General features: G+C 39.1%; 2 protein-coding genes and 1 long non-coding RNA gene across 4 annotated transcripts; 1 reads left to right on the plus strand and 2 right to left on the minus strand.

Annotated features, from left to right (window-relative positions):
* Window positions 1-2485: 2485 nt before the first annotated feature.
* On the minus strand, window positions 2486-24359 carry YEATS4 (YEATS domain containing 4). 2 transcript variants are annotated; one of them, XM_016198772.2, is made up of 7 exons: window positions 24087-24359; window positions 20216-20335; window positions 17574-17640; window positions 17376-17470; window positions 13281-13373; window positions 13104-13191; window positions 2486-3686 (listed from the first exon to the last, which is right to left on the minus strand). In XM_016198772.2, the coding sequence occupies exons 1-7, from the start codon at window positions 24135-24137 to the stop codon at window positions 3517-3519; spliced, it is 684 nt and encodes a 227-aa protein (XP_016054258.1). In that variant the 5' UTR covers window positions 24138-24359; the 3' UTR covers window positions 2486-3516. The 2 variants fall into 2 exon arrangements, with proteins under 2 accessions (XP_016054258.1, XP_016054261.1); XM_016198775.2 differs by lacking the exon at window positions 2486-3686 and adding an exon at window positions 9181-9385.
* A 100-nt stretch (window positions 24360-24459) lies between these two features.
* LOC148093809 (uncharacterized) lies at window positions 24460-43424 on the plus strand. The gene is made up of 3 exons (XR_015714053.1): window positions 24460-24703; window positions 42908-43085; window positions 43235-43424. It is a non-coding gene; the product is annotated as an uncharacterized LOC148093809 (long non-coding RNA).
* Window positions 35115-40026, minus strand: LYZ (lysozyme). Its single transcript, XM_016198765.2, has 4 exons — window positions 39808-40026; window positions 38715-38879; window positions 36462-36540; window positions 35115-35926 (listed from the first exon to the last, which is right to left on the minus strand). Exons 1-4 carry the CDS (start codon window positions 39941-39943, stop codon window positions 35860-35862), a joined length of 447 nt encoding a protein of 148 aa, XP_016054251.2. The 5' UTR covers window positions 39944-40026; the 3' UTR covers window positions 35115-35859.
* Window positions 43425-72089: the final 28665 nt, after the last annotated feature.

Below are 72089 nucleotides of genomic sequence, written 5' to 3' on the forward strand. Positions count from 1 at the left end.
ACCAAGTTTCTATTTTTATGAATTTGCTTAATCTGGGCATTTCATATAAATGAAATCATGTAACATGTGCCTTTTGTCTGGCTTCATTCATGTTTGTATTCAAGGTTCATTCTGTTGTAGCAGAATCAGTACTTCTTTCTGGTTAAGTGACATTCCATTGTATGGCTGTGCCCCATTTTATTTATCCATTCATCAGTTGGTGGATATTTGGGTTGTGTCCTTTTTGTGCCATAAACATTCATGTACAAGTTCTTGTGTAAATATGTTTTCATTTTGCTTAGGTACACACCTAGAAGTGGAATTGCTGGGTCATCAGGGTAACTAAGCTTAGCTTTTGAAGAATTGCCAAACTATTTTTCCAAGCAGTATACAGTCCCACCAGCAACATGAAGGTTCTGATTTCTCCACATCCTCACCAACTTATTTTTGTTTTACAATTATAGCCATCCTGCCCTGGCCGGTGTGGCTGTTGGTTGGGTGTCGTCCAGTGCACTGAAAGGTTGCCGGTTTAATCCCCGGTCAGGGCCCACGCCCCGGCTGTGGGCTTGACCCCCGGTTGGGGGTGTGCAGGGGGCAGCCTACGGACATTTCACTCTCACATTGGTGTTTCTCTCTCTCACTCTTCCTTCCTCTCTAAAAAAATCAATAAAACAATCCTTAACAAAAAATTATAGCCATTCTAGTGGGTATGAAGTCGTATCTTATGTTTCTGGTTTGCATTTTCCTAATGACTAATCATGTTGAGCATCTCATGTATTTATTTTCCATTTGTAGTTCTATTTACTTACTTACATATTTATTTTCCATTTGTATTTCTTTGGAAAAATGTCTATTCAATCATTTGCCCATTTTAAAATTGGTTGTCCTTACACAGAAACAGTGACCCTAAATGACACACTAGATCAGATGGATTTAATTGACATTTACAGAACATTTCATCCCAAAGCCGCAGAATATACATTCCTCTCAAGTGCACATGGGTCATTCTCAAAGACAGATCACATGTTAGGACACAAAACCAGTCTCTACAAGTTCAAGAAGATTGAATCATATCAAGCATCTCAGATCACAATAGCATGAAATCAGAAATCAATTACAGTAAAAACATTTAAACACATGGAGGCAAAATAGCATGTTATTAAACAATGAATGGGTTACCAATAAGATCAAGAAAGAAAAAAAAAAATTCCTGGAAACAAATGAAAATGAACACACAACCCAAAATCTATGGGACACAGCGAAAGCAGTCCTAGGAGGGAAGTTCATGGCACTATAGCCCTACCTCAAAAAGCAAGAAACATTTTTAATGACCTACCTAACCCTACAACTTACAGAATTAGAAAGCTCCCTTGTGAAGCCATCCGGATCAGGGCTTTTGTTTGCTGGGAGTTTTTTTTATTGCTGCTTCAATTTCATCAGTCTATTCAGGTTTTCTGATTCTTCCTGATTGTTTTACATGATCTCACTCATAGGTGGAATCTAATAAACAAAACAGACTGAGGAACAGACTAGATCCAGAGACATAGAAGCATGGAACAGACTGATAAATCTCAGTGGGAAGGTGGGGGTGGGGGTGGAGGGGTGGGAGTTGGGGGGGGAAGAGATTAATCGAAGAACTTATATGCATATATGCATAACACATGGACACAGACAATAGGGTGGTGAAGTCCTGGGGGTAGGGATCAATGGGGGGAAAATGAGGATATCTGTAATACTTTCAACAATGAAGATAAATTTTTAAAGTCGGTTGTCTTTTTATTTTTCAATGTTTTTATTGATTTGAGAGAGAGAGAAACATCAATCGGCTGCCTCCCGCTGGGGATGGAGGCTAAAACCTGGGCACGTGCCTTGACAGGGAATTGAGCTGGTGACCCTCTCAGTGCATGAGACAATGCTCAACCAAGCCACACCAGCCAAGGCAGTCTTTTTTTTTTATAGTTATAAGAGTTCTCTCTGCATACTCATGGGAGATCCTACTTAGATTAAAGCCAGCACAGAAGTAAGAGCTGACAGGGTAAGAGTGAGCCATGATGACAGATTTTGAACTCATGTATCCACCAATGCATAGTCAGAAATGGGTATCTTCCCCCATTAGTTTTTCCGATCCATCCCCAGGCCCTACCTTATACTGTAGGCACTGGGATAAAAGGTAGAAGAAAGCTGAATGATGCCTGGCAAAATTAGAAGTGCTATCCCCAACCCCCAGGGGGTCCCTGGCATTAACTTCAGACCACAAAGACCTTTGCACGACCTCCATAACGTTTATAAATGCCACAACTTAAGAAATAAAGCAACAAAGTAAAAAAACTAATCCACCAGGGCAGACGGAGGAAAAGTGTCTTAGTGCTAGATGGCTAGTTATAACACCACAGGATATAGGATCCCTGCATTAGGTAAAGGCATGGTTGCCATTTTTAGGAGCTTTGTAACTTAATGTTTTCTTTTTTTTTTAATTGATTTGGCGGGGGGGGGGGGGGGGGGGGGGGGGGGGGGGGGGGGAGAAACATCAACTTTGTTCCACTTATTTAAGCATTCATTGGTTGCTTCTGACTGGAGATGGAGCCTGCAACCTTGGTGTATAGGAACGACACTAACCAACTGAGCTACCCGACAAGGGTGTTAATGTTACATTTCTCAAAATACTATCCTATTGTTGTCCCTAGGTTGCCAAAATGGTTCTGCCAACATGGCCTTAAATATTAAGTACTACTAAATGTTCAAATTGCAGGAGGTGAGTCTGAAAGTAGAGGGCTCAGCATGTGGATTTGAACAGGAGAGCTTGAGAAAATGGTAGAGAAATTGGGGGTAGTATGTGAAGCTGATGCACAGGTGCTTCCGATGTGTCTTTGGAACATGCATGAGGGATTAAACTTTTCTATGTGGAAACTACCACAGAGTTGTTAGGCAGAACTACTGAGGATACGATCTTTGCCATCAAAGAGCTTCTGTATACTACAATGGATGCCAATAAGAGATGGGTGATCACAATAGTATGAAGATACATTAATTGTAATGAGAGGGCTCTGGGAACATCAAAGGGAAAGGAAGAAACACATAGTGAAGCAGAAGGATCAGTAAACCACTTATTGAGTACTTACTGGTTATTGGCACATCAAATACAAAAGAATCAGGATGAGGGCAGGTAAGAACTTAAGGAATTAAATATATACATTAATTTTACCACTAATTCTAATTACCAGGGAAGTACGAAACATGTATAAGTTATATTTTATAATGTAATTTGATGCCTGTCAAAAGGATAAGCTATATATACAATGTAATTTTAAAAAGTTTAATTACCCTAAAATGGGTTGATAAAATGCCTATACAGCACTCATGTTTATTATGTACATATATTTCACATTAACTATTGCTTGAAAAGCACAAGTACTTTGACCCCCTTGCTGAGAAATCGATGGTATGTATGCAGTTCTAAGAAGCATTTGCAGTCCACGTCTCTTTTACACTCCACCTGATTTTCTGTTCAGTTTTCTATCACGTTCTCTTCAGAACTGCTTATATCTCTTTTGTCTGATCATCTTCTTCAAGTTTCCTGATTTCATTTTTTAAACAATTTATAGTTTCACGACTTGCTTTTAATCTCTCCTTAAGCTCTGCAATTTCAAAGCTTGTTTTTTTCTTCGCAGCTTCTAATTTTTCTCTGGTTTTCACCTCAAGTTCTGCAACTAAGAAAAGCATACATTTTTATTGAAATATTTCATTTTTCTTACATGTCTAACATGTCATAGAGTAATATATAAAGCATTTCCCAAGGTCAATGTTTCCATGATGAAATGTGGACAACTTAAGATATATAACATTACACATAGGGGTGTGGGTAAGAAAATCTGAACTCCCAAGAGAGGATCCCAGATGTTTTCTGTAGCTAATAATAGTTGAAATTTTATAACATACTATCTTCGTTTTTCTCCACATACATGTTAATTTAGAAATAAGAGGGCATACAATTCAAAAGACATCCAGCGAATAAGAACACTAAATATATAGTGTTCTTACATTTATGTACAGGTAAAACTTACATAAATGAAATCACACTGGTAAAACAAAAAGGAGAGCAGTGTGTGTCTAGGTTTGAATTCCAGCTCTACCATTTATTAGCTGTGCCACTCTGAATAATTTATTATTTCTATCCTCATTTCCTCATTTCTAAAATGGATATTATTTTTTGAGGAGATTTTAAACGAATTCATGTATATAAAGTATCTAGAATATTATCTGGTATATAAAAAGCCCTACTAACTACAAGTATGACAGAGGAACATTAAATGATACTTAAAACATTCTAGCTGGCTATATAACAAATTACTAAAGAAAATATCACTACTGCAAAACAGAATTCATCTACTTAAATATTCCATTTAGTGTAGCATTGTTTTACAAAGAGAAATGCCTACTTTCACCCAACATCTCCATCTTGTGGACATTTCAGGTAATTGCTGCTGATGACCATTAAAGCACAGTTGTATATATGCTTTAAGTATAGCACGAGACGATCTCTAATCGGAAGAAGCATGGTTTAGTGAAGGAAAAAAAACCCCTTTGAGGCCAGTAGGGCATGGCTCAGCAGTTGAGCGTCGACTTAGGATCCAGGCGATCAGGGTTCGATTCCCAGTCAGTGCACATGTCCGGTTGCAGGCTAGGGCCCCAGTCGGGGGCGTGCAGGAGGCAGCAGGTCAATGACTCTCATCACTGATGTTTCTCTCTCTCTCTCTCTCCCCCTCTCCCTTCCTCTCTCTGAAATCAATAAAGATATATTTAAAAAACAAACAAAAAAAACCCTTTGAAATCAGAAAAACTTGAGTTAAAATACACCCTTGGGCCCCTATTAGCTGAATGCTGACATCTCTAAGTCTCCCTCAATCTCATCTTTCTGCATGATACAGTTAAAACTGTGTATCTCTCAGAGGATTTATGAGAATTAATCAATACAGGTGGCCCTTTGTATCCACGGTTCTGCATCTGTAGAACAAAAATATTGGGGTAAAAATGTTATGGTGTTGCTAATGTGTACTATGTAGTTAGGCTAGATGACCACATCTGCACTAAACATGTAGAGACTTTTTTTCCTTATTATTCCTTAAACAATACAGTTCAACAACTATTCACATAGCATTTACACTGTATTAGGTATTATAAGTAACCCAGAGATGATTTATAGTGTACAGGAGAATATACACAGGTAATATGCAAACACACCATTTTATACAAGGTATTTGGGCATCAGCAGATTATCATATCCTCCGGGGGTCCTAGAAGCAAGCCCCATGGATACCAAGGGAAGACTGTATGTATATGTAAAGCATCTAGCACATTAAAATCATGCAATAATGTTTTCTTATTTTGCACATTGCTGGTGACTTTCTTTTTCTGATACATTTTGTGACACAGGTAAATATTTATACTGCCAAACAATCTGTATTTTTCTATGTAATTTCTTTCATTGCTTTTATTTGTAAAATTATTTTCACCTCTATAAAAAAAAAAGTTTTACCTCACGAAGATGTAAAGTAGGACATACAAAATATAGTTAATAATATTGTAATAACTATGTATGGTGCCAGGTGGGTACTAGAGATATTGAGGGTAATATTTTATATTTATAAAGTATATGATTGTCTTACCTCTATGCTCTACACCTGAAACTAATACAAAATAGTACTGAATGTAAACTATAATTAAAAAATAAAGTTAGCTTGGCCGGGCGTGGCTCAGCGGTTGAGCATCGACCTATGATACAGGAGATACAGGTTCAATTCCCAGTCAAGGCACATGCCTGGGTTGCGGGATTGATCCCCAGTGGGGGGCATGCAGGAGGCAAGCAATTAATGACTCTTATCATTGATGTTTCTACCTCTCTCTTTCCCTCTCCCTTCCTTTCTCTGAAATCAATAAAGATATGTTTAATAAATAAATAAATAAAATTAGCCCTGGCTGGTGTGGCTCAGTTGGTTGGAGAGTAGTCCCAATATGCCAAGGTTGTGGGTTCAGTTCCCCAGTCAGGGCACACACAAGAATCAACCAATGAATGCTTAAGGAAAACAACAAATTGATGTTTCTATCTCTCTCTTCCTTCCTCTCTCTCTCCAAAAATCAATAAAATTTTAAAAAATAAAAATTTTTAAAAGTTTGTACTTTTTGACCCCCTTCACCCATTTTGCCTACCCTATACCCCATGGCAACCACCAATCTGTTTTCTGTATCTAGGAACTTGTTTTTTTTAATCCCTCATATAAGTGAGATCATACGGCTTTTGTCTTTCCCTGACTTATTTCACTTAACATAATTCCCTCAAGGCCCATCCATGTTGTTACAAATGGCAAAATTTCATTCTTTTTTATGGCTGAATAGTATTCCACTTTGTATATATAGATACCATATCTTCTCTAGCCATTCATCTATCAATGGACACTTAAGGTAGTTTCCATATCTTGGGTACTGTAAATAATGCTTCAATAAACATGCCAGTATATGTATCTCTTTGAATTAGTGTTTTCCTTTTCTTTGGATAAATACCCAGAAGTAGAATTGCTGAAACATATGATAGTTCTAAGTTTTTTAAAAACCTCCATACTGTTTTTCCACAATGGTTGAAGCAATTTATAATCCCACCAACACTGCACGAGGGTTCCCTTTTTTCCATATCCTTGCCAACACCTGTTAGATGCCTTTTCCCCATTTTTTCCCTTTGTCTTTTTTTTTTTATGTTGTTGATGCTTTTTTTGATAACAGCCATTTTTACAGGTGTGAGGTGATATTTCATTGTGGTTTTGATTTGCGTTTCCCTGATGATTAGTGATGTTGAACATCTTTACATGTACCTGTTGATCATCTATATGCCTTCTTTGGGAAAATGTCTACTCAGATTTTCTGCTCATTTTTAAATTAAACTGTTTGCTTTTTTAGCTACTGAATTGTATGAGTTATTTATATATTTTGGATATTAACCGCTTATCAGATACATGATTTGCAGTATATTCTCCCATTCACTAGGTTGCCTTTTCATTTTGTTGATGGTCTCCTTTGCTGTGCAAAAGCTTTTTAGTTATTGGTTACTGCCTTTTCTTATGATGTGTAGAAGCTCTTTATATATTAAAGAAACTAGTCATTTGTGATATGAGTACAATATTTTTTCATGGTTTTCATGATTTATTCCCTTGCTCCCTCCTCACATCAATTAAAAAACATAATGAATGAAAGACACTTTGTTAGATGCTAGGGTACAGAGGTAGGAGATGGACAAGAAAGAAAAATGCAGTATAATGTCATAAGATAATCATAGGGAGCCATGAAAAGACTGGACTTATACTAAGGGGGGAGGGTATGTGTGTATGAAGGAAAGCTTCACGGCTGTAGTAAAATCTGAACTAAGGTTTACAGAATGAGAAAGGAATTAGGTAGATGAAGTAGACATAGCAGGCCCTGAAAATAGCACATATACATTTGGAAACAACAAGTAGTCCTGTGTGACTGTACGTCTTAAATCTAGTCAGGAAGACCTGATTTAACTCATTTGTCAGAAAGAGCATTCACTATAGACATAGATTCTTTTAGTTACACTTTATCCTTGACAAATCATAAGGCTGCAAAGGGCAGTATATATCTGGAAGAAGACCTAGGTTAACTAGCAATGAGATCCTGGGGGAAACAGTTTAAACTTCCTTTATCTTGTTCTAGTTTTCGGCTTTCTACATGTTAAATGCTTATATTAAAAAATAAAATTTGTTTTAAATTTCCAAATGAAGCCTCAACTTGGAGTAAATCAATCCAAAGAAGAATAATTATTTGTTCAGAGCCAATATAACTCACTGGTTTGAAGCACAGACTGTAAGGCTTTTACACAGAGATAGAACAGCTTATTGTTAAGAGTACGAACTCTGGCTCTGATTTGTGGCTCTAGGGTCTTTACTTACAAAATGGGGCTAATAGTAGTACCCTCCTCCTATGGTTATTATGATATCCAATAAGTTAAGATATGTAAAGTGCTTGTCTAGTACACAGTAAGCTCTCATTAAGTGTTCATTTAAAGTATTCCTCCTAAAAGCAATTATTACTATTAAAAGCTACATCATTAGTGTTCAAGTAAATTTCCATGGGTTTACTAGTATAAATATTTTTATAAACTTTTAATATGCTCCATAAAGAGCAAGCTCTATCCTGAATATTACTCTGTCTAAAAATTTTACTAAGTTTCTAGAGCCTAAGTTCTGAGGACAGCCTGGGATACAGTCCTGGCTCTACCACTAATTAGCTGGATTTGTGGCAACTTAACCTCCCTATGCATCAGTTTCCTTTTATAAAATAGGTTACCTAATAAAATTATTATAGATTTAAATTTTATACATGTGCAGATTTAGAAGAGTACAAATAGTAAACACTCAATAAATCTGATATCTTATTATTACCAAATATTGCATATAATGCCCTCAAATTGGTAAAAGTGTACATATCTTTTTTAGGCCTTTGATTAACATTACTAAATTGCTTTCCTATGAGGCTAAAGCAATTTATACCCATACAAACAATTTATGAGAATGCAAAGTTCACCACATCCTTACTATTAAAAATTCCTTTTGCTAATTTGATACACATATGGTCACCCATTATTGTTTGGTTTGTATTTCTAAAATTATTAGCAGGGCTAAATATTTTCCCATTTTATTTACTAGTGATATCTTCTTTCATCTGTACGTGTCTTTTGTTCATGTATCAATTGAAGTTTAAAATTTTTTCTATTTTATTTGTCCATTTTAGGGTTTTTAAGATATTAATCTTTTACCATATTTTCTGCAAATTTACTTTTCTTCTTTGCTCTTTTGAAATGCAGAAGTTAAATATTTTTTACAAAATCAGGTTTCCCTTTCTTTAACATCTCAAATTTAAAAATTCTTCCCCAGCCAGAACAGTCATTTCTCTAAATTTTTAAAACACAGATTGACTTAAAAAAAAATTTAATTATTTTTAATTAAACTGGAATTTGTTTTGATAAATGCTATGAAGCAATTATCTAAAATAAGTTTTCCTCTCAAAAGCTTATCAACTGCGCCAGTACCACTTTTGCAATTATCATTTTTTTCCTTAATGATTTGATATTGCTAAGAAAATAAAGTGTATATAATTCAAAACATGCAATGTAGTGGTAAAAACTTCCCAAGCTTATACAGCTCCATACATAAGTGTTAACACATAAAATACATTTATAGAAAAGCTTTTTTATAAAACACATTAATTGCTTGTATCTACTTATTATACAAAAATGATTTGTTAATTTGTTTTGTTGAAAACACAAAAATGTGGTCACTTGAATTTTAAGAAAGAAGTTTCCTCTATGAGTTGGGTCCATTTCTTGGTATGGGAGAAAGAAGATCTATGGGGCACAAATGACCAGTAACAAATTAAAATAGCATATTAGGATATTAGGTGCTTTTTTATCTTTTCAAAGTGGTCATATACATATCTGTTTTATGTTCATAACAAAGTAGGCCAGGTAAATATATTTGCAGATGCAGAAAGTAAAGCATAAAAATTTTAAATGAGTATGATTTTAAATTTTAAGTGACTACCAAATGGCAAAATTATAATCAGTATTCAGGTCTTTTAACTTGTAGGCATGGGTTTCATAAAAATACAAACAAAACACTACTATAACCAATAAAGGTTACATAGCAACTCCCTTCCGCCCTGCATTCTCATCCCCCACTGTTCTTTTACTGAATCACATCACTTCTTTTAACCTACAAATATACTAGTTTATTTCCCCCAGTACCACTCTACTCTAAAGACCCCATATCCTGCTTCTGCTACCACTGCAAGTTCCAAGGCAGAGGTGTGCACAGAGCCTGTCTCCAGTTTCTCTCATTTCATTCTCTCTTCATCCACGTCAGCTCCTTAATATCTGTCCTTACTATTCTCCTTCAACTGCTCCTGTTAAGGTCATCAAGGTCCTCTACCTTACTATAGCCCATCTCTTGGCCCTCATCTATCTTGACGTATCAGCATTATTGGACATGGCTAATGATTATTTCTTGATATACTTTCTGTACTTGGCTTTAGGACATTATAAGCACCTAGTTTTTCTTCCTCCATATTCACTGTTTTTTATTTCCTTTGCTGATCATCTCCTTAAATCTCTAAATATTGCAGTGCTCATGGCCCAGTTCTTGGACTTCTTTTCTGTCTTCACTCACTCTTTTGATGGTACCACTGGGTGTCATAATTTATAAATCCATCTGTTTATTAACTTCCAAACTTTTATCTTCAGCCTAGAACTCTCCTTGAGTTCCAGACTTTTAGGTGCAACTGTCTTCTCAATGTAACCACTTACGATATCTTACAGGCATCCTACATCCAACATGTCCAAGACTGTACTCCTAACTACTCTTTTTTTTAATCCTCACCTAAGGATATTTTTTTCCATTGCTTTTCAGAGAGAGTGGGAGAGAGAAGCATTGATGTGAGAGACACTGGTTAATTGCCTCCGGAACACGCCCCAACCGGGCTGGGGATTGAACCTGTAATCGAGGTATGTGCCCTTGGCTGGAATCGAACCTGAGACCCTTCAGTCTGCAGGCCAATGCTCTAACCACTGAGCACAACCGGCTCGGGCAGTCCTAACTACTCTTTCCCTAAAACCTGCCCCTTTCACACTTGCCCATCTCTATAAAAAGCAATGACAATTTTTTGGTTCCTCGGACACAAAACCTTAAAAGGAATTCTTTGTTGATCTTCTCTCACATCTTTACAAAAAAATTATTGATTTTACAAAGAGGGAGAGAGAGTGCGTAATATCTAATGGTTGCCTCTTGCATGCGCCCCAACCAGGGATCGAACCCACAACCTGGGTATGTTCCCTGACTAGAAATTGAACCTACCACCTCTCGGTGTACAAGACAATGCTCCAACCAAGCCACACTGGCCCATGCTTCTCTTACATCTTTTTATTCAAACCATCAGCAAATCCTATTGTATCTCTCTTTAAAATAGATCCAGAATCTGACCCCTTCTCAGCACACTACACTGCTATCACTTGTGTACCATTCTATTGTATCTAGACTATTGAAACAGCATCTCTCCTCTTTCCTTTTCTGCTTTAAGAGTCTATTACAGACACAGCAGCCAAGATAATTGATCTTTTTATTTTTATTTTAAATATATTTTTATTGATTTCAGAGAGAGGAAGACAGAGAGAGAGAGATAGAAACTTCAATGATAAGAGAGAGTGATTGATTGGCTGCCTCCTGGACACCCCCTGCCAGGGACTGGGCCCACAACCCAGGCATGTGCCCTCACTGGGAAATGAACAGTGATCTCCTCGATCCTAGGTCGATGCTCAATCACTGAGCCATGCCCGTGGGGCTGACCTTTTTAAAAGCCAGTCTTACACTTTCACTCTTCTGCTCAAACCCCACAAATGACTTGATGCGTTCTTCACTTTAATAAAGTCCTCACAGTTACCCACAAGCCTCTATATGATCTGGTTCCCTATTAACTTCTTTGGCCTCATCTCCCACTCCTTGTCCCCTTGTTCACTAAACTCTAGTCACACTGGCCTCTTTGCTGTTCATCATATATGCCCTGCATACTCTTACCTTAGGGCTTTTGCCCTTGTCGCTCCCTCTACAGATAACATTCTTCTTTAAAAATATGTTTTTACTGATTTTTTTTTTTGGATTTTTTTTTTACAAGAGAGGGGAGGAGAGGGAGAGAGAGAAATATCTATTGGCTGCCTCCTGCATGCTCCACACTGGGGATTGAGCCTGCAACCCGGGCACGTGCCCTAACTGGGAATCAAACCCTCGACCTTTTGGTTCATGGGACTATGTTCAACCAACTGAGTCACACCAGCCAGAGCCAGATAACATTCTTATCTCAGACAGTTTCAAGGCTCACTTCTTTACTCCTTTAGGCATTCGCTCAAATGCCACAATCTCAGGAAGCATTCTGTGACCTGGTATTTAAAACTCCAATCATCATTATCTCTTCCCACCAAAAGTGCTCCCTCCCCTGTTTTATTTGTCTCCATGCCACCCATTCACTATCTTACTTTATTGTTTTATTTAAAACCTGTCTTCTTCCCACTAGAATGTAAGCTCCATGAGGACAGGGCTCTTTGCCTGGTTTGGACACCGCTCTATCCTCAGAACTTAGAACAATGCCTGGCATATAAAGGGGAATCACTGCATATTGTAGGCAAATATATAAAAGATCAAAAGAACAAATGAATGAATGGTGACATAAATGTTAACACAGGATGGCAACTAGGTTTCATCTTGAGTGGCAACTGCAAATGGGCATTAGCTGCATGGAGAAGTATGCACGGTATTCTGAGGCCAGTGTCAGCTTAGAGGGAAAATATACCGTGGCTGAGTATCAGTGTGGCATTCTGGTACCCTCCACCTTAGTATTAATCTGAAACTATGTAAAATAACATCGGTTGAGAGAAAAAGAGAAATAAACTAGTTCACAGAATACAAAAGTATAATTATATTCTGCAAGTTTTTTCACAAAACTAGTAAACAGAAAATGAGTAACAGGTTAAGCAAGATTAATAAAAAGCTGTGCTTAAATGTAATTAGGGAATAAAAGACAAACAGTACTTTAGAGAATGTGAGAGGCTGTCTTTTACCTTTTTGAAAGTTAGCCCTACTTTAGAAACCATTCAAAATATTCTTCTTACATGTTCTATAGTAATACTTATATCTTATTTTTTAACTACTGAAACATTTATTTATATATAGCATCAGAAAAAAATTTAGCCCTAGACAGTTTTGCTCAGTGGTTAGAATGTTGGCCTGTGGGCTAAAGGGTCCCAGGTTGGATTCCGGCCAAGGGCACGGACCTACCTCAGTTGCAGGCTTGCCTGCCCTGTCAGGGTGTTTGCGGGAGGCAACCAATTGATGTTTTTCTCTCCCTCTCTCCCTCTCTCTCTCCCCCCCAACACTCTCTCTGAAAAGCAATGGAAAAAATACCCTTGGGTGAGGGTTAAAAAAAAAAGAAAAAAATTTAAAAGTCACTAATCATACAATCCTTTCACTATTATATAACACATCATTTTTCAGGATTAATTATGTACTCATGACACTTACATTCTGTTTCATGCTTATAGGCTCCTAATGTTAGCTGACGAGATGTTGTTAATAACTGTTGCATCATTGCTGTTGGATCTTGAAATATCTAATGGAATGAAATGAAAAAAGGCCAAATAACTTCAAAGTTCTACAATTTAAAATGCTTTTAAAACTCTTGATATAAAATGTTCTTACCATTTCATCATAGAACTCTGAAACCACTGTCTTTTTCCCCAGCATTGCATTGGTGTCTGATTGAAACAACTTTAATAAATGATACAGGGTTACCTGTGAAATAAAAGAAGACATCACATCCGTGCAATGGTTAGCTTCATCACTGTGAAACACTGTCATTTCTGTAACTGAATTAGTAACTGGAATTAGTAAACATATGAAATTCAGGATCTTGTCTCAACTACAACTTACTGTGGCAAATCACTCAAACTCTCTTACTTTTACTTTCCTATTAGATATTACCATCCATCCACATCTGAGTTCATGTTCAAGAGAGTGACTATATATAAAAATAAAATAAGATACAGCTATGGAAATTAAACTGGGAAATCATTAACATATTCTTTTACGTTTAACACAAGTGAAATTAGATTGTGACAGTTTTTCTGTGAAGATTAAAGTTTACAAATTTGCTATGGGGAAAAAGATTTGATACTTTCAAAAGGAATGACTAATATTAAAATGCTCAATGAGGGCAAGATAATTTCTTTGGTGATCTATAAGTAACAAAGTCAGTGATAATTCACTTTAGCAAGAGCAACATGTCTTCAAAATACTTAAAAACAGGTATGGTAAGACATCAAAGGAAAAGTTTTATAGCACAATGTGTGATTACTTGAGCAAAATAAAACCCAGCTGGCTAAATATGAGTTCATGTTGAAGTTGGAGAAACCAATTCAGAGGCCTGAAAGAATTTTCCAAAACTTAGCAAAAATCATTCTAATGAACATGCATCAATCATAAGCCATATTTCAAGCAGATAGTTTGACAAATTTATGGAACAGACAGAAAGCAGATAACACTACATGGATGGATATTCCGTAACAGGGAAATCCACAACCTGAAAAGGTAAGGAAGAGAATTGATCACAGGTGGGAGCCAGCTCTCCCAGTGGAGCTCCAGAGAGGATCCAAGCTCAAAGTTGGCAGGTGTAGAAATCAAGAATGCTGTGGGGGCCCAGCCTACCATAGCTCATTGGTTGAGCATTGGCTTATGATCCAGATCTTGGTTTGATTCCCCGTCAGAGCACATGCCCTGGCTGTGGGCTTGAACCCCAGTGGGGGCCGTGCAGGAGGCAGCCAGTCAGTGACTCTCTCATCATTGATGTTTCTATCTCTCTCCCTCTCCCTTCCTCTCTCTGAAATCAATGGGGATATATTAAAAAAAAAAAAAGAATGCTGTGGGGGGATAGGCCTGTTACTCTTCCTTTCTTCTCCTTTCACTCACAGATAAAAGAGCTCACAGATATCCTCCTGTGGAACCTAGAATTTTTTCACTCAAACAATCAATATGAAGTAAAAATAAAGGTATTTTCAGATAGCAATGGCTCTGAAAGTTTATTTCTTAGGCATCCTTTCTGAAGAAATTCCTCCAGCAAAATGAAAAAAAGAAACCCGAAAAGATGAAGAAAAAGGATCATTTGTCAACATTAGGAGCTGATAGGCACATCTAAAATGGAAAAATTCAGCCCGGCCGGGCGTGACTCAGCGGTTGAGCGTCGACTTGGGATCCAGGTGATCGGGGTTCGGTTCCCGGTCAGGGCACATGCCCCGGTTGCGGGCTCGATCAATGACTCTCTCATCGTTGATGTTTCTATCTCTCTCTCTCCCTCGCCTTTCCTCTCTCTGAAATCAATAAAGATATGTTTAAAAAATAAAATAAAATAAAATGGAAAAATTCAAATTTAGGGATTTAAATATATGAAATACACAGGAGTAATTTCTAGAGAGAAACAGAAAACAGGAACTACGGTTTTCCTGGAGAAAGGGCCATTTATGGGAGAAAAGATGATGTTATGAGTTGAACTGTGACCCCCCCAAAAGTTGAAGTCTTAAACCTCAGTACAGGTGAATGTGATCTTACCTGGTAATAGGGTCTTTGCAGATGTAATTGAATTAAGATGAAGTCATGAGGGTGTGCCCAAATTCAATATGACTAGTGTCCTCATAAGAAGAGACACAAAAAAAGGTGATGTGACAATGAAAGCAGAGAATGAAGCTATGCTGCTGCAAGCTAAGGATGCCTGGGGCTACCAGGAACTACAAGAGGCAAGAAAGGATCCTCCCCTAGCTGCTCTGGAGACAGCATGGCCATCACCTTGATTTTGAACTTCTAGCTTCCAGAATTATGTGAATAACTTTCTGTTGTCTAGCCACTTGGTTTGTGGTACTTTGTTATGGCAGCTCTAGAAAACTAATACAAAAGACTTATACATTTTATATTTAAAAACTTTTTAAAAATCATGTGCATGTTTGACTTTTATAATTTAACAAAAATATAAAACTACATCATAAAACTGACCTCCCCTAAATTTATTATTTAGAATACCAGAGGCATTCATGCAGATATAGGCAATGAAAATTTTTAAGACAGATGTCTCCAATTTTGAGCTGTGTTTGTTGATTTTTAGAGCAATGAAAATGCCTATACTTGCTACAGAGATATTTCTAGGCATAAAAACCCAACTTTAGTCCAGCCAGTGTGGCTCATTTGGTTGAGCATCAGGAGGTCACAGTCAGGGCACATGCCCAGGTTGCAAGGCGAGATCCCTAGGGGAGGCGTGCAGGAGGCAGCCAATCAATTATTCCCTCTCATCATTGACGTTTCTATCTTTCCCTCTCCCTTCCTCTCTCTAAACTCAATGAAAATAGATGGGGAGGGGAGGACTTTCCAAGGGATTAGGCTTCTTAGTTTGAATTTCTTAAAAACGCCTCAAGTACTTCTGATGCAGTCAGAAACTAATTCTATGAACCCCTGGCCCAGGTGACACTCAACTCCTTTAAAACCACATAGAGTTTTAAAAACGTAATCTAATAATTAAAGTGTAAATGTTTGGTGCTAGAGGAATGAGCTTAAATCTATCAAGATGAAAATTAATGGTGATGACTGTTAAAGCCCTGAAATGAACTAAACACCAGCCACAAAAATGTGAAATGAGAGAGCCATGACTAAGTTGTGACCCTATAGATTTAAAAATAAAACAGGCTTATGCCAAGGTTGTAGGTCCCATCCCCAGTCAGGGCACATATAAGCAGCAGCCAATGAATGCATAAATAAGTGGAACAAAGAATCGATGTTTCTCTCTCTTTCTCCCCCTTCCTCTCTCAAAAATCAATCAACGAACCAATCAATAAACAAAAACAGGCTTAGTGGTTTATCAAAAGAAAGAGTAATGGAAAGAGTATGGGGACTAAATGCAAATACTTGGGTTCAAAATTAGCTCTGCCACAACTAACAGTATTTTTGAGACTTGATCTCTGAGCCTTAGAATTCTCATATCTAAAATGAGGATATCACCAACTTCACAAAGTGGCCGAGGGATCAAAGTGAAAAGTTTGAGGGACTTTTTAAATTATCAAGCAACAATCTAAAAAGAAGAGATCAAAAGATGAAAAAGTCAGTGATTATCAGTAAGGATTCATGAATAAAATAAAAAGTAAAGCTAGTAGTACTGATGGCAGCTTGAAAAAGCAAAAAGAATGTTTCTAGGGCTTTGAACTATAAAAAACTGGATACTCCCATTTCAGACAGCACATGGACTCAACTTGTTTAATACTAATAACCAAATGAAACTAATGAATTTAAAATTTTTGCTGTAGTAGCCCTGGCCGGGTAGCTCAGCTGGTTGGAGCGTCGTCCAGATACACCAAAGTGGCAGGTTTGATCCCTGATCGGCGCACATACAAGAAGCAACCAATAAAAGCATAAATAAGTGGAATGACAAATTAACATTTCTCTTTCTCTCTCCCTCTTCCCCTCTGTCACTCTAAAATAATCAATCAATAAATAAAATTTTTGCTGAAGTAATCATATGATTTTCATATTTTTCCAATAAATGTTCACACTGCATTCCTTCTTTCTATACTGAAAAATAAGTTTTGGAAGGCACATCACTTAAAAATAAAAAATCTTAGCTCATGGCAAGATACACCATGCCATAAGTGTACATAAAGTATATCTGAATAAAAATGTCAACATATAATACGCTCTTCATTAAATATTGTTACATTTTCACAATTACTAAAAAATCTAATGTTTTCAATTATCATTACTCACAGGTCTTTCATTAGGATCAATAAAAAATATTTTGATGATTATTTCAAATTCACCCCATCCTGTTTCAGTAATTTCATACGGAGGCTTAGTAACAACTGAAGAAGAGAAAAAATAAAACAATTACAATTGTAAATTACTGATGCAGTTTCCTAGCTCTTTTTAAATTTGTATATTATAAATGAAAAAACTTTACTGTACCTCTTAAAGGGTTGCCATAGCTTTCATGTAACTTAAATTGAATTTTCTTCACATACGCGGACATATCCTAAAATACAGAGGAATTAATTAATTCTGCCATCTACATATAAAAACTAGGAGAGACATACAGAGCATATGTATCTAATTTTATAAAATATACTTGCCCTCAAATATTATGGAATCCAATTTTCTAAAAAAGCCCATACCAACATGAATTATACCTAGGTGGTTTGCTTTTTATTTTAAACTAGGAAGCCTGTGATGAATTCTTTCATAATTCATAATATATAAGAATATACATATCAATTCACTTGTTTTGCAAATCATTTTTCTGTATTTATCTACAGACAATACTCTAAATCAATTTCCCCCCATAAAAATAACAGTACACTTCAAATATTTAACCATATAATCCAAAGCTAATTTAAGAACCGGAACTTCAAAGAACAAAATTATATCATATAAAGCTAAAGTCAACTAAACTAAGCAACTAAAACGGATATAAAACTCCTCCTTTCCTTAGTTTTATTTTGAAGCACAAAAACATATTCATTAGTTCTGACACATAAAAGAGATTCTCCTAGCGAACATGGCTTTTTCAAAAATGTATCATTATAGAAAAATAAGAAAATGCAAAACAGAATAAGCCTCACTCAATAGTAATGTTTATTAATCTTCTTATTTGCTTTCAGGTATTTTTTGTGCTTATTATCTACATTTTTTTTTTAAATTGGAATCATACTGTAATGATATATTAATAGCTGCTTTCATTACTTAACATGATATTGTGAACATCCCCCCTCCTTTTTATTGAATTTACTGGGGTGACACTGGTTAACAAAATTATATAGGTTTCAGGTACACAATTCTACAACACATCATCTGTATGAACATTTTTTCTGAGGCAAATTTTTATAAGTATCTTGAAAGACTCTTTTGGAAATACATTCATTTTTTTCCTACAAACATGAGTGACAACTAATATTGGGTACCAGATGTCAAAATGATAGAGTCCTGCCTTTAGGATCTCTCTGTGGAGTAGGGGGCAGACAAGAAAATCAGCATTTCAGTGTAATCTTTGTTACTGAGGGCATGAGATACAAGGCTGTAGGAGGTGCACCTAACATAACAGTCTTTGGAGATCAAGAAAGTAATTCTAGTCCTAGCCGGTTTGGCTCAGAGGTTAGAGTGGCCACAGACTGAAGGGTACTGGGTTCAAATCCGACCAAGGGCACATACCTTGGCTGTAGGCTCGATCCCTGGCCCTGGTCGGGATGTGTGCAGGAGGCAACCAATCAATGTGTCTCTCTCACATCGATGTTTCTCTCTGTTTCTCTCTCTCCCTTACACTCTTTCTGAAAAGCAATGGGAAAAATATCCTCAGGTGAGGATTAAAAAATAAAAATAAAATGAACTTAAAAAGAAAAAAGTAGTTATAAGAAAATACACTTGAACTAAGACTAAGGAAACAGTAAGACTAGAGTAGGTGGAAGGAATGAATGAAGGGGTTTACGAGTGCTCCTTTAGGAAACTGAAAGTAATTTAGTATTGGTAGAATGTAGGGTATAAGGAAATGGTGAAGCAAACACAGACAAGGAATAATGCTGCAGAGACAGGATAAGGAAAGGCCATAGCATGACTTCTAAAATAAAATAGTTTTACCTTTATGAGGGCAATAGGTAGTCATTGAATGTTTGTTTTTTAAAATAACCGCTTTATTGAGATAGTCACATACCACATAATTCACCCATTTAAAATGTACCATTCAATGGTTTTTAGTGTATTCACAGAGTTGTACAATCATCAACATAATCAATTTTAGAACATTTTAATCATACAAGAAAGAAACCCCATACCCTTTGCACTCATTCCTTAATCTTTCTTCCTCGCACCCAGTGGCAACCTCTAATCTATTTTCAGTAGCTGGATTTGCCTATTCTGGACATTTTATAAAAACAGTATTATAGAATATGTGGTTTTTGTGTCTGGTCTCTTTCTCTGACCATAATGTTTTACTGCCTAGTAATATTCTATTGCATGGATATGCCACATTTTATTTACTCAAGACATCTGAGTTGTTTCCATTCTTTGGATACTGTGAATAATGCTGCTATGAACATTCATATACAAGTTTGTGTGTGGACTTTGAAGGGTTTAAATAGAGGAGCAGTTTATTCATTCAATAAAGATCTGTTGAATACCTACTATGTACTGGCTGCATTCAAGGCATTAGAAATTCAGCAGCAAAACAAAATTACCAGCAGCCAGATTATATAGCAGTTTTGTCTTTCATCTTCTCTGATGGTTTTATTACCAAATTATCACTTAAAAATTAACTACTGTTCCTGAAACACCTGATTAAATACTAGGCTAACTTAAGATGTGGTGATTGGAAGAAGTGCTGTGGTTATAGAATAGTTCTTGTTACTGTAACTTAATTAGAAAAGTTTTTGTAAATTTGATTTCTACTGAACAATATGAAGATGACAGCTCTCACTTTATTCTTTTGATTTTTCGGGGGTAATATTTCTAAAAAGGACCAATTTTATAATCAGAAAGTCACCATAAAATAACATTACAATTTACCTTCAAGCAAAACAAACTGTAGTTTCAAAACAGTTATAGGAAAAAACTGTGCCTACCTCATTTCTATATGGTTTTACATATACTGTCCACTGATGGGTATGCCCATCTTCTTCTCTTTTCTTTCCAAAATATCGAGCAACGTTGCCATAAACTATTGGTTTAACGATAGTAACCCCCTAAAAGAAAAATAATTTAAACACCAATTAATAATGTATCATTCCTCAAATAAACAGAACAAAAGTTCAAATGTTTATTTTTTAAAAAGGCAGGCATACAAGAGACTCACTTAAGATCAAAAGATATACAGACTGAAAGTAAAGGGATGAAAAAAGATACTTCATGAAAATGGAAACAAACAAACAAAAAAGGCCCAGGTAGCAATACTTATACCAGACAAAATAAACTTTAAAAGCTATAAGGAGACAAACTGGAAAAGAGATATGTATCCATATGTTCAATGTAGCATTATTTAAGATAGTCAAGATAAAGAAGCAACCTAAGTGTCCATCAACAGATGACTGGATAAAGAAGTGGTAAATATATACAATAGAATATTACTCAGCCATAAAAAAGAATGAAATCTTACCATTTCCAACAGCATGGACGGACCTTAGAGGGCATTATGCTAAATGAAATCAGTCAGACAGAGACAGACAAATACCATATAATTTCAACTATATGTGTAATCTAAAGAACAAAATAAACAAAACAGAAACAAACTCATAGATACAGAGAATATTTTGATGGTTGCCAGATTGGATAGGGATGGGGAGAGGTGCTGAAAAAGGTGAAGAAATTAAGTTCAAACTGGTAGCTACAAAACCGTCATAGGGATATAAAGTACTGCATAGGGAATATAGTCAACAATACTGTACTATGTATGGTGTGAGATGGGTACTAGATATACCAAGGTGATCACTTTGTAAATCTAATTGCTATGTTGAAACTAATATATGTCAACAGTAATTGAAAATTAAAATAAAAAAAACTAGAGTTTGTTTATAACATGATTTTTCTCAATAAATCAATTTTAGACAATTATCCTCATTTCACAGTAATACAAATAACTAAACACAAGATTAATTACAATGTTCCCACTTTGAAAATGTCTATTTAAAATATGTAAAGTACACTGAGAATTTTTCTGAAAAGAAACACAAAAGGCTCTTTATTCACAAACTTTAAAGCGAGTCTCTGGAATAAAGATCACCAACTTTGACTATAATCATCTGATGGTAATGTACTTATTTATCAGCTTATGGCAGTGTTTTCCAAAGCACAGTACAAATATTAAAGGCACCTTGGCAGAGGATTTTAGGTAGAATAAGGGCAAAGATTTTTCATTTTATTATTTATGGGTTTACTTCAATCAGTATTAGAAAAACCATAACTATAACTAGCAATTCAAACCTATAATTTCAAAAATATTAATGCTTAGGAAAGAGCTTTTTTAAAAAAATATATCTTTGCTTTCAGAGAGAGGAAGGGAGAGGGAGAGAGAGAAACATCAATGATGAGAGAATCAATGATTGGCTGCCTCCTGCACGCCCCCTACTGGGGATGAGCCCACAACCTGGGCACGTGCCCTGATCAGAAATTGAACCAGGATCTCCTGGATCATAGGCGATGCTGAATCACTGAGCAACACTGGCCAGGCTGGAACAGGCTTTTAAAAATTAATCTAAATAAAAATATTAAATATTACAGCTGGATCTAGATAACAATTAAGTACCACTTGGACGACTGATGCTAGTTTAACACTGGCAATGACCATGCTTGCTACATTTGTGCTCAGCTCTGAGATGTACGGACATGTTTCTTATCACATCTGGTAAGTGTAAAGGCAGTGAGTGTTGACAGATTATGATGGAGAAGAGAGAGAAAAAATTTCAAGTGAAGACAAAATGCTGAATGTTACACATGAATTTCAGACCAATTGTTCAATAATAGTAAGAATGTATCTGAAGGTCAAAGAGGAAGCTCTACCACATGTGATAAGTGCTGTGCCAATGTAACCAATAATTAATAAGAAATGAGGAAAAGCATTGAACAAATGTAAAACCTTTTAATTGTGGCTGAATAATTAACAAATAAATCCAATGCCTATTAGTTTAAAGCCAGTCCAGAAGAAGAAAAACTGTATGAGAACTTAAATAATCACAGTAAGTGCTACTGACACTTTTGTGGCAACCACAGATGGGGTCTCAGGTTGGAGACCTGAATGAATGAGTACAAGCACTGACTTGGTGAGTGGATAACAGATCCCGTGGCTGTTACGGTGTTGGTAAGGAACTTGCAGAGCTCCTCAATGATAAAAAGGGGTCTCATCTGTCAACAGACTTTCTACCTTGATAAAATTTATCTAAATTGGAAAAAGATGCCTATAAGACCTCATAACAATCAGCAAGGAGAAGAAATAAGTCCCTAAGTTTAAAGCAGCAATTTTCAACTGGCATGCTGCAAGAATTTTTAAAACACGCAATACCTGACTAGTCAGGGGCACTGAGCTCTTTTCTCTTAGAGATTGTCAAATAAAAAAATGACAACAGCCAACACAACAAAAGTCGTCTGGTGCAAATGAATCAAAATTATTACCTATTTTTTTGTCAGATCGGCAAAAAATATATTTTTGGTGTGCAGCAGAATTTTAGTAATTAGTTTATGTGTGCCATGAGATGAAAAAGGTTGACAATCACTGGTTTAAAGCTCTACATGACTAACTCACACCAGTTTTCATTGGAAAGCATTTGAGGACTATGTTCTCCTCAAGTCACTTGGGACTTAAACTTACAAACTTTTAGAACCTAACATGATTACAAGTATAGAAAGTTCTTCTCCAAAATCTGTTTTAACGCTTTGTTTGGTAGTCCTTTCCTATCAGTCCAAAACCTTGCCCAAAAAGTCTCGGAAAATGTGTATGTTTGTGAATTTACCGGGCATCTCTTTCCCCTTACATTAAATTTCAGCAGCTTTTGAAATTTTCGAAGAACCCCCACTTTATGTGATATTAAACACTGTGTATGATAGTTATAAATACCATATTATAGTTAAAATTATGTGAAAACAATATGACAGATAAGGGCTCTAAAAACCTATGCTAACTAGATTGATGCAAAAGTGGGTGATTTCTTTTTAAAGAAAAATGTCCTTTCTAGGATAAATAAAAATCATAAGGGGTAGAAATAAGTGTTATGTTGGTCCTGCCTTAAAAATTAATGTGCCAGGGGATTTAAGAAAGTGGGAGGGGAATGTATCACAGTGTCCAACTTTGTTAGGCTCTATACCTAAAAACAAAAGGAGCTAATATATATGTTCCCTATTGCCAGGCAATGTTCTTTGCATTAATGTCCTGATTAATATCTTGGCTGTAGCTTTGGGGCATTGGAAACACCATGAACTTGGGCAAGTTTTCTGACCTTTCTACCTCCTGGTTCTTTGGTTATCACCCTTGTCAATCCGCTGTAAGGTGGCTGTAAGGGCTGAATCAGAATCGGGTGAAGCTTTTGGCCACTGTGCTTGGCAGGCGGGAAGCGTTTATGAAATACTTGCTTCTGCTACTCTCCTCACAAGGAGGTGGGTGGCACCCCCTGCTTAGCGGCGACCCGAGAAGGCGGCAGCGCCAAGCCAGGGCTTCCCAGCCCTCGGAGGGGCTTGTCTCCTGGGCAACAATGTCCGGCTTTCCCCAAGCCACCACTGTGTTTGCTTTTCGGCAGGGATGGAAGGGAGGCGGTGACGCCGGGAAGCTGGGGCCCCATGAAACACAGGTTTTCCCCCAGGAGCTTCAACTCGCTCTCAGCCTGGAAACCACAGTTCAAATCCGCGGCGAGAAGGCGCGAGAGGGAAACGCGCGGGCCCTGCCCACGCCGCGCAGGGAGGAGCCGGGGCGGCGGAGCCACTCCCGGAGGGAGGCGGGGGCCGGGCACTGACCTTCACTCTCCCGCCGGAGTCAGGCCCAAATTCGGCCATTCTCTTGAACATATTGTCCTACGGTAGAAGATGCCGCCGCCAGGGAAAGAGACCGAGGCCGGCGGGGTCGCCGCTGCCCGCAGAGGCCCCGCTCGCTCCTCCTGCGCGGGCCCAGGCGGAGGGTTTCTGGCCCAGGGAGGGCGAGTCACTGGCGCTCGCGGAGGTGAGGAACCGCCAACCACCCGCCGGGGGTTGTGGACCAGAAGCCCATTCAGCCCGCGCCGGCGGAGAGCGGAACCGGAGGGGCGCCGGGGACGCCTTGCGCAGGCGCAACGGGCGCACGCGCGCCGCGCACGCGCAGGCCGCTCCGCCGCGGTGGGGCGGGCCTTTTGTCTCCGGGGCCCTTCGGCGCGCGGGAGCCTGCGGTTCGCCTGTCACCCGCCCGGACGCCTCAGCGTCGTGGTGACTGGGAGATGGCTTGTGGAGGCAGAACCTTGCCATCGCCGAAGCGCTCTAATTCTGAAATCAAGTTCATGAAATCTCGCCCACGCACAGCTTTTCGCCGTCTTCATTCAGACCTCAGTGCTTGAACCGCTCGTTTCTCGCCTTCATCCTTTCTACTCGGTTTGCCGTCTAAGGTGCGTAACTGGACACAAACGTTGCCCTTCTGGGGAACCAACTACTGTGCAGATTAGTGCGGTGCTCAATTAGTGGTCTTCAATTTAAGTGAAGGTCTAGGGGCTGGCAAGTAGTGCTCTCTCCTTTTTTTTTTTCTTTTTTCTATATGAAACTAGAAGCTACTCTAACGTGTCCCTAGTTTCCTCAAACCTCTGGCTCTGACACCAGCCCTCTCATTATCATCACAGGATTTTGCACCTTACTTCACGGAAAAAAAGAGACCTCCACGCCGCCAGACTTGATTTGCCCGGTATTGCCTCCCTTTCTTCTGTCCAAGAGGGAGTCTTCCTTATTTATTTATTTATTTATTTATTTATTTATTTATTTATTTATTTATTTATTTATTTAAAAATATATCTTTATTGATTTCAGAGAGAGGAAGGGAGAGAGGGAGAGAGAAACATCAATGATGAAAAAGTCATTGATCGGCTGCCTCCTGCACGCCCCCGACTGGGGATCGAGCCCACAACCCGGGCATGTGCCCTGACCAGGAATCGAACCGGGATCTCCTGGATCCCAGGTCGATGCTCAACCGCTGAGCCATGCCCGGCCGGGCGGGAGTCTTCCTTTTTAAAAAAAAATATTATTTTTCAGCCTGGCTGGGCGTGACTCATCGGTTGAGTATCGGCCTAGGATCCAGGAGATCGCTGTTCGATTCCTGGTCAGGGCACATGCAGGGTTGCGAGCTCGATCCCCAGTGGGGGGCTTGCAGGAAGCAGCTGATCAGTGACTCTCATCATTGACGTTTCTATCTCTCTCTCTCTCTCTCTCCCTCTCCCTTCCTCTCTTTGAAATCAATAAAAACATATTTTTTAAAAAAATTATTTTTCAATTACAGTTGACATACACTATTATATTAGTTTGAGGTGTACAACATAGTGATTACACACATACAACTTAAGAAGTGATTACCCTGCTCGGGGATGGTGTGGCTCAGCTGGTTGGAAGTTGACCCAGGCACCAAGAGGTCACTGGTTTGATTCCCAGTGGGGGCACATGCCAGGGTTGCAGGCTCATCCCTGGAAGGGGGCCGTAGAGGGCATGCAGGAGGCAGCCAATTGATGTTTCTTTCTCCTCCCTTCCTCTCTCTGTAAAAATCAATTAAAAAAATAAAGTTATCACCCTGATAATTGGACATCATACATAGTTGCAATATTATTGACTCTATTCCCTATACTGTACTTTACATCCCGTGACTATTTTTATAACAGTTTGTACTTCTTAATCAGAGGGAATCTTCTTCCAGTTTAAAATCAATCCTTCTGTCTGTGTTCTTGATCTCATTCTTTTTTGCTTTTTCAAGGGTTTTGCCCCATTAACCACCCCCAATCTGTTTGTATCTTCAACCTTCCTTCTTCTTTGGCTCTTTCCCATAGAAGAGTTAAACAAGCTTAAATCTCACACCTGTCAGAAGTGCTAGTATCATAACGTCAACAAGCAAGTGTTGACAAGGATGTGGAGAAAAGGAATCTTGTGCACTGTTGGAGGGATTGTAAGTTGGTGCAGCCACTATGGAAAACAGTATGTAGATTCCTCAAAATAAAAATAAAACTAACATATGACCCAGCAATTCCATTTCTGGGTATTTCTCTGAAGAAAACAAAAACACTCATTCGAAAGCATATGCGCAGCTCTATGTTCACTGCAGCATTATTTACAGATGAATGGATAAAGAAGACACGATATACAATAAAAAGAATGAAATCTTCCAATTTGCGACAACACGGATAAACCTAGAGGATATTATTCCAAGTGAAATAAGTCTAACAGAGAAAGACAGATACCATATGATTTCACTTACATGTGGAATCTAAAAGGACAAAACAAACGAACAAAACAAAACAGAAACAGACTTAGAGACACAGAGAACAAACTGATGGTTGCCAGAGGGGAGGGGGATGAGAGGTGGGGGATTGGTGAAAAGGGTGAAGAGAAACAAGAGATATAAACTTGCCGTTATAAATAAGTCATGTAAATAAGTAATGTACAGCACAGGGAATATAGTGAATAATGTAATAACTTTGTACCATGACAGATGGTTACTAGATCTATTGTGATCATATCATAAGGTATATAAATGTTGAATCACTATGTTGTACACTTGAAACTAATATAATATTGTATGTCAATTATACTTTATTTTTTTAATCCTCACCTGAGGATATTTTTTCCATTGCTTTTCAGAGATAGTGGAAGGGAGAGAGAGAAACATCAGTGTGAGAGAGACACATCCATTGGTTGCCTCCTACACGAGCCCCGACCAGAGCCGAGATTGAGCCTGCAACCGAGGTATTGAGCCTGCCTTTGGCAGGAGGTGAACCTGGGACCCTTCAGTCTGCAGGCCAACGCTCTAACCACTGAGCCAAACCGGGTAGGGCTCAACTATACTTTAATAAAAATAAATTAATTAAATTTTAAAACGGTAAAAAAATTAACCAATACATCTTTAATCTTGCATATTTCTATCTCTGCACTGTCCTTCAAAGTCGGATTTGAAAAGGCTGTCAACATTTTGTTTCTATATGCTCCTCAATTCATCACCTTCTGAATTTCACCCTCACTGAAACCTCTCTGACCAGAGTTACTGACTTCTCTATCAGTAAATCCATTAGCCACTTCTCCTTAATTCACTTGACTTCTTGGACAAGAACCGTATCTTCTTCACCTTATAGGAAGTATCTTTAGGCCCAAGTGAACATGTCTTGTCAGTAGTAATCAATGTTTGTTGAATAGTGAATAAATGAAAAATGGAGAAGTCAAGAAGACTTGAAGCTGTTTTTCCAAAGGCATTTGAACTCAGTGTGATCTGTTAAAGCATGTTGTCATACAGCATCCTGCACACCGCAACACGGGACTTTTTGTCCCCTGTGCCCTCTCCCAGATTTCACCTTTTTCTAATCACAGCTTTCAGAATGTGATCTCTAGACCTCAAATTTGCCCTTTATAATTATTTTTCCAACTTTCCTATTTCTGTTTTCCCCCTGTTTCTCAGAGGATTTTTTATTCTTTGCTTAAAATGTTACCCTAAGTATTTTTAAAGTAAAATAACATTTAATAAAATAAAGTACACAGAGCACACTGGGAACCTTTGGGGAAAGAAAATGAACTGAAAACACATCTTTTGCTTCCTCCCCAAACTCCTTTAAAACAAATAAAGAGAATTTCAGAATTATTGGTTGGGGAGAGTGGAGAGAAGACAGAAAAAAATTTTAAGTCTGGAATACAAATGGCAAGTGGTAGAGGGCAATCCTGAGAGCTAAGCAGTCAGAGTTAATAAGCTACCCAATTTGCACTGCAGAAACCCCCCAACTCTCAAGAATTTGTGGTTGTAGGGACCTCTGGAAGTCAGGGGAAAGAGGAGGAGAAGAGGTAGCCAAAAAAAAAGACTGATTAAGAGTCTGTTTAAGAAACATTAAGGTGCATAGAGCTGAGCAATTACTCCTCACTTACCCCCAAGGGATGAAATAGAGGTAAAGCAGGGCTTCTGCATTGAGGAACACCAGACAGAGTTGAGGGAGGAATACCATACAGAAAACAGGTACATTAGCCAAACATATGCCTACTGGGTGCTGACCTTCATCCCTCACTTAACTCTTAAAATTCAGGCAACTAGGCCTTTGTTTTTAATCAGGGAATAGGGAGCGGCTTCTCTGGGGAGTCAGCCTAAAAGGAGAAATCCAAGGCTCCCCAGTGAAACTGACTCAACAGGGCTTGATCACCTTTCAGTGAAGTACATGGTCTAATCCACATAGGCCCTTGGAACTTCAAATTAATTTTTTAGTTTCCCACTCCAAAATTTAAGTAGATAACCAAGGATTGATTACCAAATAGCTGAGAAATGCCTTTAATGTTAAAGATACAAGCCAACAAAATGGTAGATGAGAGGAAACAGAGAAGTAAACTAAAAACAAAATAAGCCCAAATCATTATTATTACCATATTCAGATAAAATAAATAGTAAATATGACACAAAACAAGGGGAAAAGGAACATTCAGAGAACCAAAAAAAGCTCTTGGAAATTTAAAATATGATAGCAGAAATGAAAAACAAGAAAAAGATTGGACAATATCAAAGAAATCTCCCAGAAAGTAGAGCAAAAGACAAAGAGAGAAAACAGGAAAGAAAAGATAAGAACATCTGTATTTTGCTAAGTCTACCATAACAAAATATCATAGGTTGGGTAGCTTAAACAACAGAAATTATTTTCTCACAGTTGTGGAGGTTAGAAGTCCAAGATCAAGGTGTTGTCAGGTTTGGTTTCTTCTGAGGCCTCTCTCCTTTGCTTGCAGATGGTCATCTTTTGGCTGCATCCTTGCATGGTCTTTTCTCTATGCACAGGCATCCCTAGTGTCTCTTCCTCTTTTTTTTTTTTAAATCCTCACCTGAGGATATTTTTTCCATTAATTTTTAGACAGACTAGAAGGGAGGAAGTAGAGGGGAAGAGACAGAAAGAGAAACATCAACGTGAGAGAGACATATAGATTGGTTGCCTCAGGCTCACACCCCAACGGGGCTGGGGATGGAAACTAGAACTGAGGTACTTGCCCTTGACTGGGAATGGAACCCTCGACTCTTTAGTCCTTGGGCTGGCGGCCTAACCACTCAGCCAAACTAGCCAGGGCTCTTTTTGTTGTTGATTTGTGAGAGAAGGAGGGGGAGAGAGAGAGAAAGAGAGAAAGAATGAATCATCAATTTGTTGTTCCACTTACTTATGCATTCATTGGTTTATTCTTGTATGTGTCCTGACCGGAGATGGAACCAGAAACCTTGGCTTTTCTGGATGACACTAACCAACTGAGCTACCCGGCCAGGGCTCTTTCTCTTTTTATAAGGATACCAGTCCTATTGAATTAGAATCCCACTCTTATCACCTCATTTACTCTTAATTACCTCTTTGAAGGCCCTGTCTTCAAATACAGTCACATTGGGAATCAGGGCTTCAACAAATGAATTTTGGAGGGACACAATTCAGTCCATAACTACATCAGAGGACCAGTTGAGGAATTCCAGAGAAAACAAGGTAGAAGGAAGGAAATAATAAATGATTCAGGAAAGTTTTCCTGAATATCCAAAGGATATTAGTTTCCAAACTGAAAGATCCTACCAAGCACCCAGAACAAAGATGAAGACAGATCTACATCAAAGCATGTCATTGTGACATATGTCGAGAACATTGGACATAAAGAGATGATCCCACGTGATTCCAGGTCATAAAGACTCCAAAATCAGAATGGCTTCACATTGCACACTAGTAACTCTGGAATCTAGGGAGCAATGGAGTTCCCTAGATTCTGTTTCCTAGGTAGTCCCATTGAAATGGAACACTTCCAAAATTCTGAAAGAAAATTAATTACAATTTAGTGTTCCATACTTAGCCAACCCTCAGCCAAGTGTGTGAATAGAATAAAGACAATTCAGAAATGCTAAGTCTCAAAAAAAGTACCTCTCATGCACCCTTTTCAGGAATATTCTGGATACATGATCCACAAAATGAGGGAATAAACCAAGAAGGAGGGAATTATGAAATACAGGAAACACAATAAATATCAAATATGAAGGGGGAAAGAAGAAAATCACAAGATGCTGCTGGAAGAAAGAGCCCAGGATGATAGTTATGTATTAGGCATAGACAGCAACCACTCCTAATTAGAGTTGGTCAGAAATCTTTGGGAATTAATGCTTTAGTAAGATGAAATTGACAAGTCTAGCTGCATCTGAAACCTTAAGAGGAGATTTAAAGTTTGGGAATTGACCTAATGACAGATACACAGAAAACTAAGCAAGTTTAAGTATTATGCAGTTATTAGCCTTAGGGCAAGTAAATGAATTTTGGAGGGACACAATTCTCTTGTATAAGAGAAGAAAGTAATTTTATTTATGGCTATATAAACGCTGAGTATTTAACAAAAAAATGTATTGGAAATAATTACATTGAGAGTGGGCTTTGGGGAAGGGTGCCATGTGTGATGGAGAAATAGAACTTAATCCTTAACTTCCATAGTGGGAAGTCAATATCCTAAAATGAAAAAATCAGGAAAGAGCAATATAAGTCTAATATTTAAAAGCATGGAAGTAAATATAAAACTATTGACATTAAGCTAAAAGAATAGAAAGTGGTTGCATGTGACGGGGAACGAATGGGGAGGCACATCTTTTATAACAAACCTTTCAGAGCTATTTACTCTGTGAATATTGAGAAATTATAACCTTGTTAAAATTAAAACTGATTTTAATAGATAATATGCATGAGACATGCACTTAATTTAAAAACATTATGTTTGTGAATGATATTAGTCACTCTTGATTATAATTTTTAGTAAGTCCCTTTAGCAATTTCTAAGAAAAAAAATTTTTTAATGAGTCTGCTAAATAGAAATGCAAGAAATGTACTCTTAGGGATTAGTTATAACTGCAGCTACATGCAGAGCTCCATTATCATCTGGAATATCACCACATTTCTGATAATATCCTGGAGTAAACTAAGCAACTTAGGAATTGAGTTTCTTTTAAAAATGATCAAACATTGATGTTGATTTTTAATCTGTCCCCATAAAGAAAACATAAATTTGTGTGGGGAACTTGATTATACTAAATTAACAGGTATAGGTAAGAAATTATTTTATCAAAACACTAAGCAAAATCTCCAACAAACACTGCTTTCCCTCTTCAGCCAACTTTTGCTAATCTCTGGTTGTTTCTTCAGCCAGCCTGCATTGCCGGGTTATTCTGGTGCTTCTAGGACACATCCCATCTCTGCATCTGAGCTGTCACTCTTCATGTCTCTCTCCCCTACCTTGACCCATTCTTCCTAAGCCTCTGAATACCTGATCAGAATGGTCCCAGAATATTGAAACCTAAGGCTGCGCCTGTGTTGTGTCCCTCTGCTGCCCTCCCGTGGCTGGTCTATGCACTAATTCACATGGAATTTAGACTTGCCCCTTGGAATCCCAGAAGCTGTTGTACTGGAATCATGTGGGCTTGATGAGTTAGAAAAATCTTAGAATGCTCAACTTTGGGGGACATATTAGATAATCAAAAAAAAGATTTGTTAAATCAACTGATATTTACTGAGCATGTATCACGTTCCAGGCACTGTTCCAGGTGTTTGGAATATAAGCAAAAACAAGAGTGAACAATTTCTGGCATCTTCCCCCTCAGGACAGTGGCTCAGCATGGGGCGGTTCAGCAAAGATGCAACACAGTAAAGAAGGTGCCCAGATGTGGGGGGAGAGGAAGCCCAATGTTGGGTATTAGAACCTGAGTGGAGAGCATCTATTCCATGGTGTGGCAGTGTTGGGAGATTGGTTACAGACAGGCAAATTTATCACACACATACACATACTAAGAATGCATTTTAAGGATACTAAGGACAATGGAAACCAGGTTTCTCACTGTCAGAGAAGGGAGTTATCAACACGAAAAAGGAGAAAACTTGAATAAACCCTGTGGTATGGGATTAGAATTGGAGGGATTGATGTGAATTCAATATAAATAGATAGCTATAGAGATAAATATTATGTAAATACACATATCTTCTAGCTCTGTCCATTGATGAGGATGGTGAAACTCTAGTGCCTGGATCTTGTTTTTTTAAATGCCATTATCCAGTCTGAGGAATTAGGGCTTTTTGGAGAAATGGCTGATTCTGGGCTGGAGCAGGAACAGAACAAAGTGAGCCTTAGAGCATCTTGTGTCAGAAAACAAGAAAATGCTCAAAGAATTTGTAGGGCCATTACAAAATCACACAGAAGCTAGCTTGCAGGGGTTCTACTGGCCAAATCAGGGACAATGTGAACATTAAAACAAATCACAATACTGGATTATAATTCGTTATAATTTGAATACAGTAAGAAGCCATGGGGCCATTCTGATGTAACATAATATATAAATTGAAATGTTGATGCGGAACAGCCTCAAAGTATCTTAACCTCCTCGAAAATACTTTACAGTAAAGGTAACTTGCAGACATCACCTTAAGTGATCAGAGTGAACATCATCAGTAATAGAATATTTCAGAACTACATGCCACTTGAGAGGATGTGATGAGAAGAGCACAGCATCAAGTATCACTTCTGCAGTAGTGTATTTCTGCCACAGATGCATAACCTAATTTAATCAGGAGAATATAAGAAAAAGAAAAACTTGCCCAGCTGGCATGGCTCAGGGGTTGAGCATTTCCCTGGGATCCAGGAGATCACGGTTCCATTCCTGATCAGGGCACATGCCAGGGCTCTGGGCTCAGTCTCCAGTAGGGGGTGTGCAGGAGGCAGCCAATTAATGACTCTCATCATTGATGTTTCTCTCTCTCTGCCCCTCTTCCTTCTTCTCTCTGAAATCAATAAAGACATATTTAAAAAAAAAAAAGGAAAAAAAAACTTTAGTACATTTTACAACACAACCTGTTTGTGTTGTTCAAAAGTGTTAAAGTCTTAAAAGTCAAGAAAAAAACCTGAAGAAAATATCCAGATTGAAGGAAACTAAAGAAGAAGAAAAAAGTCAACCAAATATAACACATGATTCTGAATTAGATCTTTTTACTATGAAGAACTGATGGGGACAATTGATGAAATCAAATGAGATCTGTTGATGATCAGGTGGTATGTTAACTTCCTGACTTGGATGATGTTTTGAGACTACTTAGGAATTACACACTGAATGAATCAGGACGCTGGACACCGTGTTGACAGTTTCCTTTCAAACTATTCAGAAGAAATAACAGAACTCTGTACTGTACTTGCATCTTATATATTTTAGGAAAGATTGAGATTATTTTAATATCTTCAAAAAGTGGAAAAAAGTCTTCTTTTGGAGGTTATATTTCAGCGAGAAGAGACAAATTAAAAAATAAGTGAAGTATTAGTCTATCAAATGGTTAGAGGCTTAGTCCAGGGGCACTCCCACAGTTAGAAATTGAATAGCAGAGAAAGAGCCAGCCAAGGACTGAGAGCAATCAGTGGGGCAGGACATGAGCACGGAGAAGCTGAAGGAGAAGGTTTCCTAGAAGCATGAAGTGATTGTCTTTGTAGATGGCCCCAAGGAGTGGTGAGAGGGCACAGTGAGAATAGCGGACAGATTAAGGGTTGAAAAGAGAATGGGAGGTGATGACATGGAGCTGGTGAGTATAGATACCTAGCCTCAGAAGCGTTGCTGTAAAAGGGAGCAGAGGATGTTGTGGTAGTTGGAGGGTTATGTAGGGTCCACGGAGAATTCTTTGTAGTGGAGGCTACTAGTGCAGCTTGGACAATGACAAGGGTGATTCAGCAACGGGGGAGAAACTCAGGATGCAGGAAACACTCAGCCTAACTTGGAGCAGTGAGAGGGATGCGATGGAGATTGCATGTGGAGACACTGCCTTTGGCAGGAGCAGAAGCCCTCATCCCAGTAATAGCAGGGAGGGAAGGAAGGAAGAGTGGACCTAGGGGAAGATGTGACCCCTGTATGGTGACAAGGAGGGGATAATTTTGTATGAGATTGTTTCTGTTCTCTTAGTGTAATATGAGGCCAGAGATGGGTAGAAGGTGTGCTGGGGCTTTGAAAAGAGGAGGGGGTGTCATCTTGAAGGGTGTCAGCCGGTTTCTGTTCTGAAAGAGCTGCATTTAATACCAGTCTTTGCAGGTGACACACATGATCTCTGCTACTCAAATTGATAATCCTTGGGTCTGGCTTCGAAAAATCTGCAGGTGTTTTGTGATTATTTCTGGTATTACATTTCTCATCATTTGCAAGCTGACTGCCATTTATGAAAGATACTGGAAGTCAGAGGAAATCGCCACAATCCAACTACAATTATCAGGGGATTTTATTAACAAGGATCGAAATGATGACTCAGTAATGAAGAAACCGACAGACACCCCCTCAGAATGACCTTAAACTAAACCTGGATGCCTTTAGGCCTTTTAAAAGTTTCTGGAGCACTTTTAAATAGAAATAAATTGTGGCTTTATAAAAATTAAAATAAAATAAAAAACAGAGAAGGAAAAGTAAAATAGAAATATTCATTTTGGAGAGTGGGGACACTAACCCAAAAGGACTGCAGAGACGTGACTAAAATGGCCCGCAGACTCGAGGGCCCATGTGAGATTTGTGGTTACGAATTTAAAGTGAGATCTGTGAGCATGCTTGTGGAGTTTTTCCCCAGCAATACCCAGCTGTTTGGGTACAGGTGAAGATACAAGGAAACTTTAAGAGGGCCAAATCAGTTTTTTCAAATATACATATTTTTTTCTTCAGAGATACTAGAGGGGTCTAAACGAAGAAAGACAAGGTATGAGGCCTTTAATGAAAATGTTTTTTTTTTTCTTTTTGCAACATGATAATTTCACACCGGTGGTTGTTAATTAGCAATTATTTCAATACTTTCAAACTCATTTGCCTCTAGTTTTAGTCAAAATGCATAAATCTAAGCTTATGAAATTAAGAAACAGAAACAGCTAATCTAATCCTTCTTGATAGTCCTTCATGATCAGCAAGATGCATAAAAGAGTTTTCTAAATTTTATAAATTGTGAGTTCATTTTTAAAGCTGTATAAAAGCAACATTTCTAAGAAAACATTTAACCAAAGGTCACACTTAATGAAAACAAAATTCTTCATTCAAGTTGTCTCCATTTTCAGCTATCTGACATTCTGCTCCTTTGCAAATTTGAATTGCCCAACAAAGAATGATAATCTTTTACCGTTTGGGAGACGACTAACCAGGTGGAGACCTTGAATGCCTACACAGCTGAGATTTTGCCTAAGATCAATGAGTTTTAAGAGAGTCTTTTGTTACATATTTATCAAATATTGAGGAGTACTTGTATTATTCAAGATGAAGTCTGGGTTATTTCTTTGATTAAGAATTGAATGTACTGGAGATGTATTTGATAATCAAGATGTTAGATAAATTTTCACTCGCATAAGTTCTATTAGCAAATTGAAACATGTTGTAGGCTTACTATCCAGTAGTAAACACATTAGAAAACATTAGCCTCTTAGAAGAAAGACCACATTTTATTCCTGCTTCTGTAAAAAGTTTATTTGTTTCAAAGAACAGTATTGTGAGCTTTTACTAAACTACTACTACTCCCTAAATATGAAAGAAGAGACAAAATGAGCTGAAGAAGTAAAATTCCAGCTACACTCCACATCCTTGAATATACTGAGTGAGATCCCGGTTTTGACAACGATTTCTCCAAGCCACCCTGTAGGGAAAGGTAAAACAAATGGTGATAAGTTTAAAGCATATCTTCATTGTAATATATATATCAAGTCCTTTGGGAGAACAAAATATTTTATCAATATATGAAATACAGGCTATTGATAGATCCAGGTATTGCCATCTATTAAATGGAGACATGTACATCAAATACTTTACTTCTCCCCAAAGCCTGCGCTAAAGCATAGAATGCTGACCATGGCAGTCATGTACTTTCCCCAACAGCAGCTGCAAAGTACATTCCACATTTACCTCATTCCAAAAAATGTCAAAATATGACAAGGAACTTGTAGAATGTGGAGAATCTTAAAAATTCTAGAAATTCCCCCAAATAATTGCAGGAGTAAGAGAAAAAGATTCTGAATCAGTTAAAATAAATTGCTTCTAAGTGATACATTGTTTGGCATGAGTCTAAAGCTGCAGCGTTCAGTTCTCAGTAGCATACTGTGGTCTTTGAGAATCTCTCCCTTCTCTCCTAACAGTAGGGTAAAATAGCTTTCCCCTTTAATGCTTAAACATACCATGCTCTGATGCCTTGTGGGTCACTGACAACCCTCTTTGCACACGCTACAGCTTGAGTGATGTCATCTTGCAGCAAAACTGAAAAAGAGGTGGTGAGGAATGAAGACAACTTTCACAGAAGTTTTCATTTCAAGTTTAGGTTTAGCCAGATTTATTCTCTTAGGCTGAGGAATGGACACTAAAATTCTTTTCCACAAGTTATGTATCAGTGGATGTTGGGGGAAAATTTTTCTTCATTCCATCCCATTTGGCATGAAATAAAGCATTCTGTTTCTCATTTATCGAAGTCATTGGAAGCTCTGGAATTATTAACTAATGTGATAAATGGTTCTCTTTGTAATAGGCACTATAAGAAGAAAAAGAGGAACGAACCTAGTAATTTTTTTTTTTAATATATCTTTATTGATTTCAGAGAGAGGAAAGGAGAGGGAGATAGAGAGATAGAAACACCAATGATTTGAGAGTCATTGATCGGCTGCAGCCCACAACTTGGGCATGTGCCCTGACCGGGAATCGAACCCCGATCGCTTGGATCCTAGGTCGATGCTCAACTGCTGAGCCACGCCCAGCCGGGTGAACCTAGTAATTTTTTAAGCAGCAATTTTACTACTAGAAATTTCTTCTAAAGAAATAAAAAAAAAATGCACCCAAAGATGTACACACAAGGCATTTCATCACAATTAATAAAAGGTAACAATGGAAATAGCTTAAATGCTAACAGTAAGAGTTGAGTCAATAAATTATAGAGTAATTATACAGAGCAATTCTATCCATCCTTTAAAAATAATAAATATTGCCTGGCCGGCCTGGCTCAGCGGTTGAGCATTGACTTATGATCAGGCAATCATGGCTCGATTCCCGGTCAGGGCACATGCCCGGGTTGCAGGCACGATCCCCAGCAGGGGGCGTGCAGGAGGCAGCTGATCAATGGCTCTCATTGATGTTTCTATCTGTCTCTCTCCCTCTCCCTTCCTCTCTCTGAAATCAATAAAGATATATTTTAAAATAAACAAATAAATAAATATTAGCCCTGGTTGGTGTGGCTCAGTGAATAGAGCGCACCAAAAAGCCATGGGTTCGATTTCTGATCAAGGGCACATATCTGGTTTGCAGGTTCAATCCCAGCCCTTGTCAGGGCTCTTGCGAGGCAACCAATCCATATGTCTCTCTCACATGGATGTTTTTCTCTCTCTTTCTCTCCCCCTCCCTTCCTTCCACTCTCTCTCTAAATCAATGGAAAAAATATCCTCAGGTGAGGATTAACCAAAAATAAAATAATAAAAATAATAAAGATTGGTTTGTTTTTTTTTAAATATATCTTTATTGATTTCAGAGAGAAGAAAGGAGAGAGAGAGAGGTAGAAACATCAATGATGAGAGAGTCATTGATTGAGCCCATAACCTGGGCATGTGCCCTGACCAGGAACCGAACCCCAATCACCTGGATCCTAGGCCGACGCTCAACCACTGAGCCACACCCGGCAGGCAAGATTGGTATTTTTTAACATAGAAATAGTTTTGTGTGATAAAGAGCAAATCGTAAAGCAGTATATATAGTACAATTTCATTTTTTTAAAACACACATTGCTTACATGTTTATATGTAGGTATATTTGTATATGATATAGTTTTAGATTCATATACATGATTGATATATATTCCAAAAGAATATATACCAAAAGTTACCAGTAGTCATAAATCTCTTGGTAGTAAGAATTTTTATTCAATGACCACAGATATTATATAATACAAAATATTTTTTAAATAAATTAACTGGATACAAAAGAACATTCTAAGAATAATCTTTTCTATTAGTAATTTTAACATTTAGAAATTTAATATCAATTTTACAATACTCCAATATTTCTATTTTTATGAGTTTATTTTATTTTATTTTTTAAAGTCAGTGTCTCTTTTTTTAATCTTCTCCTGAGAATATGAGTTTGTTTTTTAATTTTAGAGAAAGAGGAAGGGAGAGTGAGAGAGAAAAGCACTGATCATTTGCCTCCTGTACACACCCCAAATGGGGATTGAACCCGCAACCTAGGTATGTGTCCTGACCAGGGATCAAACCTGCAACCTTTTGGTGCACTGGACAACTCTCCAACCAACTGAGCCACCCGCCCAGGGCAGGATGGAGTTTTCTGAGGTTCCTGATGAACTTTTCAAAACCTTTTCATTTGTGTTGAATCTGTATTCTTGTAAGTATAACCCGATGGTCCTGTGTCATCACTCAAACGTTATTTTTTCTTACCGTTGCAGGATATACGACAGGCGTTAGCTGTGCTTGGGGTTTTGCCATCATTGCACCAGTAGCGGCTATTGATCTGAAATATCCCATAATCAGTGCTTTTGCTTCCAGGATTGTAGTTTGTAGCTCTTGTGTTGTAACTGCTTTCCCATTTGGCCAAACACACCCCTGAAAAGAACTTCTTTTTAGTAACAAATAGCAACACCTCATGACTTATACTGCATACTATAATCAGCTCTATATAGCTACTTCTATTTTACTAATGACTTACTTTATAAGTATAAAGGTGTAGAACAGGAAAGACTCATCCTTCCACCCACCCATATATCATTCAAACTGTTCACTCATTCATTCAAAAATAGTTATTAAGGGGAAATGTTTGAATTCAATCTAAAACTACAGTGATAACATTGACAAATATGGACTAAAATAGAAAATAACTTTTACACAGGTACATCTTGTATGGTGTGGAAGAAAATGAAAACAGTTAATCCACTAGAATGAGTAAGAATAATAAAATATCATTTCACGTTGCATTTCAGGGATTCTGATATAAACAGTGATTGAGTGGAAACAGGTTCCTACTGCTTCTGTATTGAGATTTCAACTTAATTTTTTAAAAAAACACAACTTTGCTATTAAAAGCCTCGTGTCATGCATGAGAATAAAAAAAGAGAAAAATACTGCAGTATACTAGGCTCACAGAACCCAAATTCCACCCGGGAAATAGCTGGAATCAAGTACCAAAGACTTGACAGAGATTTCTCAGGGCTCAAGCATCTTAGCCTACCTGTGCCACCGAGTCTGGGGCAACCGGCAGATTTAGTGGCACTCAAAGAATACAACGGTTCGTGGTTTATTTAGAATGGTACAGAATTTTGCCCTCCCAGGCCCTCACTCCTTCATCTGGTATATCTGATTCCAAAGGAACAAGGTGATGTGAGTTTTTTCCCAACCATTTTAAATATACAAACACTCAAAGGAAAAAAATTTTAAAGCCCATTCACTCAAAGCCCCTTTCTTATCATTCATCCTCTATCAGTACCTGTTGCACATCTGACCGACTATTGGGAAGCGTGAAGAAGAGTTAACTTACAGTCTGCCAGCTTCACTCCCCTGAAGCCATCCATTCCAAGCCTTTTCAGAGTCCTGGCCAACTCACACCTTTCATAGACCTTGCCCTGGACGGCGACAGAAAGGAGGAAAAGCCCTAGAATGAGGAAAGCCTTCATGTTGCCTGAGCAGCCAGACCTCTAGGCTGGCCTGGGTAGGCTCGCCCCGGTATTTAACATCTTTTAACTTCCTTCTTTCCCAGTGGTTTGGAGGCTCCACCCTCTGAGATGTGGGGAAAACAGGAACAATTTTTCTTGGTTCACCAACTTTCAAAGGTTAAAAGAATTAACCGACAGGAAAATGAAGAAATGACATTGTTTAAAGCCCTGGCTCAGGAAGAATTTGTATTGGCACTGTTTTCAAAACAGGAACTTTCTCTTACTGTATTATGGATTTGAGCAACTATAAAGGAAAAAAAACAAACACTTGACACAGACCGAAAATGGGCTCTAATCTTTGATTAACATTCATTTCATTAAATTGTTCTGTGTGCATTCACTATGCTGTTTTTACTTTTTTTCACTTCAAATTATTTTATGTACTCTTTGCACAAAAGAACATGGCACATTGTCGTTTTAATAGGTATGTAGCACAACACCATGTTGCTCGGCCAGATTTCTACTCTAACTTTTTTTGTTACTCTGATACATTTTTTTGTTTATAAATAAACCTCATGTGAACAACACTCCAACTCCTTGAAACAGTGCCTTACCTCAGATTTCCATGTTAAAACAGAGGGGTCATTATAAAGTAGGGGAACTTTATAATCACACCTACAGAAGAATAGGAGAGTATGCCACTCAAAACTCTGCCCCTTTGCCAGAAGGATTACTTTGAGCTGAAGGCAACTGAGAAGAAGCATATCCACAAAAAGTTCTCTCTGAACTATCTGCCTGAGAACAGAACATAAATTTGTACAGAAGCTAATAACGTACAATCCTAGATGCTCATCAGCCCGGAGGGAGCACAGAACAAACTTTATTGACTAGCTATTTTCTCCCATTAGTTCTCCATATATTTAGCATCCCGCAGTTTGCTGCCCTTGGAAGCTGAAGATTCTTTTCCTCTGTCTCATTTCTCTAAAAATGTATTGTTCTTGGTGAAGATGCTATGTAAGCCCAAATTCTAGCCACCTCTTTTACTCATCCCCGAATTTCTCCCGAGTATATATGAGATGTGCATAGTAATAAGCAGGTTTGTTTTCTCTTGTTAATCTGTCTTTCGTTACAGAGTCTCAGCTGAAACCCTAAAAGGGTAGAAGGGAAGAGATTTTTTTTCCCCTCCTGTGCAGTTTCTGGCAATGAGGATGGGACAGTAAAAGACAGGGATGTCCCACTCTCCCTAGAGACTACAGTTGAGATGTGGGGCAAATGACAACAGATAGCAGAAGGTAAGAATTCTTACTGTGTCAGTGTCCCATGTAGGACTAGTCAAGAGAGGAAGATAAAAACTTCTCCTAGTCTCTTCCTTTCCAAATTTCTACTGGCAGGAGAAAAACATTTGTAAAAATAGATCTGGAATTGTGACTCTTGTAATTTGGTTTGGGGCACCCATAGGTTATTGATTCTTAGCCTGCCAGAAATTAGTCATGTTTTCTTTTTTCTCTGTCTTTTGTGTCATTTTTCATAAGGATGAAAATCATAAGATGAGCATCTCCATTTGTCTTATTTTATGTACCCAAAACTTCCATTTGTAACCAGTGAGAATACTCTCTGGTTTCTGCCACTTGGGGGTGAAGAGAGGGGTAGATTATTAAGCTTGGATCAGGCAGCTCGCCAGCTGGCTAAGAGCCTAAGACATGTGACAAGCAGTACTCTCTTTGTCCAAATGTGCCAGCTTTCAGGGAAGATTGTCTTAATAAAGAGAGCCAGTATATAAAGGACCATTGTCATCTCTACCTCTGTTACCTTATTTGTACTGGGAAAATTCCCATCTCAGTATCACCTTTCCAGTAACGCAGATGAATGGGTCTGTGATTTAAAGTGTCTCACTTTGTGGGAGATAGAAGTTTCTTTACTACCTGTGACAATGAGGTCTTTGCTTTCTTAGGCTATCTTTGGAGTAGCTCTGCATCTTGAGAAATCTGCATCTTTTACATGCTCTTTGGAGACAGCTCTTGTGTCCATGGTTAAGCCATAAAAAGGCTTATTGGTATGAAGTGACAATTGAAATAGATATATCTTTGAAGATCTGGACTTTCACATCTAAAAGGATTTTCTAGAGTTCGTATCCTAAACAAATTTGAGGAAATTGGAGGAAAGAAAGAGAGAAAGGAAGGGAGGGAGGAAAGGAGGAAAATAGATACAGAAGAATGCCTTAGTTGGTGTGTGTTGGGGGAAATGAATGGGAGAGGATATTCACAAACAACAACTCTGACAAGGGGTTAATATCCAAAATGTGTAAAGAACACATACAGCCTGGCCGAGCGTGGCTCAGCAGTTGAGCATCAACCTAGGATCCAGGCCATTGGGGTTCGATTCCCGGTCAGGGCACATGCCTTGGTTGCCGGCTCGATCCCCAGTCGGGGGCATGCAGGAGGCAGCCGATCAATGACTCTCTCATCATTGATGTCTCTCTCTCGCTGGCTTGCTCCCTCCCTCTCCCTTCCTCTCTCTAAAATCAATAAAGATATATTTAAAAAACAAACAAAAAACACATACAACTTAAGACCAAACAAACAAGCAATCCAGTTTAAAAATGAGCAGAGGACCTGAACAAGGCACCTCTCCCAAAAGGAGAGACGAACGGCCAACAGCTATCTGAAAAGATGTTCAACCTCACTAGCTATTAGGGAAATGCAAATCAAAACTACAGTGAGATGCCATCTCACACCTGTTAGAATGGCTGCTGTCAACAGGACAAGTAATTACAAGTGTTGGCGACGTTGTGGAGAAAAGGGAACCCTCATTCACTGCTGGTGGGAACGTAGACTGGTAAAGCCACTATGGAAAACAGTATGGAGGCTCCCCAAAAAATTAAGAATAGGGTTATCATATGACCCAGCAAGCCCTCTTCTGGTTATCTAACCCCCAAATTTGCAAACATTTATTCACAAAGATATACGCACCCTTATGTCATTGCAGCACTATTCATGGCGGCCAAGACATGGAAACAAAGTGTCCTTCGATAGGTGATTGGATGAAGAAGACTTGGAACATATATACAATGGAACACTACTCAGCCATAAGAAAAGATGAAATACTGCTCTGGCTGGTGTTGCTCAGTGGTTAGAGCATCGTCTTGTGCACCGAAGGGTCTCAGGTTAGATTCCCAGTCCAGGGCTCATACCTGGGTTGCAGGTTTGATGCCCAGCCCTGGCCGGGGCTTGTGTGGGAGGCAACCAATCAATGTGTCTCTCTCACGTGGATGTTTCTCTCTCTCTCCCCTCCCTACCTTCCACTCTCTCTAAGGATCAATGGAAGAAATATCCTCCAGTGAGGATTAACAACAACAACCAAAAGATGAAATACTGTCATTTGCAACAACATGGATGGATCATGAGAATATCATGCTAAGTGAAATAAGTCAGAAAAATCTAAGAACCATATGATTTCACTCATATGTGTGATATAAAATGGAAAGCAACCAATGAACAAACAAGACAAACAAACAAAAATTCATAGACACAGATACCAGTATTGTGGTTGCCAGAGGGGGGGGCGATGAGGGAATAGTAAAGGGGAAAGGGGACCAAATATATGGTGACAGAAGATTTGACTTTTTGAGTGGTGAGCACACAATGCAATATACAGATGATGTATCAGAATTGTACACTTGAATAGAATTGCATATAATTTTATTAATCCAAATCACCCCAACAAATTTAATTTTTTTAAATGCAAAATCAAACAAAAAAAACAAAACAAAAACATGAAAACCCCCAAACATTAGAAGATGGAGGTCAGGCTTAAAGCAAATGTCAAAACTGTAAGTGATACTAAGCATGTGTGAAACTTACATAAATACTGGTAGCCAGGAAATAGCTTTGACAAAGGCCCAGAAAAATGCAACAAAGACTTGATTTAATGAGCCTTACACTGTAAGCAGACCCCAGTGTCCAGGACTTCCTATACAGGGTATCCCCAAAAAATGTATACACACTTGGGTGGGGAGAGATTAATCTGTGTCCATGGGTTACACATGTATACATAACCCATGGACACAGACAATAGTGTGGTGAAGGCGTGGAAGGGGGGTGGATGCAGGGTAGAGGGGGTCAATGGGGGAAAAAAGGGACATCTGTAATACTTTCAAGAATAAAGATAACATTTTTAAAAATGTATACACACTTTAATAGCTGATAGCTGTAGATTCTATTACATTTTGAAAATGAATTGTATTCTGCCTTCATAATTATTCAAAGTATGTATACATTTTTGGGGGGACACCCTGTATTTTGGGCCTTCACTAAAAAAAAATTCATTGGGCTCATACCCTTAAAGAAAAAAACCTGAAATAGTTATTATCCTTGATTTCTGATAATAGGCAAATGTGCCCCTGAGTTCCTTCTTAGATAAAACCTACTTCCTTCATCAGTCCTTTGGAAATATTAATCTTTCCATGTCTTTAAAATGTAAGCATCCAAGGAGATAAGTGTTGGTTAAAGCAACTGCTAAGACAGGGGGCAAAGGGGAGTTTAAAAAACAAACCGCTCCTTGATATTTCCATAGGCTCCTTTGACCAAAATATAGTCCACAGACTCTGTAAGATTACCTATTAAAGACAAATAAAAATTTTCAAAGTGTTCTCCAAAATATTGATACAAAGCTTTAGTCATCTGAGTAGGTAAACTTAACTTGTTCCATCTGCCAAAAACACCATTTAGACCCAACTATTCTTTTATAAGCTAGTTGAGTTTTGTATTATAGTACCTCTATATTGTAGCTAACTTTTAAAATAAAAACTCTGAGGTATCTGTTTGCATCTGTCTGTATTTTTATGTGTGTCTGTTATGTATGTTATTTTTCTCTCTCCAGATATTTCTAAAAACTAACTTGTAAAAGAGCTCTTTTTAAAAATTGGCTTAAAGAAAATATAAGCACTTATAATAATTAAGGCTAGTCAAATAAGCTTATGTTATCTCTGCTAGATGTTTGAGACTGTAAAGTTGTAAATTCAACCTAAGAACAAAATATGCAATAAAGATGATTTGCTTAATGTATGTTAACATGGCAGGGAGGAAAAGCCATATGTTTAACTTTTTAAGTTTTTTGTTTTTGTGATTTTTGCAAGGGAAGTAAGATGTGTTTTTGGTAGCAAAAGGTTTGAAGTTTGAGGCTACACTTTTGTTAAAAGAAAAGAAGAGTCATTTTGTCCTAATTTAGAGGTTATTTAAAGATTATTTTAGAGTAGGAAAAAAGAGGGTAAAGGGTAAAACCTAAATAGGTATAGGAAGCGTGGAAAAGAGAGAGAGATGAAGGGAAAAGAAAAGGTAGGGCTTCTTATCTTGTGTAGTTAAGCTGGTGAAAATGGAATTAATTTATTATAAGCATTTTTAAAATAAGCTTTAATAGCAATAGTGTGCCCGTGCAAAACTTGAATTTAATTTTCTCTCTGTGTTAAAATAAGAGATTCCTTTGGACAACAGCGTGGTGATTGGGGGAGGGGTAAGGGGAGGAGGGCATGGTGTTGGAAAAAATAAAATAAAATAAAGTAAAATAAAATAAATAATTAAAAAATAAAATAAATATAAAGAAACATGTTTCTCTTTACCTTTTAAGTAACTTGCCTGGGAAATGAGGAGTCTGTGTCTTATCAGGATAATTACCTGTGCTTCAAGGTTCCTTATCAGGTCTTTAATTACTTAAGAAAACCCACTCCTTTCAATATTCAAAGAGGTAAGGTTTTTTCCTCAGGTGTTAGTTCCTTGAATTTGCCTCTGATACTACACTAGATCTTAGCCAAAAGGCTGAGAATCGATTGTGTATTGGCCTTTGAAATCTCTTATTGTTGCTTTGGTTAAATAAGTAACTAAGTATTATTGCATAGTAACCTGTGATCCTGTTTAACCAGTGTTCCAACTTTTTAACATTTTTTTACAACTTCCCAAAATCAAATTCTAAATCAAGTCTCCTGGACCTTAAACTGACTCTGAGATTTCCCAAATGGCCTCTGGACAATCTCAAAGGTTTGTTCTCTGTCCTTATAAATAGAGACATGTTAAACTCATCAGGTTTATTTGATATGTTAAATTACATGGGAAACACGTCAAATGCAAGTGATATTTAACAGTTATATTTGTATGGGTATATATTATTAATATAAGTGTTCCAGAAATTGTGTAAAATTTCTAGAAATCTGATATGTCCTGGTATAATGGTATCTGTCATAATTCCAGTTATCATTTTTAAATGCTATATATTACAGAAATCACCAACTTTTTTTGCCAATTGCATTTAAATGCACTTGCATCAGATCTTTAACCACACCATTTTAAGTCTTTTGTCAACCACAGATAATTTTTATTTTACTCTGATTTTCTGTGAAAACGTTTGAAACTGCTAACCCCTAATCAAGCAGAATAAGAATTACAAAGGACTACAGGAACCGATGAAGTTTTTTATAACTTTTTAATGACTTTTTGTTTAATATTGTACTAGATTATTTTAGAAAATAAAAATTTTTTAAAAAACAAAAGATTTTTTCCCTCCCCTACACTATCCAAACCCATATTTCCAACTACATGCTACCTTTAAAAGTGGTCATCTAAGGATGCTGTGCAATTTTTAAAATTTATGCTAGCAAGAGAAATTGTGCTTCTGTATCTGTTTATGAAGACAGATTCTGAGCCACAAAAAAATGTCATCATTTTGTAGTTACCCTCATTTTTCACTTGCAGTCTACTTCTTTTGGCTTCTAAGATTATTCACTAGTATGACTCTAAAAGACGACTTGATTCTTGTGATTTAATAAAAAATTAAGAATAACTCCTTTTTTCAGGCTAGGCCTAATTTTAATTCTTTAATAATAAATAATGAGACAGGTTTTCAATACCCAAAGAGAGAGAACGCCGTTAAAAGAAGCAATCTTTGGTTCTCTTTATAGTCTTTCCAAGTCAATGCTAAAGAACATCTAGGATATCTCAGAGAAGTGACAAAATGTCATATCCCATGGAACAAGCAAGGATATTATAATAAAGAAATAATCAGAGAATTAAAAAGGAGCCCGAGATGAATAAAACATTTACTAGAAAGGTTGAGATAAATTTGAGACATGTTCCCAGAAATAGCATAAAAAGACAGATTTAAAAAAAAAAAAATAGGAGGGAAGAAATGAGAGAATTAGAGAAGAGATCAAACAGCCAATTAATAGGAATTCTTAAAAGGAATTTCAGAGGAAAAGGGAATATAAAATAAATTCATGAAACTGAAGAACACAGGTTTCCAGATTGAAAGAGCCCCGTCCAATGGTATGGACCAAAATCTGTAGCAATACAAGTCACCATAAGATTTTAGAACACCAGGGACAAAGAGAAAATTGAACATTTAAGAACTACGACATTCAACCCAGAGTCCTACATCCAGTCACGCAGTGGAGCGTGAGAGGAGGGAAGAAAAGGCATTCTCAGACATGGAAGGGCAAAAAGCGGCTGCTTTGCACTCGTTACCGGGAAGCCTCTGAAGGATATGTTCCATTTTTAAAAAGAGCAAATAAGAAAGCAAACAGGGTCTTAACACAGAAGGGAAGTGGAGGAAATCGCCAAATGAAGAGAGAGGTGTTGTCCAACATTGAAATCTGTGCTCCAGGTTAAAGAGAAGCCAATCCAAGCTGCGGCGAGAGGGAGAGGCCCGGGCGAGCTGGACTCCACGGGGAAAGCCAGCGGGACGGCCTGGAATGGCTCAGCTTACTGCACGGGCTTGGCAGGTCTGGCTGAGACTCTGGGTAATGAATCAGTATGTGAATAAGTAAGTGGAAAGCTAAGCAAACAGGAAAACAATTACTAATACCAAGAAAAAATAAAAAACTTAAGAATGGAAACACAACCAAACTACGCTATGTTACACTCATCTGTGAGCGTTGATGCTTATAAAGCGGAACAAGAAAGGCTCGGGGCATTGAGGGAGAGCTAAATTTTCATCTTCCTTGGTGGAAATAAATAGCAAATGTCTCTGATTCAAGATCAAGAAATAGTAGAATAAAGATGTTCTCGAGATATATGGCAGTAAATACTAGAAGAAATAGCTAGAAAAGTGAAAAGGGATTACCTCTAATGTTGGGCACTAGATGAGAAAGGTTAGGGCTATTTTTCATCACTGAATTTATAACTCTTTATTTGACTTATAAAAATATCATTTTTTCATGATAAAAAAAAGGTAAAAATATGTTAGAGAAAGAACTAAAAGACATCCACCGAAATGCTTGCAGTGGTTATTTATGACTACCTCTCAGAATTTTTTATTTACTTTGTATTTTTTGGCATTTTCTAAGTTTTGTTTGTTCAGCATATGTGACTTCTGCAATAAGCAAAATAATAAAGAATTACATACACACACAGGAATGTGCAGAATCACTAAAAAAGGGTGATTATTTTGAAGTCTTCAACGTCCCTCTCTAATGTATGAACTCAGTCATATTTGTCAGAAACATCCTTGCATTTAACTTTATAACCACCTTCTTCCTGTGCAGCTCACCTGTACCCAGATCAGTGATACAGGTGATCTAAAATTTCAGTGCAAAGGAGTTAAATATTCACTTTCGCTGAGCAGTAAAATGGCATATAAGCTACATAAAAAGCAACATGAAAGAATATCTCAGTACAAGTCTGTTTTGGTAGAATCATTTTTATTGCATAATTAATTTTTTTTTAAAGACTAAAAAAAGCTCTTACAAGAATAGCATTTATAGTTCTTGGAATAAAACACCAGTTGCCAAGCTCCTGCGATACTACGTCTCATGCAGGCATTCATTTGGGGAAATAAGTTCACTGTAGGGGAAGATAAACTGGGGAGGAAGTACACTTAGGCATGGGTCTTGGGGAGGAAAATTTGGCCAGATCTAAGATGATAGATCTTTGAACTTCCCCGTTCAAAGTGTGTTGGGCTCTGCATCCTACTTTCACGTGGGGCCTAGAGCAAAGGCAAGAAGTCTCTTGCATGGCATGTAGCTGCTGGGAAAACTGAACACTAATTGCCCTGCCTTGAGACTCAGTGAATCTCGGAAAGGAGCTTCCTGCCTTTGAATGAACCACGGGCAGCTTGGGCACGAACCCCTGTGTGAACATCTCAGGCATGCCCACGGTGGCCTGGAGTTCTGAGGTCTTCCTCAAGCTCTCTGGATTTTGTAGTTTCTTGAGATGCTTGGGAGCTCCTGGGTAGCTCCACAAGTGCTAAAATAGCATCAGCTAAAGAAGCTAAAAAAGAGCCATTGCCTCACCACATGGGAAAGTGGGCTTAGAGATAAATTTAGTTAGATTCAGAAAAATAAAGCAGTTTCTTGCACCCATTTCTGGTATAGCAAATTTATACCCAGACTATGGATCTACACTATTTGATTTAGACTTGTCTGCTCCAGCTAGAATGTGATTGGAGAGTGGGAAGTGAGATGGTTCTTGGGAGCCCTAGAGATAAAACTAGTTTCCTGAAAATGACTCTCTGGTTCCGTGATCCATGTCGCTGTTACCCGGAGGTAAGCCCAGGTGTTTTGGTTTTGAGAGACTCAGACAACTGGGACAGACCTCTCTGTCTTCATAGTCTTTTTCACTGTAATTCATGCCATCACTGTTGGGTTTTTTTTTTGGTTGTTTCTGCAACCCTGTTTTCTCTATTAGCATTAAATAATTCAAATCTCTTTGTATTAGTTGGTGAGGAGCATGAAAAACTATGGGGGAAAAAGCCTTCTAAAGTAACAGACACTGGTCAATCAAAATGGTTTGTGTTAATGAAAAGAGGCATTGGCATGGGTTTTGTCAAAGAGCAGGAACAGTCACTAGCCAGTGAAGCAGTTCCGTTTCCTTGGAGCTGCTGAGAGCCTGGGGAGACCATGGTCAGGGCAGCTGCGCGGATCCTGGGGACACCCCGTGGAGTCTGGCTCAGGGGTGCGGAGAACCTGGGCTCACCTCCGCTGGGGCAGCACGGCTCCTGGGGGTGAGTTGGGGGGCGAGGGCCAAAGGCAGAGGAGGAAAGGTTAAGGGGAGATAATTCCTCACTCAGCTAGTGGAGCTGTAGCCCTTCATCTAGCTGTGCAGTGGCCTTGGAAACAGGACCAGCACTCCCAGCAGCTGCTCCCTGCAAGCCCAGCAGCCTGGCCGCAGGTCAGAGGGACCTCCTGTGGGGACATTTCCTGCCTTAGGAGCAGAGCTTGACCCCCATTCAAGGGTCAAGCAATTTTGTTGGCCCCTGGGGTGCATGGGACTCTGGCAAATGGTAAATAATTTGGGTTTGCCCAGAAGACAATAGTATTTTCCCCACAAGCATTAGTGATCACTTTCTGTTCTTTTAGCTCTCAATATCCCTGTAATTTAAACCCCTGCTCTTTGCAAAATAGGAAGATAGTTTCTTTCCTGAGCCTCTTGACACCATCCAAACTCCAGAAATCATTTAACTTGTGCACATAATTTACTCTATGGTCTTGCTATTGTTGTGCTTTGAGGCAGGTAACTAACTGGTTCATATGGAGAGGAAATAATACGATTTAACACATACCAGAGGAATTAATTCTACTGTAGTGCCAGTCAATACTGTGCTACTGAGTCTCTAGCCAGAGCTACATGTTACTGTGTTTGACACCTACCACTCAATCACTAACCCTAATAAATAGCACCAGCCTAGTAAAATCTGCATGCACTCTCCCACCAGCTACAGAGATTTCACCCTTGCTGGCATTTGCCATGGGCTCCCCCTCTTCTCTCTTCACTACTGCTGTTTCCTCAGTCTGCCCTGCAGACACTGAAAAAAGTGCTAAGATGTCTGGTGAAAACTGGCGAAGAGAAATGAGGTTGGAGGGGTGAGCAGGGCAGTGCAATTTGAGATGTAGTCTCCAAGGCAATGGTGGAACTATTCATAAGTATTAAACTGGAGAGTAACAGGATCAAAAGCTTCTTAAAATATATCTTTATTGATTTCAGAGAGAGGAAAGGAGAGGGATAGAGAGATAGAAACATCAATGATGAGAGAGTCACTGATCGGCTGCAGCCCACAACCCGGGCATGTGCCCTGACCGGGAATCAAACCCGGATCGCCTGGATCCTAGGTCGACGCTCAACCGCTGAGCCACGCCCGGCCGGGCTCAAAAGCTTTTTAAAAAATTACCTTAGACTAGATTCAGGGACTGTTGCTAGAGAACTGACAAGCAGCCCTGGCCAATGTGGTTTAGTTGGTTGGAGCGTCGTCCTGTACACCAAAATGTTGCTGGTTTGATCCCCAGTATGGGATCTGTCTCTCTCCCTCTCTCTCTCTCAAATCAATAAAACATTTAAAAAAAAGTGATACATAATCCAGACGGCAGATGATGGTGGGGTATGAAGAGAACTCCAGGGTTCAAGAGATATTTGGGAGGTTTGACTCATCAAGACTGGTGATTACCCAGAGATAAAGGAAAAAAGAAAGGTAGATCATGCTAGCTTTTGTTTATCAAATGCTTACAGAGTGTTAGTCACTTAATAAACGTTACCTATAATTCTTACAGGGGTCTAACAGGTAGGTATTATTTCCATTTACAGATTAAAATATATGTGTCCTGGAGAAGAGTTACTTGCCCAAAGAAACATACCTAGTTAAGTGGCAGAGCTGGGGTTCAGATTTCAGGCATTCCAGGGCCTTTTCAGTTAGCTTGTAAAAATCGAAGTGAAAGGGAAGACATTCTGTTGACATGCTATAACTTCTTTGCTTACCTCTTGTCTGACTTTAGTTCCTAATCCAGACCAATGCAACCCTTTTTTTATATATTTACTTTAAAAGTGTGAGTTTCCTCTAAGAGGTTGGTCTAACACCAGGCAATGCCATGGAGCAACTAGAGACTCTTTTAAAAGTCAATATGCTTGGTATGCGAGCAACTGATAAAAGAATTCTCGGTGTGGTTTTTGATTTCTTTGTGAATGCTATCCGAACACTCTATTAGTTCTGTTATCTTTAAGTTTCCAGGGTCAGTGCAATTGGAAGTTTGGCTGGATCTCACTTCCTCTTTTCATGTTATAAACAAATGCTTTCCTTCCCACTTTGGTCAAGTTACAAGAACCCCTTCTCAATTTACACAATAATTGGGCATTCAACATTGAGAAATTATAATGAAATAGCTAACTGATTTTTCAAACATGTGATGAAATGTAATTTTGTTTGCAAAGAGATGGAACTGTTCCAGTCTTAGTTTCCTCTTTTCAGAAGTTCTCTGATTTCATTTTTTTATTAAGTAACATTTTGGAAGGTTCTCTATGCTCTTTTGATTTGTGCCAATGCAACTGCATAGTCATTAAATTTCTTTCGTTGAACTAGAAATTAGTCATTTCAATCTTTAAATTAGCTTGAAAATAAGGGAGTAAGATCATATACTTAGGCTGTATTTTCTCTGTTTCGACAAACAGAAACTTTATTTCTACACTTAGCAACCAAATAAGATAATACGCTCAACTTCTTAGCAGTAATTTCTATGTACACATTCCATTGAAGACGAAGCCGTCCTCCCTTTTGGCATCATGCAAAGTTGTTTGGATGCAGCCACACGGTCGTGTCACCCCCTACCCTCCACACCCCACGTCCGGTCAATATCATACCTCCAGGAGGTGACCGATTGCTGGCGCGGGAATAGTCTCCTTCCAACTCAGCCAAGTAGGAACTGAACCCACAAACACAGCACCATTTACCCACAGCTCTCACTGTGGCCCGAGCCAAAGATGATGGGGACTCGTACCCGTTTCTCACACAGTTTCCTTAACAGCTGATTCAAAATGATTTTCAATTAAAGAGTAACTTAGCAAATTAGAAGTGCTATAAAAATATAGACTGGTAGCCCTGGCCTGCGCGGCTCAGCGGCTAGAGCATGGGCTAGAGCATCCTTATGAACTTGGGTTCCCAGTCACGGGGTCAAGGGCAGGCACCTCGGCTGAAGGCTCTACCCCTGCCCTGCCCCAGGTCAGGGTGCTAGCCGAAGGCAAACAAACCATGTCTCTCCTCTCTCCCCCCATCCCTCCCTTCCACTCTCTCTAAAAAAAAAAAACAATGGAAAAAATATCTGGGTGAAGATATACATAAATATATTGGTAAACTAACTGCTTAAAAAATGAATGGGTGTTTCAACATCTAGCAAGTAAAAATACTTTAAAGTTTTTAAAAGTGTATTATCTTCTGAAATCGAAAAGTTTACACACATACTCACACGAGTACTAATTTTGGGAATAAAATCTAAATACACAAAAACTACACTTAAAATATCTTCCGTGTGTAAGAAATTCAATCACATTGCATGTTAGGTAGCCTCTGTGTATTGTGGTGTATGGAATCTGGTTTAGATCTGAATTTCATGATGGGACTACTGACATGGCTTTCTAAGTAGTCAGTCTCCTTACCCCCAGTTTCTCTCCTCCTTCCCAACACACTCTGCACCAGGAGCATGCCAGCCTTGAACTCAGGACTCCGTGTTTAGAACATGCATGTCAGTCACAGTTCATCTATGATTTGATTGTCTAGCCCTGTGGTTTCCTGTTGTAATGTCTTTATATTCATCCTTATGAACTTTGTGAGACAGACACTCCTTTCAGGCTACTACTCTGCTTTCTCAGGGAGATGAGCACTCAGGTGTACAAGGTAGACATTCAACAAAATTGCCAAATTCATGGTGTGTAAAATGCATTTCACCTGCAATTAAGGTGTTGCTCTCTTCTCTTGACTACTTGTGTTAAAATAGGATTCTGACATTACCAATGATGCAAGAAATTAATACAAAATTACATATAAAAACCAACCACAAATTGCAGAAGGAAGAGCTTCTCAAACATCAGAAAACAATTACCCAAGGTAGCCTAGAATTTTAAAAAGAGGGAGGATAATTTTTAAAATTTAACTCAGACCTCTGCAATCAATTAGAAATAAGACCACATGTTTGAGACCCAGGATTCCTCATGCCAGGTAAAACGTTTCTGAAAGTATAATTCAACACTTCATTTATTTTTTTTATTTTTATTTTTTAAATATATCTTTATTGATTTCAGAGAGAGGAAAGGATAGGGAAAGAGAGAGAGAGAGAAACATCAATGATGAGAAAGTCATTGATCGAGCCCGCAACCCGGGCTTGTGCCCTGACCGGGAATCAAACCCCGATTGCCTGGATCCCAGGTTGATGCTCAACCGCGGAGCCACGCCCGGCCGGGCTCAACACTTCATTTAAAGTTAGTAAGAGGGCCCGGCCGGGCGTGGCTCAGCAGTTGAGCATCGACCTAGGATCCAGATCAGGGTTCGATTCCTGGTCAGGGCACATGCCCGGGTTGACTCTCTCATCATTGATGTTTCTGTCTCTCTCTCTCTCTCTCCCCCTCTCCTTTCCTCTCCCTGAAACCAATAAAGATATATCTTAAAAAAAATAAAGTTAGTAATATATTATGGAAGAAGGTCTTGTGTAACACCTGGCTATAAAGTTTAGTAATTTGTCCATTAATTGATTCAATAAATAATAAAAGTTGATTGAGTATCTTGTACGTAAGAAACACTATATTAATGCTCAGGCTGATCCCAAGGTGGGAAAGCATGGCTGTTTTCCCCACAAGACATGCAAACCAACAATTACACTGCAGTGGAATAGCTGCTTCATGGCTGGTCTGTGCAAAGTGCTGAGGGAGCTTCGCAGCGTCTCGCAGCGCTCCAGCTGAACGAGAACTGGAAGAAGAGCAGGATTTTGTTTGGTGGGCACTTGGGGTAGGAGGCTTGTGGCAGAAACTCCAGTGCTCATCCGTGTCTGGTTTTCCCTCCTTTGAGGCACAGGGGAGGATTATATTCCCCACTCCCTTGTAGTCAGGCAGAGCTCCGGGTAGAAATGACTTGTGTCACTTCTCAGCTGAAGCATTTAATTGCTGGTGCAAAGTACTCCAACGCCTTTTGTCTGCCTTGGCAACTGGTAAAGCTGGATGTGTGAGAAGGTGTAGCTACCCGATGGTGGACCCTCTATTGGCCTGGGTGCCTGAGAGACTCCGTAGAGCCGACCACTTGCTGAACTGTGATGGACATCGTGGCATCGGTGAGAAATAAATTGTGCGTTAAGCCACTGAAATTTTGGGATTATTCTGTTATCTCAGCATTTCAGATAGAGGTAAAACATATTTAAAAATAAAAGAAAGGGAGCCCTGGCCGGTGTGCTCAGTGGTCAGGGTGTCCGCCCGCGCCAAAGGGTCCCAGTTCGATTCCTGGTCAAGGGCAGGTACTTGGGTTGCAGGTTCATCGAGGGCCCGGTCAGGGCAAAATGCAGGAGGTAACCAGTCAGTGTGTCCCACAAGCTATTTCTCTCTCTCTCTTCCCCCCCCTCCCTCTCTCCCACTCTCTCTAAAAATCAATAGAAAGAATATCCTCAGGTGAGGATTAACAAAATAAACAAATAAATAAAATTAACAAACTAAACAAACAAATAAAAAACAAATAAATAAATTCTTTTACATGGGCGATCTCCCATGTAAAAGAATTCCAAGTAAGACGCTTCCAGACACTTTGCCCTCGAGGAAGTGGAGTGTAACTCCCAACTCCTCAACTGTGGGCTGTGCATAGTGACTTCCTTCCACACGCCACAGTATGGAAAGGGTGGGCAAGAGTAATTTTATGGTAGAAAATCTAATAAACACTACCTCAGCCACGTGTTGAAAGGTCAGTTTCAACAGTGATAAGTTATGTTGCTAGTATGTATCCTAGATATGTGATAAAAATGGTACGTTACCTCTGTGGTCTTCCTCCCCAAAACACATAACCCTAGCCTATTCATGAGGAAAATTCCAATTAAGGGTCGTTCTACAAAATACCTGATCGGTACTCCTCAAAATTGCCAAAGTCATCAAAAACAAGGAAAGCATGAAAAATTGTTATAGACAAGGGGAGCTAAAAAAAAAAGACAAAAAAAAAAAAAAAGACAGAATATCTAAATGTAATATAGTACCCTGGAGAGGATCCTGGAAGAGAAAAGGAACATTTGGTAAAAACTAAGGGAATCTGAATAAAGTATGGACTTTAGTTAATAATAACATATCAATATTGGCTCATCAATTGTAACAAATGGACCGCGTGGGAAAGTGGGTGTGGGGTGTACGGAAACTGTCTGTGCTGCGTTTGCAATTTTATGTAAATCTCAAACTATTTTAAAATTAAGTATTGATCATTTTTAAGAGGCATAAGAGAGCACATGGTGTTTTCTGGAAATTCCTTTTGAAGTGGGGAGTGGAAATTAAGAGTTTGGCTCTGTAGGCAAAAGATCTTTTATGCTATTCAAAGGAGATTCCGTTTTCATTGTTTGTTTGTTTTCCATTGCTTTTCAGAGAGAGCGGAAGGGAGAGAGAGAGGGAGAGGAACATCAGTGTGAGAGCGCACATCGGTTGGTTGCCTCCCATACGTGCCCGGACTGGGGCCGGGGATTGAGCCTGCAACCGAGATACATGCCCTCGGTTGGAATCGAATCCAGGACCCTTCAGTCTGTGGCCAACGCTCTAACCACTGAGCCAAACTGGCGAGGGCAAGGAGATTCCGTTTTTATTGTATTTTATTTTAAAAAATATGTCTTTATTGATTTCAGAGAGAGGAAGGGAGAAAGAGATAGAAGCCTCAATGATGAGAGAGTCATTGATCGGCTGCCTCTTGCACGCCCCCTGCTGGGGATCGAGCCCGCAACCCGGGCACGTGCCCTGACCGGGAATCGAACAGCGATCTCCTGGATCCTAGGGATATGCTCAGCTGCTGAGCCACGCTGGCCAGGCGAGATTCCATTTTTAGATTGCATAAGCTGAGTGAGAGATCTTTAGAAGACCTATGGATGGGCTGCAGGGGTGTTGCAAAACCTCTGAATTACATAAAATTTTATTGTGTGTGTGTATATGGATGTTTTTCTCTGAAGGTCAAAAGCTTTATTATTCATTTGTTCTAAAATATGTTAATAATCAATGCTGAAGTCAATGTAGAAACTCTGAAATAATCTGAGCAAGAGAAGAGACACAATTATATTTTTGTTTAAAAAAAGATCAGCCCGGCCGGGCGTGGCTCAGCGGTTGAGCGTCGGCCTAGGATCCAGGCGATTGGGGTTCGATTCCCGGTCAGGGCACATGCCCGGGTTGCGGGCTGCAGCCGATCAGTGACTCTCTCATCATTGATGTTTCCATCTCTCTCTCTCTCCCTCTCCCTTGCTCTCTCTGAAATCAATAAAGATATATTTAATAAATAAATAAATAAAGATCAGCCTTTGGTGGTACAGTCTAAAGTGATAGTGTGTGTGTGTGTGTGTGTGTGTGTGTGTGTGCAGAAGGAAGGCAGGAATTAAAGGCAAGATAATAGTAAAGAAGTGATCTTCAGACTTTTTTGATTGTGGCCCACCTTTCGGGGGGAAGAAATTATCCTATAATTTGCCTTACCTTACCATTGTCACTTTCCTAAGGAAAAAGTACTTAGTCATCCCAATGAAACATGATTTTCTTAAACCAAGGTTTGGTGAGATTATATACACATCTACTTTAGCATTAGAGTTGTGAATGGTTAATATTTGAATCAAAATGTGAATATGTCTTTAAGGATAATTATAAACTTAAAGCACTGTGAATATGTCTTTAAGGATAATTATAAACTTAAATCTGCATTTATGGGAAGTTAGGATTAAAAAGCAGTAAGAAGCAAGAACTGAAAACCATGACATTGATAACAGGCATGCTTTATGAAAATTAGGGTAATTCCAACTATTTATGCACAGTAACACTGCATTCAGCCGGGCTTCTTTGCAGAATGGAGTTTAACCAGTAAATCCTATTAATGTCTAATTTTAACTTATTAATACAAAATCTCAGTAATCCTTAGCAACTCAGTTAGGTGGTTATTAATAATTAATTCTTTGTTGCATATACAAATGAAAATAAATGGAAGTATACATCGTTAGTCATAAAAATGAAGAAAGCTTTCATTTTTGACCAATTCATGGTCTCTTAGGAGCACTGTGGACTACAAATCATTCTTTGAGAAACTGCTATTATGACCTAGAAGAGAAATGATGAGAAGCCGAGATAGAGGAATGTAGGAGGTACACAGAGGGAGGGACGGATAAAAGATATCAAGAGATCAGAATCAGGAGAATTGTTTGATTGCTTGGATGGGGAGATAAAAGGTAGAGGGAAAACATTAGCTTGCTTTTGGGGTTTCTAGTGGGCCCATTATGAGGAATGCAAGATGGTGGATAAACGGCGGGGAGATCAGGGTAGGTAGGAGATAGGCAATAAGTCCAACTGGGAATATGTTGTGTTTGAGATCCCAAGTGAATATGCCATGTAGACAGATCAATCCTGAGATCCTTCAGCTCAGAAAAAAGGGTCTGGGCTGGAGCTGTAAGTTCCTAACTTAGGAAAGTGAGGCATTCATATTATAGTTTAACTTCTCTAACATTTACAACAATAAATTGAAATTCCAATGGGGAAAAAATCCATTATACCTCTTGAAATAAATATAGACAACCAGGATTAGGGAAGGGAGAAGTCAGACCAATTAAGAATCCCTGAAAGCCCTGGCAGGGTAGCTCAGTTGGTTAGAGCATCGTTCCAATAGCCCAAGTGCAAGGTCAGGGCACTTACAAGAATTAACCAATGAATGCCTAAATAAGTGGAATAAATCAACGTTTCTCTCAAAAAAAAAAAAAATTAATTAAAAAAATGATAAAAAAGAATCCCTGAGTTCTAGCCAGAGCAACTACCTATGTGTGATTAAAAATTCTTGGTAAATAAAGTTTCCACTGCCTAATTTCTTGAAATTATGTTCTACACATCTTTCTTTCTCCTTACCAATCTCTCCCTCCATAAAGCATGGAATTTTAATGTCTGTTTATTTGTTGTTGTTGCTGATGCTGCTGTTTTACTTTTCATTGATGTACAACTTACATTTAGTAAAGTTCACAAGTTTTAAGTTTCCAGCTGAAGAAATTTTTACATATTTCTGGGTAGTCAACACAGAGATTGACATACAGCATACATCCAGTACCCCAGAAGGTTCACTGTGCCTCCTTCCACTCAACACTTCCCCAAATGTAGCCACTACTTTGATCTATATGACTAGCTTTTCCTGTTCCGAGCTTCATAAAAATGGAATCAAAGAGCGTATTTTCTTCATGTGTGGCTCATATCATACCACATTATGTCTTTGAGATTCATTTATGCGTTGCCACTTTGTAATAGTACTTCATTTTTTTCTGTGTAGTACTTTGTAAAAATATACCACAATTTATCCATTCTATTGAGGATGAATTTTCCATTTTTTGTAAATGTGAATAAAGTTGTTATGAACATTCTTGCAGCACATGTGTTTTGCAGACATATGCACTCAAGTCATTTCTCTTGAATGTTATCCAAGAAATGGAGTTGTTGGGTCATAGGATTAGTGTTTGTTTAGTTTCGGTAACTTTTGTTAGTTTTCCAAAGTAGTTGTGCATAATTAGACTCCCACCAGTAATGATGAAAGTTTCCATTTCTCCACACCCTTGGTATTAATGGAATTTTTCATTGTAGTCTATCTGGTGGGTAGGCAGTGGTATCTCATTGTTTTTCGGTTTTTTAAGAGTTTTATTGATTTTTTAGAGAGAGGAAGGGGGAGAGAAAGAAAGAGAAACATTTAGGTGCGAGCAAAACATCTATCAGCTGCTTCCTGCACCCCCGCTACGGGGGATCAAACCCACAACCTGGGCATGTGCCCTGGCCAGGAATTGAGCCAGCAACCTTCTGTTGCACAGGATGTTGCCCAACCAACTGAACCACACTGGCCAGGGCTCATTTGTTTGTTTGTTTATTTTTGTTTTATGTTTTTATTGATTTTAGAGAAAGAGGAGGGAGAGGGAGAGAGCGATAGAAACTTTGATGAGAGAGAAACATTGATCAGCTGCCTCCTGCACGCCCCCTGCTGGGGATGGAGCCCACAACCCCGGCATGGGACCTAACCAGGAATTGAACCGGTGACCTCTTGGTTCACTGGCCAAGCTCATTGTCTTTTTAAAACAGTTTTCTCAAGGTATATTATGCATATAATAAACTTCACATATTTAAAGTGTACAAACTGGTGAGTTTTGAATATCTATACACCCATGGGACAATCACCATCAAGTCAGTGAACCTATCTATCATTTCCAAAAGTTTTCTGTTGCTCTTTGTAATTTCTCCCTCCTCTCATCCTCACCTGCCTGTTTCCAAATAACCACTGATTTGGTTTCTCTCACTATAAATTCACCTGTTCTGGAGTTTTACATAAATGGGATCACACAGTATCTACTCTTTGTTGTCTAGCTGCTTCTTTAATTCAGCATAATTATTTTGAGATTTGTCTATATCTTTGCATGTGTCAACAGTCTATTATTTTTATTGCTGAACACTATCCCATTGTAGAGCTATATACCACAATTTGTTATGTCCACTCACCTGTTGATGGACATTTGGGTTGTTTCTGGTTTTTGGCTATAACAAATAAAGCTGATAGGAATATCTGTGTCCAAGTGTTTGAATAGTCTTATATTTTCTTTCTCTTGGGTAAATACCTAGGATTAGAATTCCTAGGTCACATAATTAATGCATGTTTAGCTTTTTAAGAAACTGTCAAACTGTTTTCCAAAGTGATTTTGCCATTTTAGAGTCCCACCACCAGGGTATGGCACTTCCAGTTCTCCCATAATTCTTGGCAACACACGGATGGGATGGCCGGTCTTTTTCATTTTAGGCATTCTTCATGCGCTCATTTGCCATCTGTATTTGTTCTTTGGTAAAGTGTTTGCTGAAGTCTTTGCCCATTTAAAAAAATAGGTTGTTTTCTTATTGCTGAGTTTTAAGAGTACTTTGTATGTTCTAGATACAAGTTCTTTATCACATATTTGCTTTGTCAATATTGCCTCCCACTCTGTGATCTGCGGTTTGTCTTTGAGCCTCCTAGCACCATCTTTTGAAGAATAGCAGTTTTTAATTTTGATAAAGTCCAATTTATCCACTTGTTCTTTTATTTTTTAATTTTTTAAATATATCTTTATTGATTTCTGAGAGAGGAAGGGAGAGGGAGAGGAAGAGGGAGAGATAGAAACATCAATGATGAGAGAGTCATTGATCGGCTGCCTCTTGCATGTCCCCAACCAGGGATCGAGCCTGAAACCCAGGCATGTGCCCTGACCGGGAATCCAACCGAGATCTCCTGGATCCGAGGCTGATGTTCAACCGCTGAGCCACGCCTGGCCGGCCGGGCTGTTCTTTCATTGATTGTGTTTTTTGGTGTTGTATCTAAGATCCAAAGATTTTCCTCTTTGTTTTCCCCCAGACATTTTATAGTTTTAGGTTTCACATTAGGTATCTAAGGTCCAAAGATTTTTCCCCTTCGTTTTTTCCCAGACATTTTATAGTTTTAGGTTTCACATTCAGGTCTATGATCCATATAAGTTAATTTACATTGTGCCATGGTGCTATGGCACAATGTAGAAGTCCAAACTGATTGTTTTGCATATGGATACATACACATAAACATACATGCATAATACACAATATACATACACACACAATTTAAGTTTACTAAACAACCAGAGACAAAACTGTTATTTCAGAGAAAATCGCAGATTTCTTTCTGGGTGCTGACTGCCACTGAGGCCCACTTCCAGATGCATCTCCTCTTTCCTGTCGGGCTCTTGGAAGTCATCTCGGTGTGCAGTTGAGCTGCATCTGGCTGTGCTGTGGTTTTATTCTGGTTCAGTTCATCACTGGCTCCAAATGTCATGAGAATGAGATCAGGACCTTCCCCTCGGCAGAGCCTGGCATCTGAGAATTACCAAGACCATAGAGACCCGCCTGGGCTTCACAGCCATGTCACCAGTTGTTAGAACTCTGAGGGACTCCCCTGCTTTACAGACAAGCTGCCAGGTTATTGGATTCCTGGGGAGTCTCTTTGTTCTTCAGTCTCGCCTCCTCCTGTGCTTGGAGGTCTCTTTCAGCCCATCCTCTGGCCTTTGCAGGGCACCTGCCCTCCTCTCCATGAAGGTCCAGAATGCCTCAGAGGGGCATTCCTTCCCTTCTCCCAACTTTCTGCTGCTACCCCTGAGTGAAGACCCATAGGAGAGAGTGAATGGATGGGTGCGGACTTGCTCTGTGGCTGGATGTCCTTGGAATTTTAACCTGTCACACCGGCCCATATGTGACCACTAAATGTTGACTAAAATTTAGCCAACTTTTTCTTACACCACCTTTAGTGGGTTCTTCCTGCTGTTGCTCCAGTGATGAGAGTAACTGTGGGTCTCTTCCTTCTAGAAAGGGCTCATTACTTCGTGGACTTTCCTTGCATTTCTTTTCTTCCTATGTTCCCTGTGTCTTCAGCCCTCTAACGTACTTTTAAAAACTGTGTCTGACTTAACATGAGATCGATAGTCTTTTGTAGCTTTCTGCAACTAAATCAGAAGCAGAACCGAGATCTCTTCTTGATTTGAGAATTGTGGCTTTACAAATAAAACCACTCAGGGTTAAATGGGTAATGAAGGTTCAGAGAGAAGTGATTTGCCAAGGTGAAAAAATGTGGTAGGGGCTGTCTTAGCTCAAGCTGTCCTAACAAAATTCCACAGACTGGATGGCATTAACAGGAGAAAATTATTTTCTTGTAGTTCTGGAGGCTGGAATTGCAAGATCAGGCTGTCAGCATGGCGGAGTTCTGGTGAGAGCTCTCTTCCTGGCTTAGAGATGGCTGCCTTCTCACTGCGCCCTCATAAGGCACAGAGAGAGCTCTGATGTCTTTTACTCTTCTGGTGAGGGTACCAGTTTTATTGGAGCAGGACTGCACCCTTAAGACCTTATTTAACCTCAGTCACCTCTTTAAAGGCCCAATCTCCATACACAGTCACATTGGCTTCAACATATGAATTTGGGGGAGACACATTTCAGTCCATTGCAGGAGCCTAAATGAATTGTAATTAAGAGCAGTCCTTTCAGGGTGAAGACTGAGAAGGTAAATATAAGATCAGGGGACTCTGGGTAAAGTTACAGTTTTAAAAACATGGGCTTGAAAGTTGAAACTTTTTTTAATGAGAATTTTTTTATTTTTTAAATATGTCTTTATTGATTTCAGAGAGAGAAAGGGAGAGTGAGAGAGAGAGAGAAACATCAATGATCAGAGAGTCATTGATCGGCTGCCTCCTGCACGCCCCCTGCTGGGGATGGAGCCCACAACCCCGGCATGTGCCCTGACCAGGAATTGAACCAGTGACCTCTTGGTTCACTGGCCAAGCTCATTGTCTTTTTAAAACAGTTTTCTCAAGGTATAATACGCATATAATAAACTTCACATATTTAAAGTGTACAAACTGGTGAGTTTTGAATATCTATACACCCATGGGACAATCACCATCAAGTCAGTGAACCTATCTATCATTTCCAAAAGTTTTCTGTTGCTCTTTGTAATTTCTCCCTCCTCTCATCCTCACCTGCCTGTTTCCAAATAACCACTGATTTGGTTTCTCTCACCATAAATTTGCCTGTTCTGAAGTTTTACATAAATGGGATCACACGGTATCTACTCTTTGTTGTCTAGCTGCTTCTTTAATTCAGCATAATTATTTTGAGATTCGTCTATATCTTTGCATGTGTCAACAGTCTATTATTTTTATTGCTGAACACTATCCCATTGTAGAGCTATATACCACAATTTGTTATGTCCACTCACCTGTTGATGGACATTTGGGTTGTTTCTGGTTTTTGGCTATAACAAATAAAGCTGATAGGAATATCTGTGTCCAAGTGTTTGAATAGTCTTATATTTTCTTTCTCTTGGGTAAATACCTAGGATTAGAATTCCTAGGTCACATAATTAATGCATGTTTAGCTTTTTAAGAAACTGTCAAACAGTTTCCCAAAGTGATTTTGCCATTTTAGAGTCCCACCACCAGGGTATGGCACTTCCAGTTCTCCCATAATTCTTGGCAACACACGGATGGGATGGCCGGTCTTTTTCATTTTAGGCATTCTTCATGCGCTCATTTGCCATCTGTATTTGTTCTTTGGTAAAGTGTTTGCTGAAGTCTTTGCCCATTTTAAAAAATAGGTTGTTTTCTTATTGCTGAGTTTTAAGAGTACTTTGTATGTTCTAGATACAAGTTCTTTATCACATATTTGCTTTGTCAATATTGCCTCCCACTCTGTGATCTGCGGTTTGTCTTTGAGCCTCCTAGCACCATCTTTTGAAGAAAAGCAGTTTTTAATTTTGATAAAGTCCAATTTATCCATTTGTTCTTTTATTTTTAAAAATTTTTTAAATATATCTTTATTGATTTCTGAGAGAGGAAGGGAGAGGGAGAGGAAGAGGGAGAGAGAGAAACATCAATGATGAGAGAGTCATTGATCGGCGGCCTCCTGCTCACCTCCTGCTGGGGATCGAGCCGGCAACCCGGGCCTGTGCCCTGACCGGGAATCCAACCGAGATCTCCTGGATGCTAGGTCGATGCTCAACCGCTGAGCCACGCCCGGCCAGGGAAACTTGGAACTTTTTGACTTTTTTTTCTGGCTCTGCACTAAAACTGTGGAATTCTGTGAAGGGTCTTGACTTCACTGAGCCTCAGTTTCCTGGAGGATGTGATTCAGTGGGATGATTTTTGAAAAGTGCCTCTCGGTCTTGATTGTACCTGGGGGACTTTAATTTATGGAGGTGACTGATGATGACAGAGAAGCTAATGCCACTGATAGACTTTATTGTTGGAGTTGCCGGGAGGACGGCCGGTCGTGCCGGCAGGGCCACAACGGGGAGCGCCGGTGGGGCAGCGGCCGGGGGCACTGCCACCCCCGGGCAGGGGCAGGGGGGCAGCGGCCGGGGCACTGCCACCCCCGGGCAGGGGCAGGGGGGCAGCGGCCGGGGCACTGCCACCCCCGGGCAGGGGCAGGGGGGCAGCGGCCGGGGCACTGCCACCCCCGGGCAGGGGCAGGGGGGCAGCGGCCGGGGCACTGCCACCCCCGGGCAGGGGCAGGGGGGCAGCGGCCTGCGCGGCCGGCTGGAGTAAGTTCAGCGGGCCCTGGGCCATGCGGTGGCCTCCGGTTGCTTGGTACCTGGCCCTGTGCAGACTCAGGGCAGGGAAAATCCTGGGTTGGTGCGTGGGTGCGATAAAGGGGGTGGCTGGGAGTCGGGGCTCTGGGTCCCCGGCTGGCACAATTATCTATTCCTACCTCCGGGTATCAGCCTCAGGAGGAACGGTCTCTCCCTAGCCAGCAAGACCCCCAAGATGTCAAACTGGCATAAAATACAGAAAATAAAAAGCATGATAAATACATTCCCCTAGTTTTGGGCATATTAGTGTGGGTTTTATGAGCGCCGGTTGCTTTCACAGTCCCTCCTGTCCTTGTCAACCCTGCTCCCACTTCTGTAGCCTCTGAAAGGTGATTCCATTTCTTTTTTCCCCTCTTGGTGAACCAGACCTTGGTTTCTCTCCGTCACAGCCACATTTTGATGCTTCCTGCCTGGGTAAGGCTGAGAGCCCCATAAGAGGGGCCCTTCTAGACGCTGGTGGGGGGGGGGGCAAGGGCAGGAAATAAGAGTAGTCTGGAAGGACCCAGTTTTGTTGGGGGACAGACATGCCAGTTCCGGGGCTGGAGGAGAGTCCCAGTCTGAAGCCCCAGGAGAGGCCACTCATGAGTCACCGTGCATCAGCACCTTGGCCACAGCGAAGAAACACAGAAAACCTATTCTCCCTGCCCGGGCCCCAGGCTGGTGGAAAGGACAGTCTATCAGACTCTCCTCAAGGACTGAGGATCGGCGTCCGTGCCAACAACTATGACAAACAGGTCCTTTTCCTGAGTTGTCTGGCTGTCAGACTCAGGATGAAGTGAGAGTAAACAGGATAGGTGCTCTGCACTAAGTATTCTTGGACTCTTTGAACTTCAAAGAAAGCCGGGCTTATGGGAATAGAACAGGATTTTCTGTTAATGTGGCCAAGTGGGGCCCTAACTGGGAAAGCACCTCCGAACGGCAAAGCAGGAAGAACACAGGGATAAGTATTTTCCCTCTACAACCTTATTCTACCGTGAAAAGGTTATCTATGGATGAATTAGCCCCAGCAGAGCCCACAGTTCCTGAGAATGATATAAACTTGGCTCTCGGTGCCTCAGACTTATTTGCCTAAATAATCTCTCCACTCTTCCCCTCCCCTCAAAAGGAAAGAAACTGCACTAATCTCTTTAGTCCTGGCCAGTTATTCATTCTCCATGAAGCTCAGCTTCCTCCTCTGTAAAAGGAGAGTACTAATGTTTTCTTTGTAGCTTTGTTGAAACCATACCATGAAGATTCTGGCAAATTTTAAATAGTCAAAAAATGATAGCATCTCCTCTTGTCCTCCTCAGTTCATTCTCCTCTTTAAATAATAAAAAGAAATTATAATAAAGTAACCAGCACAAGTAAACTGATATAGATTGAGCACTTACAGTGTGATAAAGACTGATCTGAGTACTTCTGTGTATGATCTTGTGATTCTGTGAATTTAATAGACTCAAGAAAGATTCCAGACTGTTAACATATCACCTGCCATTAGCATTTATATATAAGACCCTCTGGATTGTCTGAATAAACCACAAATCCACATGGACAAGGTAAGATGAGATTTATCATAGTTGACTCAACCTCCTACTAGAACAAGAATGAGAGAAATCAGAACATTTGTTACTTTGATGGCATCTAATTATTAATTTTATAAATTTTTGAGGAAAAAAATAAACAAAAATATACCAATTGGAAAGATCAATATTAAAAGTTGGTTGCAGGTGGAAGGGAGTAAAGGGGGGACAAATGGTGAAGGGGAAAAATAAAATAAAGAAAAAAATTTGATCACAGTTATCGACAGTAATGTATTGAAGGAGAGAAAAGACACATAGATCAATGGAATGGAAGAGAGAGCCCAGAAACAGACCCGCACAAATACGCCCAGTAATTTTTTAAAAAAATATTTGTATTGATTTTTAGAGAGGAAGGGAGGCAGCCGATCAATGACTCTCTCATCATTGATGTTGCTCTCTCTCTCTCTCTCTCCCCCTCTCCCTTCCTCTCTACAGACTCAAAAAATGCCTATCAGAATCCCACCTAACTTCTTTGTAGAAACTGGCAAGCTGATTCTAAAATTCATATGGAATTTCAAGGGACCCAGAAAAGCCTAAACAATCTTGAAAAATAACAAAGTAGGATTCAGACTCTCTGATTTCAAAACTTACTACAAAGCAACAGTAATTAAGACAGTGTGGTACTGGCTAGGATGGCTAGAATAATAATTAAAAAAAAAAAAGACATAACAAGCAGCACTGGTGAAGATGTGAAGTTGGATCCCTTATGCACCGCTGGCAGGAATGTAAAATGGTACAATCGTTCTGGAAAATAGTCTAGCAGGCTAATAATCTTAATAGTCCTTAAAAGGCTAAACATGGTACTTTATAATAGTCAAAAAGTGGCAACAACTCAAATTCCATGAACTGATAAACAGATAAATAAATGTGGTGCCTGCACTTAACAGAATGCATAGAATGGAATATTAGTCAGAAAAAGAAATAAAGTACTGATACATGTTACAACACAGAGGAACCGTGGAAACATTATTCTAAGTGAAAGATGACAACTGTAGAAGACCACATATTGTGCATGTCCATTTATCTGAGTTGTCCAGAGAGGCAATTCTGTAGAGACGGAAAGTAGATTAGTGGCTGCCTAGGGCTAAGGTGCACTGGGAGAAATAAGAAGCGACTGCTACTGGGTTGACGAAAATGTTTTAAAATTGCTTGTGGTGGTGACTGCATTTATCCATGAATACATAAAACCCACTGAGCTGTACACTTTAAATGGATGTATTGTGCAGTATATTAATTATATCTCAATAAAGCTGTTATTTTATTTTAAAGCAGCCAAAGTAAAAAGACTTGTTACATCTGGAGGAAAAAAGGATGGCATCAGAATTCTTGTCAGAAATAATACAAACTGTGAAAACATTGGAGCAATATCTTTAAGGTACAGAAAGACAAAAACTGTCAATCTACTATTCCGTACCCAGAAAATGATCTTTCAGAAATGAATGTGAAACATCACACTTCTAAGTAACAGTTGAGTCAAAGAAAAAGCCTTAAGAGAATGAAAAAATAGTTTGAACTAATGAAAATTTTAAAATACGGCCTATCAAAATTTATGGGATGCGGTAAAAGCAGTGCTTAGAGAGAAATTTATAGCATTAAATACATATATTAGTAGAGAAGACCTAAAATTTAAAAACCCAGGTTTCTACCTTTGCAAACTAGAGAAAGAACAATTTAATCCTAAAGCAAGCAAAGGAAAAGAAATAATACAAATTCGAGCAGAAATCAATGAGGCTGAAAACAGGAAAATATAGAGAAAACAAAAACCTGGTTCTCTGAAACAATTGATAAAATTGATAAACCTCTACTCGACTAACCAGGTAAGAGAGAGAGAAGACACGAATGTGCTAATCAGTACGTGTGCCAGTCATCAAGGGACGAGCCTTGAAAACTTTATGCCAAGTGAGAGGGGTCAGTCACAAAGGACCACACATCGTATGATTCCATTCACACAAAATGTCTGGGCCAAGGAAATACACAGGGACTGAAAATAGGTAAGCGGTTGCCTAGGGCTGGGCTGGGAAAGGGGCTGGAGGATAAGTGGGTGATAGCTAAAGGGCATCTGGCTTATTCTGAGGAGATGAAAATGCTCTGAAATTAAAACTGATGGCAGATAAACATATTTGTGAATATACTAAAAACCATCCAATTGCACTTTAAATGGGTGAATTGTATGGTATGTGAACTATGTCTCAGTAAAGGTGTCTTAGAAAAGCAAGGTGCAAAACACTGTATATAGCAGGCTACTATTTGTGTAAGGAAAGATAGGGGAGAGTTGACTAAATATTTCAGCACAAAATGCTTATCCATGCATAATATTTCAGGAAGGACACAGAAAATTGAACATATTTATTGTCTTCAGGGTAGAGAACTGGTGACTGAGGGACATGTTTGGAAGAAACTTGACATTGTATTATCCTTTGGGACCTTTTGAATGTTTTACTCTGTGCAGAATTAATGGGCAGATTAACCATAAAGCTAATGAAATTTAAGTTTTGGGGTCCCTCACTTGCCCGGGCCCTTCATAAGGCCCTAGGAGGGGCCCTATAATGTTTACATGGTCATACGGTTTTGTAAAATTTGCAAGTGAGATATGTTAACTTCAAACAACTAATCTTGCTGTTTTTTTCCACTCCAAATTCCCCTCCATTCACTTCTCCTTTTGTGTGATGAGTAGAGAAATGAGAAGGGAAACCTGGCTGTAAGCATTTTTGGGGATATGGTTAAGGGAAAGGAGACTCAATAGAGTGGATGGCAATCACTTCCACGTACAGTTAAATTAGTGCTAGTCGACCTGGTGTTAGAAATGACCTCCAGAAATACTCTTGTTACCCACTGTGCCGACTCAGCTGGCATTGTAATAAGAAGGTGCGGGGATGGAAGTTATTTTGCGCAATGAACGTGTTCCTACCACACTCAGCACCATAAATGCATGGGTATGGGAACAGAAACAAGGTTTGCGGTGCAGGTCACAAAATCATCTGGGGAAATTTTGTCCAGTTGCCAGTGTAATAAAATTGCAAGCAGAGGATTAGGTTCTCATCAATGCATAGTCAAAACAGAAGCTCTTTCCTATCAGAAATGTACTTAATGCTGCAAATATCATTTGTCATTTCTAAAACATTTTTAAGGTCGTTTCTGGCCCTGGTGTCAAAGTTTTCTGGTTGTTTCTCACCTGTAAAAGTTGAAGAAACATTTGCTTGTTTCCCTATCACTTTCACAAATTATTCCATTTCATTTTTTTAAGTCATTTTCATTCCATTTCTGAGCCTAACATCAGTATTGGTCCTCACACCTTCCTTCACTGCTTGCATCCCCAAAGTGGCGCATATCAGAGATATTTGTTATATTAAAATGTTTGGTAACAAAAACTAAGGTTTTAATATCGTGGCACAGGAATGTCAAAATATTTGCAACAGAACATCTTGCCGTATTCCAGGCAATGTAAAGGCATGATGACTTTAAAGTTTAATTCATTTCCTAAAATGCAAGCAGTTTACATGGTTAGACTATAGGATACCAAGGTGGCACGGCCAGAGAAGACAGTGGAAGTGTAGGAGGGGGAGATGGTGATGCAGTCGGGCTGAGGCGTTTCAGTTTTGATGTTCTTAATTATGTATGAGCTTCAGGAGTTCCATAAATCACTTTGGGACTCTATGAAGCATATTGTATGTGTATAATGTAATTTTTTCTCGGGAAAAAGTCCCTAATTTCCACTGATTACTATGATCCCCAAAAGGTTATCTGTGACCCCTGCTATCATGAGTAACCCTTGAAGAGAGCTTCTGTGTGGGTTTACTATACACCAGGTACAGAGCTTCTAAAGTGTGGAGGATGATTTATTTGGAAAAGAGGTAGGGCTGGGATGTAGTCACGGGAGGGCAACTTATAGACTTTGGTAATCAAGGCAAGTGATGATAAGATAAAATAAGATGATAATAGGAATGCAAAAGAGATGCTAGGAACTCTTGTATCGAGATTCAAGATCTATCCCTGTTCATGAATGTAGTAGTAGTTCATTACTTTTTATTGCTAAGCAGCAATCCATTGTATGGATAAACCATTATCTATCCATTCACCTATTGGTGGACATTTGGATAGTTTCCTTTTTTGAATTATGAATAAATCTGCTATGAAATTTGTGGTCAAGCCAGTTGATCAAAATTTATTTTTTGCTATTGAACATACAAAAAAAAGTTCCAGCTTCACAATTAAAGGTAATTTCAAGTAAATGTTTAGGGCGGTGAGCAAATTTGGCACAACTTCTATGAAGGTTTTTTTTTTTTTTTTTCCGTAAATGAGCTGTCAGATTTCAGGGCATGTCAAGATTTTCTTGTGTGATGACTAATTTTAAATACTAATAACCTGTTTTTCACCAATGTCCTTGTAGTGACATGAGTTTTGTGCTATCTTTGCTGATATCATTATTTTGCATTTTTGTATCAAATTAGCAAGATACTTCTATTTTTTCCAATGTGTTCTCCTCTAATTCACTCTTCTTTAATTGTATTCTCAGACAAACCAAAAACCTATTAATTACTCTTGTTAATTTATTATTTATTAATTCCTCTTACAAATTACTTTTACTTTTTTAAAAAAAATCTTTATTCATTTCAGAGAGAGGAAGGGAGAGAGATAGAAACATCAATGATGAGAGAGTCAACTGATCGGCTGCCTCCTGCACGCCCCCGACTGGGGATCGGGCCCGCAACCCGGGCATGTGCCCTGACCGGGAATCGAACCCCGATCGCCTGGATCACAGATGGATGCTCAACTGCTGAGCCATGCTGGCTGGGTGCAAATTACTGCTTTTATATGACCTGAAAATATGTTACAATGTGCTACTCAATGTGAAAATAATTTGTTGTTTATATGTTCGTTTTTTATCTTTTGTTATTGTTAATTCTCATCCGAGGATATTTTTTCCATTGATTTTTTTAGAGATAGTGGAAGAGAGGGAGGGGGGATGGGTGAAGGAGAGAAAGAGATATTGGCTGCCTCCTGCACGCACCCAAACTGGGGCAGGGATGGAACCTGCAACCCAGGTATGTCCCCCTGACTGGGAATCGAACCTGCATCTCTGGTGCGCGGGCCGGCGCTCTATCCACAGAGCCACACCGGCCACAGCTTTTTAAAAATAATTCTTTAAAAGGTTTTTATTGATTTTAGAGAGAGAGGAAAAGAGAGTGAGTGTGAGAGAGACATCCGCGTGAGGGAGAAACATTGATTGGCTGCCTCCCGCATGCCCCCTCCTGGGGGTCGAGCATGTGCCTTGACCAAGAATCCAACAAGCGACCTTCTGGTGCATGGGGTGATGCTCAACTGAGCCACACTGGCCAGGGCTTTAAAGCATTTTTCAGTGTATGGTGCAGTAGTTAACTATATTCACATTGTTCTGTAACAGATCTCTAGACTTTTTTCATCTTGTAAAACTGAAAAACTGAAGCTCTATATTGATAGAAAACCAGCTCTCCATTTCTCTCGCTCCCATCCACTGACAACCACCATTCCACTTTCTGTTTCCATTATTTTGA

The sequence above is a fragment of the Miniopterus natalensis genome, chromosome 2 (assembly GCF_054644295.1).
Source record: "Miniopterus natalensis isolate mMinNat1 chromosome 2, mMinNat1.hap1, whole genome shotgun sequence".
Classification (NCBI taxonomy): Eukaryota; Metazoa; Chordata; class Mammalia; order Chiroptera; family Miniopteridae; genus Miniopterus; species Miniopterus natalensis.

What these genes read in the sequence shown, in the direction of transcription:
- LYZ (XM_016198765.2), bottom strand. Translation starts at nt 39,943, where the DNA reads ATGAAGGCTTTCCTCATTCTAGGGCTTTTCCTCCTTTCTGTCGCCGTC. An exon ending in GGGAGTGAAGCTGGCAGACT is followed by an intron (nt 38,880 to 39,807) that starts GTAAGTTAACTC and finishes AGTTCTTTTCAG; the next exon opens with GGGTGTGTTTGGCCAAATGG. An exon ending in CCACAAGGCATCAGAGCATG is followed by an intron (nt 35,927 to 36,461) that starts GTATGTTTAAGC and finishes CTTTCCCTACAG; the next exon opens with GGTGGCTTGGAGAAATCGTT.
- YEATS4 (XM_016198772.2), bottom strand. Translation starts at nt 24,137, where the DNA reads ATGTTCAAGAGAATGGCCGAATTTGGGCCTGACTCCGGCGGGAGAGTG. An exon ending in TAAAACCATATAGAAATGAG is followed by an intron (nt 17,641 to 20,215) that starts GTAGGCACAGTT and finishes TCTGTATTTTAG; the next exon opens with GATATGTCCGCGTATGTGAA. An exon ending in CTATGGCAACCCTTTAAGAG is followed by an intron (nt 17,471 to 17,573) that starts GTACAGTAAAGT and finishes TCTCTTCTTCAG; the next exon opens with TTGTTACTAAGCCTCCGTAT.